Below are 61,008 nucleotides of genomic sequence, written 5' to 3'. Positions count from 1 at the left end.
CACGGTTCTCTACTTCTCTTTATGTTTGTGCTTTGGTTTTTCTCTGTACATTGGCACCCACTGTCATTTTTAATTTTTTTCTTTGTCACATTCAATGATGCTCAAGGGTTACTTCTAGCTCTCCACTCAGAAATTACTCCTAGCAAAGCTTGGGGAACCATATGGGATGCCAGGGATTGAATCCAGGTCGGCCGTGTGCAAGACAAACACCCTACCCATTGTACTATCACTCAGGCTGTCTCCTATAGGCCTTTATATCATTTCTGAGGTCAGGGGCCCTTTGGATTCCAATTTCAAGTTCTCAGGAGGAAACCCATGTTCAGGGCATAAGGAGCCAAAGCTATGATCAGAGAATTCACATGCTATAAACAGGGCCTTCAGAGAAGCTGACAAGTGGGTATTGAATGATTATGTGTGTTTTTAGAGCATCTCCCCTAAACTCAGGATTTTCTGTTTTCCCCAATAAGTCTGGAAATAAGTCAGACATATGGATACACAGAAGCATCAAGTTTTGAGTAGGTAGAATGCCGTTTTAGCCCACTCCATTGTGCCTCTGAAAACTTCTGCATTGCAAAAAGATGGGATTGCATCATTCATGAGGTTTGTGCCATGGGCCCCGCACCCAGATACCCACTATGGACCCATATTGAGGAGGCTGGCATTCATTATATTATAGCCTGCCTCATCTGGCTCTTCTTGCCTGAGTCCCCAGTAAGTCTCTATGTTCCCACCATCTCTAAGTTTTCTAGTCTATACTAGACCTCAGGTTGGAAAGAAAGTCTTCAAGAAAAGGATGAAAGACATAATAAAATTCCCTTAGGCAGCACTCCAAGTCCTTCCCAAATGCCCTTACTTTCCAAGCAACAAGAAGAGGGAACACAGAAACTGATGTAAAAAGCTTATACATTATTCTTTTTTTTCAACCTTCTTGACATATATTTTAATTTGCATTGGTAATTTGTTTTATAATTGCTGGTTTATAAATTGTTTATCTAATTAAAACTCTTATTGGCTTTTTTTTTGGATTAAAATAGAACTTAGTGTGATTTCTTTAAAGAATGAGTTTCTGTGCCAAGACAGAAGTTGAGCACTTTGATTTTTCACTATTTTCTCAAATCTAGAGTTCCTTTCTCTTTTAATCTGAGGAATTGTTAAGAAAATTAAGAAATGTTTGCCTAAAGGATGTGACCCAGATGTGGTTCTTGTCAATCAAGCTGGTGTCACTGCTCTTGTAGAATTATATCTCTCAAAAATTCCCATCATTCTGACTTTAGCTGAGTTTAAGTTCATAGTTTAAGTTCAGTGTTTCAAACTACCATTGAGTTTAAGTACTATTACCACTATTACCACGGAAATAACAGATTTTAATGCAGAGGATAATAAAGATAATCCAGTAATTTGTAACTTAATCATTCAAACTTTTATGTTTAATTCAACTCAACTTTTATTTACTACATACTATATACTAACCCCAGCATTAAGGGATTAGAAATAGGGGGAAATTAAGCATCTTCACCCATCTTTCTTCTACCCCAAATGACTATGGCTTGCTTCCTAGATAAAAATCAGTAAAATCTAAGAGCTGCAGCATATATGGGAAGAAAACTATGAGCTTTTAGGGAAATATAGAAAAAGATAAGTTTATTTTAGTTTCAAAGACACGTGGGGAGGTGGGATTTTAGCTAGTCTTGGGGTAGGTAATATAGTTATTAAAACCCTTGTAATAATCTTCAGAATCACCATGTAAGTATGCTTTTGACTTCAGAAACCAATCAGGGGAGGAAGACTCTAGGAGACTCTGTTTAATTTCCATTAAACATATACCCTATATATCCATAGTTGGCGAGATTGGGGAATACCCCTTCTCCTCCAATACACAGATAAATATACACAAAAGGCAGGACGACACAGAAGTATAACATTAAAGTGCTTACATTTTAAAAAAGTGTTTACATAGACCTAATCAATGTGAAATAGAGTTTCCACAAATATTTTGTTTGGATAAATACAATTTCTTGAAAAGATCTCATATTGACTCTTACATACTATTAGTAAAGACACCAATTTAGTTAATTATTGTTTTTAGAGGTCTCAAGGACTGAACTCAGGGTCTCATACCTAAGAGACATGTGCTTTACCACCGAGTTATAACCTCAGCCAGAACTGAATGGAAATTTATTACAGTTATCTTTTATGCATTTTTTTAAAAAGTACATCAGTCCTTTCCAAATACAGCCCAATACAGCAAAAACACAAACTAGGAATATGATAGAAATCCAGATGGATAGCTACTGACCTGAATAAATTAGAGCTGTTTCTACTTTGGAGATCTAGGGTTTAAGGAGTGCTATTTAAAGACAGGCAGACAACACGGGTGGTTCACCGAGCCATGGTTTGCGTCTTCCTGAGTCTTGGCCCCGCTTCTAGCCCATCAATCACCCACCCAGAGGAAAAAGCCCCCAGCTCGAAATGATCTATAGCTGTAATGCACAGGGCAGCATGGAGCCATCGAAATTCTGCAATTTCAGCATAAGAATTTTAGTAGCACATACTAATAATTGGTCTCCTTTCTCAATTGTTTTTCACTTAGATTGTTTCCTTTTCTGTGTTTTTGTTTGTTTGTTTTGTTTGGGGGCCACACCTGGTGAACCTCAGGCTTTACTCCTGGCTCTGCACTCAGGAATCACTTCTAAAGGTGCTCAGGGGTCCGTATGGGATGCCAGGGATGGAACTCACCGTGGCCACGTGCAGAACGCTCTACCCACTATACTATCTCTCCACCCTGCTGACACTGCTCTCTCTGAAGGGGCATAATCACAGCCTTACAAGACCATCCACTGCCCATTTTCTCTTTGCCAGCGTGTGCTCACCAGGACTCATGTTCCATTCTAGTGTTGGGGCCCATTATTGCTCATAGAATCTAATTATGTTGACAGATGGATATTTTTTAGGTAACTGACATATGTCTACAGGCTCTTTTCATAGAAAACAACATCAGTTTGCATGGGAAATAACCAAAAACCTTTTTTGTCAAAAATAACCCAGTCGACGTCAGGACAGGATGGAGTCAAAATCACTTGCATGAGCGAATACCTTCTCTTTGGCCAATTGGCGGATATGCCAAGGAAAAGAAAAAGGCTTAATGCTCCCAAAATGTCTCCCTTAGCTTGTCTCATTCAAATGTGGACTGGAATCAATTTCTCCATCAGTTTCATAGCACAGAGAGCATTTTGACACAGCAAACAAGATCTCTGTTTACTAGTAGAGCCATTTGAAGGTGGTTAATTATTCATTCGTGCTAATATTTTTGTGAAGCTATGTGAGAAGCATTCATTAGGACCCTAATAAAAGAGGATACAGTTTTCTGTAAAAGCAGGAAGCTGAGTTTTGAGGAGAGAACCCTGGAGAGCAGAATGAATAACTTGGCTTGACAAAATGACTGGCTCACTGCTGAGAACAAATGGATGGGTCTTCCACTGTATCTCTTCTCTGTCTTTGCCAGCCTGCCCCAATTCACTGCTGAACACAACAGTGCGGGGAATCAGAAGAGAGATTCAGGGGGGCCCAAGAAAGCAGCAGCCCCAAGGTTTGGAAAATTCTTGCAGTTGCTGGAAAAGAGAAGAATAATTTGAATTAAATCTAAGAAACGGATAATTCAATAGCAACAAAGGCTGCTATTGTTCATGTTATGTCATGTGAAAAAGATCCACTTTGTCATTAAAAAGAAAGTATGTGTAGGACACAAAATACAACAGATTCCTATCACCGGCTCATACTCCCTCCCTCTCGACGCACACTTGTTCCATGACTTATGCCCTGAATTAACTTATTTTCTTCTATTTGTTTTGTTTTCTTCTGGCCAGGTAAGCAAAGCCAAATGTACCAAAGTTGAGGCAAGGATGGTGTGCTTTAATTGCAAATATTCTGTGCATATTTAAATTTGGGGGAAAAAAACAATTTACATCAAAAGATGTAGAATTTGTTTGTTTTGTGCTTTTTAGGTCATACCCAACAATTAAAAGGGGTTACTCCTGGCTCGTGCACCCAGAAATTACTCCTGGTGGTGCTGGGGGACCATATGGGATGCTGGGAATCTAACCTGGGTTGGCCACGTGCAAGGCAAATGCCCTGCCTGCTGTGCTATGGCTCCAGCCCCAAGATGTAGAATTTTAGGTAGCAGTCCATGATGAAAAGAGGTGGCTTTATTCTCTCTCTCTCTCTCTCTCTCTCTCTCTCTCTCTCTCTCTCTCTCTCCCTCTCTCTCTCTCCCCCCCCCCCCACCCCCCGGCCCTCCTCTGCAACCTTCCCAGAACAAAAATAGAGATGGCTGTTAAAATGCTTCCTGCCCCTTCTAAGGCCCAGAGGCATAGATTGCTTCCTACCTTACCTACAATATCCCTAAGCTGGCAGTTTCTTTGGGGATCAGGCCAGTGTCAGAGGAATATTTCTCTCCCTCTCCCATGATGTTGAGAAAGCACCCCATTTGTTTCCCTGGTTTTCATCTTTTCTCTGTTAAGGTTATTTTTCATTCAATCACTCACTTATTTGCAAACATTTTATAAGTTGCCACAGTGTTTTATGCAGTGAATGTTCAGAAAGGGGTTAAAACCCAATGGAATAAAACACTGGCTTTGTCCTTATCAGTAGCCAAGACAGTTCATTAATGTGCTATCAGTGTTGAGACAGAAGTTGACTGAGAGTTACAGTGGGGGTTACAAGAAGTAAGCTGTAAATTCTAGCTATATCATTATGAGCTTCTTAATCTCTGACTAAAGGATACATCTCTCGCTGTATAAAAAAAAAAATTCTGATATCGGGCCAGAGAGATAGTACAAAGGTTAAGACGCTTGCTTAGCATGAGATTGTGACTGTGGTTCAAATCACACCACTGTGTGTGGTCCCCAGAGCACCACCACTCAGAGTGCCTGAGAACAGAGCCAGATAGAGGCTCTGAGTTGCACTAAATTAGATCCCCCACCCCAAAGAATATTGCAGCCCTAGCAGAATATTGCAAAGAAACTAGCAGTTATTTTGAAAAATTGTGTCCTAACTCAAAGTCTTTGGGTTAACCACAGAAGTGTGACCATTGGGAAACTTACAGCCTAAAAACTTAAACCAGAAGGAAAGTTGTGAGTAAAAATGGAAGCAAGAGAAGGAAAGTCAATTAATCCTGCCCCTGGAATTTAAGTTTAATTTAAGATGCTTTTTCAAAGCAAAACCCAATCGTGAACATGGCTGATGATCTCACACACACACACAAACACACACACACTGATAAGGAAATTGTGTGTGTGTGTGTGAGCCACATTGTGCAATTTCCCAGGCTACTCCCACTTCAGTTATATGCTAGAGGTCATCCCCCAGCAATACTCAGAGAACCAGACAGTGCTAAGATTGAGCTCAGGTCTCCCAAGTGTTAAGTATGCACTCAACCTGTCCCATGAGTTCTTCAGCCACAGAAGTTCCTTTTATTTCTGGAATCGGGTAAGTGACATGTAGTAGCTGGTCTTTGAATGCTAAAGACTAAATAGCATGATATGAGTTGTAATGATTTTTTTCAGTGATGCGGGTGTCATCTTTATTCTCTTTGGACTTACACTTTTTGTGGAGCGATAGCACAGCGGTAGGGCGTTTGCCTTGCACGCAGCCAACAAGGCCGACCCAAGTTCGATTCCTCCGCCCCTCTCGGAGAGCCTGGCAAGCTACCGAGAGTATCTCGCCAGGGCCTGGCAAGCTCCCCGTGACGTATTCGATATGCCAGACACAGTAACAACAAAGTCTCCAATGGAGACGTTACTGGGCCCGCTCGAGCAAATCAATGATCAACGGGAGGGCCTTTACTTTTACTTTACTATATTTTGTGCACTCAGATTTCTTTTGGTCATTCAAAAGAAATGTAGTAAGCATTTGCTTTGCAATAGGCACTGATCTAGGAAACAAGGGTTACCATGAATAATAGAAGTATTCTAGTGGAGGGGATATATCCTTAAGAATTTTTGGGGGTGCTTGGGGGACCATATGGAATGCTTGGAATTGAACCCGGGTTGGCTGTGAGCTAGGCAAACGTCCTACCCACTGTGCTATCGCCCCATCCCCATCATTAAGAATGTTAATTTGCTAATTTTACCTGGTGTTTTTGATTTGTTTGGGTTTGGTTTGGGGGGTCGGTCAACCTTGTGGTGTTCAGCGACCACTCCCAGCTCTGTGCTGGGGGTGGATGGGGGCACTTCCACCTGTGCCCAGAGGACAATTGATAGACTCAAACAACCTGCAAAGTATGCTTTGCCTGCACACAGTCGTTGAGCAAGCTCTCCAAACCTGTTTAATTTTTTTATCAGTGTCTTTATTGTCTTTCCCCACCAGATCGTGGAGCTGCATGGGAGGAAGAATCAACTTTATTCACTGTTGCTATTGCCAGCATTTATAGTAGGACCCATTTCACAATTCGCTCCTAAGAAAGATTTGTTGAACGAGTAAACAACAGTGACCTTCCCCTTACCCCATCACTGCCTTAGAGAACTGCTTTGGCTCAGCATCTGAATGATAGGTAGTGAAGACATCTGCTTTTAAAACTCATTTTTTAAATTTTTAAAAATTTTATAAGTTAGTTCACAATACTTGGTTACATTTAATATTCAAACACCTATCCCACCATCATTACACCTTCCTATCAGGAGCAATAGCACAGCGGTAGGGCGTTTGCCTTGCACGCAGCCAACATGGCCGACCCGAGTTCGATTCCTCCGCCCCTCTCGGAGAGCCCGGCAAGCTACCAAGGGTACCTAGCCCACACGGCAGAGCCTGGCAAGCTCCCCGTGACGTATTCGAGATGCCAAACACAGTAACAACAAAGTCTCCAGTGGAGACGTTACTGGGCCCGCTCGAGCAAATCGATGATCAACGGGAGGGCCTTTACCTTTACCTTTACCTTTCCATTTCAAGCTTTGATCCCTGTCCCAAATCACAACCAAAGTAATATATATTTACATACTGTCTGTTATGAATAACTGCTGAACATGCTTACAAAAATGTGTTCATATAGAATACAGGGCTGGAGCGATAGCACAGCGGGTAGGGTGCTTGCCTTGCACGAGGCCAACCAGGCCGGCCTGAGTTTGATTCCTCCGCCCCTCTCGGAGAGCCTGACAAGCTACCGAGAGTATCTCACCTGCACAGCAAAACCTGGCAAGCTCCCCGTGACGTATTCGATATGCCAAATACAGTAACAACAAAGTCTCACAATGGAGACATTACTGGGCCCACTCGAGCAAACTGATGAACAACGGGAGGACAGGGCTACAGTGCTATAGGAAACAGTGTGAAGATTGTTCTATTTTGGCAGGAGCCATTAAGACATTCTAAAAGATATCACTAACAGGTTGTTAAAGTTTGGGTGATGTGAGCTTTAGTATATATATCACTGTCCTCCTGTTGTTCATCGATTTGCTCGAGCGGGCCCAGTAACGTCTCCATTGGAGACTTTGTTGTTACTGTGTTTATCTGAAAAAATATATATGCATATATATATATATATATTTCCCTCTACGATTTGTTGCCTACTATCTGAACCCCATCAAATGTGGTGTGGTAATTATGGAGAATGGGTAGGGAGTGTCTTATGATGTTTACTCATATATGGAGGCTCAGTCCAAGCACATGGGGAGCGGCGTTGAGCGTGGGGGCGGTTGGGTTGTGGAGTTTTTTGGCTGCCGGAGCTGGGTCTCTTGGGGTGGTGAGGGCTCTCACCTGCCCCCTCTGGGGCGCCCTGTGTGAAACAGCCTAGCGTGGAGTCCAGTGGCATGGTTATGGGGGCCTCATGTTATCCAAGACTCATTTTTAGGATCGTGTTTATTGTTCCTCTTAAGTGAAGCTGGGGAAAATCTCTTGCCACCGTCGCTTCAACAAGCATTATGACTTGGAACTATGACTTGCACATGGAAAGCACTTTTTCTCATCTACGCAGGTGCACAAAAGCCTGTAGTTTATTGGGACCAAAGGAGTGTCTTCATCAGCACAAGGCTTCTCAGCGGCCCTGGTTTTCCTCTAGTCCACTTGCCTCATAGCTCTGAGTTATCACCTACGCACCAGTTTTGGGGGAGCAATAGTGAGTGACCCAAGATTTCTGACTATTGCTCTATTCTAATGATCAGTATTGGAGGGTCTTTCTATTTGCTTAAAGAAGGTAGATTTCGGAGCTGGAGAGATAGCGCAGTGGGTAGGGCATTTGCTTTGCACACGGCTGACCTGGGTTCTATTCCCAGCATCGCACATGGTCCCCTGAGCACAGCCAGGAGTAACCTCTGAGTGCAGAGCCAGGAGAAACCCTTGTGCATTGTCGGGTATGACCCAAAAAGGGAAAAAAAAAAGAGGTAGATTTCTAGGATCATGCTGGTTGATCTTCTTCTGTAAAGAGGGCTGTAGTCAAAAGTTTGGAGCATCTCTGCTAAAGCTATTTTACTCTCTCTTGGGATCTGAGGCTGATTATATCTCAGGCATAAACCACTAGAACCTTCTTCTTCCAGTCCCTTAGCAAACAGTTCCCAAAATCAATCTGCATTTATAGGATTTTCTCATAGTTTTATTAGAAAGAAAACATTACCCTCCTCTATTATTCCAGCCATCTTGGAGAACAGGGCAGTAATAACACTGATTCGACGTCTTCATAACACATATTCAGACAGTTGATTCCAATTATTTTTGAAATGTTTATTTAAAAACAAAAAGCTTATTGTATATGTGGAAAAGGACTTTGAAAATGGTAAAACACCATAAATAGTAGTTATATTACTATAATAATGACAAGTATTCATATGCCTCTTGAAGCTAAATTTTAAAAACATGTTCTTATATTTGTATAGAAAATAGCATTAGAAAAATCACTATAACCTTATTGGGCCAGAAACCACATACAGTCGGATAAACATCTGATTTTAGTTCACTTATTTACTATTGTTGCTATACTATTATGTTGGCACATCTTGTGTTTTTCTTTTATTTTCAAAATGTGTCACTAATCTGTAACCTATTATTCCTTAGATTCTTTATTACAAATATTTTTCTATGGAATGGTACAAAAAGGCATTCAAGGGAAAATATTTTAAATTACATTCTTTACCAAAAAGATTATTTTTATATATTACTTGTCTATTGAAATTTTTCTTTCAATACAAGCTGATTCATTTCTACACAATACATGTCAATAACTGCTACCACAGAAAATAACCATAAGTTAAAACTGTTTTTCTGCCTGTCTTCTTCTTCGTCTTTTTTCTCTTACTCCTCCCTCTTTTTTTCTATTTGTGAAAGTTTGGCTCTTTCCTTCTTAAGGTCCCCAGAAGTCCATAATTACTTCTTACAATAATTCTTTCATGATGCCCAGGTTATAAATTATTCATAATTCTGAATAGTGCCTTAATTGCAAATGTACCTGGTACTCTTTATCCTTTTTCTTTCTGTATCGTTTTCTTTATTATTTTCATACCTTCTATAATCTTGCCTGAGGCTGCTTTTTTAAAAAAAATTACCCCCCACCTTCCTTCCAGAAAGGAGTTGCTACAATAGAAGAATTAATTCTGTAGCTCCCTTATTTTACTCCTTTCTTCCTTTCCATCTGCAATGCTTCCTTCTGCCCAACTCGTCTCATCCTTGGCCATTTGCTTCAATGCCTGGCTCCCTATCAATTTTCTTCAGACAATTTTCCTTGACTAAAGCTGTCCTAATGTACTTGACCTCTAAGAATTCAGATGGAGACTATACCTATTGTTGTATACTTGGAAACATTCTGTAATTTTATTCAATTTATCACATTTTACTATCCATCCTTGTAAACTCTTGATTTTTTTCTTATTAGGATAAGGCTATTATTACTAATAAAAATTGTCTATTCTGTTTGCTTCATGTCTGTCTCTATAATGATCTCTATCTCCTACTAGGTAACCACCAATATGCCAGTCTATTGTTCTAACCCCAAATCCTCAAGGAATAATACGTGTAAGTGCTCATTAAATACCATCATGGGGGCTGGAACTATAGCACAGCGGGTAGGGCATTTGCTCTGTATGCGGCCGACCCGGATTCAATTCCCAGAATTCCATATGGTCCCCCGAGCACTACCAGGAGTAATTCCTGAGTGCAGAGCCAGGAGTAACCCCTGAGCATCACTGGGATTACATTGCTAACCCAAAAAGGAAAAAAAAAATACCATCATGTCTTTGAAATGCCATTCCCAATATTCCTAGAATTAAATATTGCTTTGCTTGTATATTGCTTTGCTTATAAACATTGATTTCTTTTGGGGGGAGGGGGTCATACCCTGTGATGCTCGGGGGTTCCTCCCGGCTCTGCACTCAGCAATTACTCCTGGCGGTGCTCTGGGGACCATATGGGATGCTGGGAATTGAAACCGGGTCGGCCTGCGACGTGCAAGGCAAATGCCCTACCTGCTGTGCTCCAGCCCCAACATTGTTTTTTTTTTTTTAGGCACCATTTTCACCAACAGATGATTTTCATTTGATTGCAAGTCACAGAAAACCTGATGAACTTTAATTAACAGGGCCTTAAACCAAAGGACATTACCTGTTTACTTAGCCACAGTCCAAAGGTGGTTTTTCCAGTATTAAGCAACACAGCTGACACTGAACTAAGCTTGGTTTAATACTGTCACCCAGGACGTGGCTTCCTGTCATCCTTTTTACCCACACCACAGAAGGTAGTTGTTTTAGTCCTAGTCATCAGAAGCTAGAGCCAGAAGTCACATTTTCTTGCTTCATGCGAAAAGCAGGAAGCAAAGGAGTCATGTCCAAGGAAAGGGGTATCTACTCACTCTTGTCAGAACTCTGAAGTCTCCTGGTCCTTTCCAATAACCAGAACTGAGTCATGTGTGTACTCTTGTGCTAACTGGACGAAGCACTTGCATGAACAATCAAACCCACTTCCTCCCCCCTTTTTTTATAATCAGCAAAAAAGAAAGAGAAACTTCTGAATATGCAAACGACATTGTTCCTGCTTGTCTGTGTGGCATTGAATGAACCACAGTAAAGATTCATTTTTTCCCCCTAAACCTTCAAGCTCTTAAAATTTTTCAAACCTTTCACTTTTCTTCCTATGCTTTAATCACGAAGGCTTTCCCTTCAGATTGTTTTTTTTCCCTGCTTAAAACTGCCTTTTTACTGAAATATTTACTTTCTTGCCTAAAAGGTTTCTCTCATGACTTGTTTACATAACTCACTTAATTTCTGCATCCTTTTTCTTTCCAAAAACATGGTGATATATCATATTTCAAATGATAAACAAGTCTATGTTGCCTCCCTCCTTCCCATGTTTCATATACTCTCGTTTCTTAACCGTTTTAGGAGCCCCAGGGGCCAAGAAAAAACATCTCCATGCTCCCTTTCCACTTTCCAGCAGCATTTCACAGGTGGTAAATGTACTTGACTGTTCCTCCCCTCCATGGTGAATCAGAGATAAGCAAGTTTTAATAGGAAGCAACAGGAATCAAGAGTTTAGAGCCAAGAAATCTCGGTAATATTATAAACACCCTCTACTAACTTGTTTATATTAAATTCTTTGCATACTTGCCTCTTGCTATTGTCAGGAAGTCCCATAACACACTGTACTTCCCACTTCATCTACGCTCCCAACATCTTTCACAGAAGCAAAGGAGCTGGGTTTCCATGGCAACACAAGTGTGACAGTTGAGGGTATTTGGGCATCGGTGAGATAACTGTCAGGTTCCATGGGGAGAGGGGAAATGAAGTTTTCTTTGTTTCTTTTTGCCTCCCAGCAATGCCCCTCCAAAGGTAGAAAGAGCCTCAAGTGTCAGCATACAGTGTTAAGTTTCCACTATCTTACAGATTTATGGCTCTTGAGGAAAATTCAATTTCATTTTATCTCATTTTCATTCTTTCTCACAAACAAATGAATGGAGACATCCTTTTTATTTCTAAAATGGCTCTCAGGATAGAGCATGGAGACATAGGAATGAAGACGTTCAGAAGACAGACACTCACTGTAGCACTATAGTACTGTTGTTCATCGATTTGCTTGAGCGGGCACCAGTAACATCTCACAAGAAATTGTGAGACTTGTTGTTACTGTTTTTGGCATATCGAATACACTACAGTAGCTTGCCAGGCTCTGCGGTGCAGGTGAGACTCTCTTGGTAGCTTGCCAGGCTGTCCAAGAGGGGCGGAAGAATCGAACCCAGGTTGGCAGCATGCAAGGGCAAACGCCCTACCCTCTGTGCTATCGTGACAGACACTCAGCTCCCTCTCAAATTGTCAAAATTCTCTACACATGTGGACAGCCTTCTTTTAGCAGCAGCTAACCTGTCAATCAGCATATACTGTGAAACCTCTACTCAGTTAAGTATCATCATCCTAGAGACAACAGGTCAGAAATCATTTTTCTTTTTCCTGTTGGGAGTTAAAAGTCTACCCTTGTGGTACCGAGAACTGAGGACCAGCAAATAGGAAAACCTAAATGAAGTGCAGCTTCCCAAGGGTCATTGTATTTGTATTTCTTATTTTAAGACTTCAGCACTGGTGGGAATACTGACTGGTCCAGCCTTTTTGGAAGACAATATGGGCATTCGTCAAAAATCTAGAAATTGAGTTTCCATACAACCCAGCAATACTGCTCTTGGGAATATACTCTAGGTGCCCAAAGACACAATGCAGAAAAGCCATCTGTTTTTCTGTGTTTATTACAGCACTGTTCACAATAACCATTATCTGGAAACAACCCAAACGCCCAAGAACATATGATTGGATAAAGAAACGATGATACAACTACACAATGGAACACTATACAGCCATTAGGTAAAATGAATTCACGCAATGTGTTTATTCATGGATGGACTAGAGTGCATTATGATGAGTGAAATGAGTCAGAGGGAGAGAAACAGACATAGAACGATTGCACTCATTTGTGGTATTAAAAAACAAATGAGCATAGTATGAGTTTCATATCCAAAGACAGTAGGAAAGAGGGCCAGGAGAACTGGCCCATGTAGGAAGTATGCCACAAGTGCATGTGTGTGTGTGTGTGTGTGTGTGTGTGTGTGTGTGTATGTTGTTGTGGCGGGGTTGGGGGTTGGAGGTTGTAGAGTGCAGTTAGGGCAGAGAAGTGACCACTATGACAGTGATAGTTGGAAATGATCACTCTGGAAAAGAACTGAGTGCTGAAAGGAGGTAAAGTGATATGCATGATAACCTTTCAGTACCTATATTTGCAGACCACAATGCCTAAAAGGAGAGAGTGAGAGAATGAGAGAGTGAGATAGCAAGAACAAGCAAGAGAGAACAAGAAGGGAGGGTGGGAAAGAGAGGGGAGGAGTGTCTGCCACGGAAGTAGGTTTGGGGTGTTGGGAGGGAAGCTGGGGACATTGCATTGGTGATGGGAAATATGCACTGGTGAAGAGATGGATGTTGGAACACTGTGTGACTGAAGCTCAATCATGAATAGCTTTGTAACAACTTTGTATCACAGTGATATAAGTAAAAAAAAAAGTCATCACTGAAGAAACATTAGGGAACACAGCCCTAGAAATTTCTAGAAGCTCTCCAACTCTCTGTTATGCTTGCTGGAATAACTAGGAAGCCCACTGTGTGTGTGTGTGTGTGTGTGTGTGTGTGTGTGTGTGTGTGTGTGTGTGTGTGCTTTCCTATCACAATATTCTCCAATATAGAGTTTCTCAATTTCTGGGGACCTGGGAAATAAAAACAGTTGTTTTAGGTTACATTTGGGACCCACAAACCTGGTGCAAATTTCCTTTAAAAAAGTCACTGAACCTCTAATCCTTGCAAAGTGAATGCTTTTTCCAGTAATACAAGATTTTCCTCAGGCTATAAGGAACGAGACAAAGACAGAAAGTGTTATTCTCTCGCCTCTATTTAATTCCCAACAAACTTGGTATTTAACCCCCAACAAACTTAGGTACTTACCAGTACAATGCATGATTTTTTTCCCTTTTTGGCTACACTGGCAATGCTCAGGGTTTACTCCAAGTAATGCACTGAGGTCAACGCAGCTGGTGCTCAAGGGACCATATGCAACCCACGGATCAAAACAGATTCAGCTATGTGCAAGGCAAGTACCTAAATGTCTGGTCTGTCTCTTTGGCCTGTAAAGTGTATAATTTTAGACAGCCTGTCTTTCTTCTAAAAAGTCAAGTTGCTACAAATCTAAAGAAATTACCAATGGGCACATACACTGCACACAAAAGATGAACATTCTATTCACCCATAACATCCCCTTAAAACTTAAAACTTTAAACTTCCCTGTAGCACGGTTCAGTTACGATGCACCCTGGTGTTTGAACTCTCCACAGTTTCACAATGCTGGTTTAGCATGTGAGGTCAGAATCTCCTGGGCTCCAAATCACTTCAAATACCACTTTGATTCTTAGTTCCTCTAAGAATCTGCCTTCACTACTAGTTTCTGCCACTCAAAATCAACCTGGCATATTATGATGATGTGTAACGCAGAAATAATGACTGAATTATGATCTGCTAAGCATTCTGACTGGGAACTCACCCTCAATTAAGTTTTTGCTTAATTACTTTAAGCAAAAATTTGTGATCTCTGTAAAACAGATAAAGTAAGATAAAGTAAACCAGTAAATGTAAGCTACCTATTCTAACAATGGAGTGGTAGGGAAGTAGGCCACTCCAAAACTGGAGTCTGTCTTTGCAGTGGCTTGATAGTCTCTTCCACACCCCCCAAAAAGTAGCTTAAAAATGCCTAATTTGGTTCGAGAAATTCATATCCAAATGATCATGAGAGGAAGAAGGAAGTAAAGGTAGACCAGGATAGAATACCAAAACCACAGAAGAGTATGATACCCATAAAATATAAGGCATGATATGGAGAAGGAATAAATATAAGTAAATCTAATAACGAGTTATAGCACACATATCTAAGCATATCTAAGTACTAATTTCTTTCTTTTTCTAAAATAATGTTTTTGGAGGCTCGCATCTAGGTCCCACGCAAGTGCCACAGTATGTATGTCTTTTTAAGGCCGGGGCATTTTTCTCAGCTTAACGACAAAACTCCCTGTTTTCTGGATTCATCCTGTAACCTTAAGCACCGTACCCATCTTTTTGGCAGAATGCCTGGCAAACGACATTAAAAGCGATTTCATCACCCTCGCCCGGTTCCTTTGCCTGCACAGGCCACAACCGCCCGCACTCCTAACCCTAACCCCGCCCAAACCCCACCAATCTGGGTCCGGTCTCCGTACCACCGGCAGCAAAGAAATCGCGAGTTCTGATTGGCTCAGCGCAAGTACGTCATCGCCAAACTCACCTACCATTGGTTGGCAAGAGAGAGCGAGCGACCGCAGAAGCCAACGCCCAGCCTGGCCCGGCTTTAAGGGAGGGGGTTGGCCTAACATGAGCCTCGACCTTTTCGCATTGGCTGAGGACTACATCACGTGGTACAAAGTAGCGTCCTATTGGCTAGAAGGACTCCGAGCTGTGGCCTGGTAGGCTGGAACGAACCGCAGCTTTCTCCCAGCCACTTCCAGTGCACTGTTGCTAAGAGCTGCCCCAGGGCCTCGGGGCGGTTCCGTTCTCCCAGTTTTCCAGGTTCCCGGAGCTTGACGGGGCGTGGGAAGAGCTCCGGGAGGCGGAGCGAGGAGGGTAGGTGGGCGGGACGCCAAGCGACGTGCTCCGGCGCGGGGCCGGCGGCGCCCCGTGGTCGCTGTCCATTCGCGCCTTCACAGCCCTGCATCGACTAAAAAAAATAAATTAAAAAAAAATAAAGCAGCTTCTTCGCCTTGGCTCTCTTTCCCGAAGCTGCTTCCCGTAACGTGTTAGCCCAGACTCACACACAAAAAATAATCCGAACTGCGGGCGGCAGTGCTGCCCGACGGGGTGGTGCCGAGCCAAGTCGCTCAGCAATAGATCAAAGATTTGGGGTGGGCGGGGGTGGGATCATGCCCATCTCTTCTTTCCCCTCTCGGCCGCAGGTGAAGCCCGGAGGGTGCGCCCTCTCTCCGCCCTCCCTAAACATCTGATCTCCGCCAAATCCGAGCGTGGGATTCTCGGCTGGACACGCTTCCCGTCGCCGGCGGGCGCACTGCGCTTGCGCAGGCCGCAGGCCGCAGGGCCCCCGGGTTGGGGGGGGAGGGTGTGGGGGTGTCGCTGGGTGGCCCAGCGGTGGTGGTTTGTGTGTGTGTGTGTGTGTGTGTGTGTGCGCGCGCGCGCGTGTAGCAGGGGACTGTGGATAGCAGCGCGCGGGGTAAGGGGGCCCGCAGTGTCCGCGCGCGCGCGCGCGCGTGCCCGGTCTCCGAGGCAACGGTCGCCCGGGGAGGGGCCGTAAGGGAAGCCCCGCCCCACGCCGCCGGGCCCCGCCCAGCGTCGCCCAGGCAACGCGCTCCTGCGGGGGCGGGGCCGGCAGAGAAAGCCCCGCCCCGCGCCGCCGCCGGGCCCCGCCCCCCGCCCGGGAGCGCTGCGGCGGGGGCTCGGGCGCGCGCTCGGCGGCGGCAGCGGCGGCGGCGCGGCGGGCGGGGCCGCTGGGCGTGGAGGCGCGAGGGGCGGGCCCGGCGGGCGGCACTGCGGGCCCGCGGCTCGGGCGGCGGCGGCGGCGGCTCCCGCTCTCGGCGCCCGTGCGGCCGCATCGCCGGCCGGCTCGGCCCATGCCCAGCGGCGCTGCGGGGGCGGCGTGCGCCCGGGGGCGGGGGCGGCCGCGGGCCGCGGCTGGGCTCGGGTGGGCGGCGGCGGCGTAGGAGGACGGCGAGGAGGAGGTCTATGTCGCGGGCGGCGGCCGAGGGACGATGCGCGAGTACAAAGTGGTGGTGCTGGGCTCGGGCGGGGTCGGCAAGTCCGCCCTGACCGTGCAGTTCGTGACGGGCACGTTCATCGAGAAATACGACCCCACCATCGAGGACTTCTACCGCAAGGAGATCGAGGTGGACTCGTCACCGTCCGTGCTGGAGATCCTCGACACGGCGGGCACCGAGCAGTTCGCGTCCATGCGGGACCTGTACATCAAGAACGGCCAGGGCTTCATCCTCGTCTACAGCCTGGTCAACCAGCAGAGCTTCCAGGACATCAAGCCCATGCGCGACCAGATCATCCGCGTGAAGCGGTGAGCGGGGGGGTGGGGGGGGCGCGAGAGGCGCGGGGGTCGCGGGGCAGCCAGCCCGGGAGTCCCGCGCCGCGCCGCGCCGCGCCGTGCGTGGGTCCGTCCGGGGTCCGTGCGTCTGTCCTGTTCGTTGGGTGCTTTCGGGTCGGGCCGGCCCTTGCATCCTCAGCCCTGTCGGGGCTTGGGGTGGGCTGGGGTGGGGGTGGGGGGTGGGAATCTCCCAAATTTTAAGGGCTTTTGTTTTCCCCCCAACTGGAATTTGGCATCCCGGGAACCCGCAGCCCGGGCCCTTTGTCTCCGGGATATTATTAGTAGCGCTGCTTGCGGAACCCCCCGAAGGAAACAAAGTTTCAAACTTGCGGGCGGGGAGGGGGAGGGTAGGGGTGGGGGAGGCCGGGAGAGAGGTGGAAACAGTTGCAGGAGGAACCCAAGGGGAGGAGACAGAAAAAAAAACCCCACCGCAACCAGCTACCTTGGCAGTGTTTGAGCTGAAATAGAAAATAAAATCCAAGCTCACCCGTGTAGCGGAAAAAAATTGCCCCCCTCCCCCACTCCCAAGTCCAGAGGAAAAGCGACTTTCCTCTGTCTACTTAAAGGTTGGTCACGAGGCGTTTGACAAAAACCAGCGCTTGGATTCAGATGAAACTTTATAAAGATATTACCAAATTATTTAAAGAGAGTTTGGTGGGATGGAGAGACTATTAGCAGTGAGAGGCACTGATCTGTCACTCACATAAAAAATAAATATGTGGTTTTTAACTTACTTTAATCTGGTGGCAAAAATCCCTTCCCTTCTCCCCCACCCCCCTCGGGGAGAATAAGTGGGAGGGAAAGATGGCATTCCTGGAAACAAAACAAGTTTCTCCAAAGGTGTGACTCAGGTATTAGCTAATTTAAAGTTAATGCACATAAACTCTTGGTGCACTCTTAAGCTAAAACATGCGTTTTGGAAATAGGGTTTAAGTGAATGAAAGTGCAATTTCAAGCATTGAGGTCTTGATAAAAGTCTCGGCAGATTCTTTTTTTTTTTTAATTGCCATTGCCTCCCCCCCCCAAAAAAAAAAGTATTTTGTGTTTTGTCTGGTTCTTATCATTAGCTACTAATTGCGACTCGTTTTCCTTTTCCTTCCTAAGTCCGCCCATAGCCCTCAAATGGAAGCCGTTTATTGAAAGGTAGCAGTAAGTGTAATGTGGACACAATCACTTTATATTTCAGGTTTGAGTCTGCTTATTTTGAAAGCAAAGATCAGGTCACATGTTCTCAAATACTGCTCAGAAATTCATTGCACGTGGTGGATTTTAATGCAACATGTGAGATCAAAAGGGAGGTTCTGTCCTCATGCTCCCCCCCCCCCCCCACACACCTCCTTGTGCTGTTAATAGCTACGCTGAAATTTTGTATGCTGTTTCTTCCATTAAATTTCAAAGTGGAATAAAGTAAATATTTTCATGGCCTCTGTTCCTGTCCTAATATTTGTGAATCTAATATTTCACAATTTTTCCTTAAAAGTTAATTTCTTATATTTGAACAAATGAATCATTTTGGTGTTAAGCTTAATATGGACATTGTATTTTTAGGGGTCTAGTGATTAAGTAGTAAAATTCTTATTGCTTCCTCCTACCCTTTACCACTCCCCAAACAACTCCAGGACAAAGCAGTTTTATGCCTAATGACATAGAGACCTTATCTCTTGTAAGTATATTTAAATGTAGATATATAGTCTTGTAATAAACTCATGTATCCTTGGGGCAGACTCTGGTTCAGAACATGGCAGAATACTGCTCGATTGTACAAGTCCAAATGTGTTGGTTTGTAATGCTTTGTTTGCCCTCTGACCCAGGAAGGAAAAAGTAAAATTCACTAGTTCAGACATAATTCTCCTGACTAGTCTCAGTTCTTGATTTGTAACTATCATTGATAAACTAAAGAGATCATAAATTCTTTTCACTGGAATTCACCCCATTGATTTCTTTTTAGTCCTTAACCTCTCATCTTACCAGTCATCTTCCACTGGACGAAAGAGATCTGTGGCTAGTACGTTCATATGTCATGGTAAAGTTTGCACTGAAGTTCTGTTTTGTTTATTTGTTCGGGGGCCACATCCAGCAGTGCTCTGGGCTTACTCCCGGCTCTGCACTCAGGGATCACTCCTTGGCAGGCTTAGGGGGACCATATGGGATGCTGGGGGTCGAACCTGTGTTGGCCACATCTGTGGCAAGCAGCTTACTGCTGGACTGGCACTCCTAAAGGTATTAACTCCTCCCACTTGAAAAAGAATAAAACATGTTTTAATTCAACATGTATTCAGATACTTGGATTTTCTACCCTTTCAAGGGATCAAGTAAAAGAGAAAGTACCAGGTGTATATAAGAGCGATGCAGTAGTTTTTTTTCCCTTCTGCCTTCTACTAAAGTTGTTTGAGGTCTTTGTCATCACCAAAGTGCACAGGGCTTGAAGTAGGGCAGTGGTTTGGAGCATTGGCCCATGGAGAGGGTATTTCAGCTGGGATTGGTGTGAAGCCATGTGCTCTGCCTTCGCTCCCAGGGTGCCTTTCAACTTGGGGGTCGCTAGCCCCTTGAGTCCCTCACCTCATATCGGCTAAGACAGAACGACTCATAACAAATAGCATGGACCCTGCTTGTGTAAATTAAAATTTTCTAGTAGCTGATTTTCAAAAAAGTACGATGTGTAAAATCACCTTAATGTTTGTGGTATGAACTCAGTGTGTCATCAGTATTCAAAGGTTATTATGGAGACATTTTACTTTTTTCATTCTAAGTTTTCAGCATTTTGGTGTCCCGCGTAAAGCCCATCTTCGTTTAGAGCCATACTGGTTCAAGGGCTTAGTCGTCAAGTTGCCCTTGGGGTAGCACAGGCTGTGTGTGTGTCGGGGGAAATGCGTATTTCCGGATGCCTCGGTTCCCTGAGCCACACTGGAGTTTGATATGTACACCCCAGACTTTGTTACACTAACGTGAGAACACGTCCTTGAAGGTGCCTAATGCCATACCTTGAGCACTCTTAAAAATCCAGCTGTTGGGTGGACGAGGTAATATCAGGGTTAAGGCACTCACCTTTCATGCAGCCGACTGTGGTTGGATCCCTAGCACAGAATATGATCCTCTGAGCCCTGCCGGAAGTGACCTCTGAGCATAGAGCCAGGAGTGAGCCCTGAGCACCTCTGAATGTGGCCCAACCCTGCCCCACCCACAAACAGAACATAACAATCTCTATCTTAAGAGTTGTTTTTGTATTAATAATAACTTTGTCCACCTCCCTTTTTTTTTTTAAAGTTTTGTCTTGGCTGTGAATGCAATTCTAAAAGAAATGAGCTTATAGACTGCATTTTGAACTTTTAATTCAGCAGACAAGATTAACACTAAAGCTATAAAGCAACCCTTGGAAGAGTTTTGTTGGGTATTCTGTTAAAATATCTTCCTATTAAGAGAAGGGTCAGGAAAATGAACCTTTGACTTCAAGGTTACTTGTATTGCATTGGCTAGATAGAGAGATGGAACTTTTCATTGGATCGTTACTGTGTGGTACTTTCCCTCTTTCAAATATTAAAACTGTCCATAGTCTGAAGTGTTTACAGGTGCACAGCCCCCTGTAAACACACACAAGCTCTGGTCAGAGTCAAGAGAATTCACTGAACAGGGCTGAGTTTATCAATTCATAATGTTTTCTTAAAACTTGGCTTTGGGTGAAATCACACCCCTAGACAGAATGCTTCAGGATACAGAAAATGTTTCCTTTGAAACAAAACTGGAATTGTTTCTGATTTCATAATTGCTGCTTTCACTCCTCCAGGGCAAGCCGTGGTCTTGACTTGAAGGATCTTGAAGCAGCCTCTCCAAAGACCTGTTGTTAGGATGGGGCCTGACCTTCCCGGACAGGGGTGCTCTGGTCTCCCCGCCTCCGCAGCCTGGCTTCTTGCACCCCTCCTCATCTCGTAGATTCTGACACCCAGACCTCCCTATGCTTAGGGCTGTGCCTGCCTTGGGCCTTCCTGCTCCTGCTCCCTCTCCTTTTTGCTGAGTTTATTCCCACTCCCTGGCTCCTGCTCGGCAGATTCCTTCCTCTTCCCAGGCTGAATGGGCGCCTTCCTGCTTCCCGACACTCCATGAGCCTCCTGCCACCCCCACCCCTTCTGCTCTTGGCCCTTCAGATGTTACAGTCACAAGATAGGATACTCGATGCTCCTACATGCTTTTTCTCCTCGCCCTCTTCAAAGTTGGTGTGTGGGAACATTGACAAGCAGTTGGTCTTTCTGACTAAGTCCCCATCCCATGTGGCTGTTGCAGTTTCTGGCGCATCAGAAAGAAACAGCGGGCATTTGCCTTGCACCTGACTGACCCAGGTTCGAATCCTGACATCCCACAGGGTCCTCCAAGCCTGCCAGGAATGATCCCTGAGCAAAGATCCAGGAGTAAGCCCAGAGCACCTCCGGGTGTGGCCCAAAAATTAAAAACAAAACAAAAAAACTCAAATCAGGAAAAATAAATGCTGGAGAAACTAGAATTAAAAGTATTTGAAAGTTAAAACTGGAGAAAACCGTTTGCAGTGTCTGTCTTCTGGATTGTTCTCTCCCAAGTTTTCACTGTCTCTGTGGAGGGGGAGATTATGTAAAGCTTACTTTGCAGATGGCCTGGCCAGTCTTGCTTCAGCCCTCACATTCTCTGAGAATAGTTAGGGTGACAAAAAGAGGTCAAGTTGACTAGGAACCTGAGAAAATCAAAGAGCACACTGTTTTCTGGGTGCCAGAAATGGCCCCAGAAATGTAGAGAGCATTTGTTGATTCTCAGTCCCGATGGGGGAGACTCGAATTCAGAGCAGTGCGGTGGAGGCCAGGTGAGAGACCGGGAGGGAGGCACCATCGAAGCTCAAGGACTGTACTCAGCCCTGGTCCTGGATCACATCTGTTGCTGGGAACGTAGGGAGGAGCCCAGTGGCTTTGTGACAGAGTTGGGGGAAGAGTTGTGAAATGTTGTGAGGCATCTATACAAAGTATACAGAGATGAAATTAGTCTGGGTGTGTAGGAAGGCAAAGGAAAGAATCGATGCAAGTAATATCGGACCGGATGAATTAATCAGACTTGGGAGAGCAAAAGATCAGAAGAAATGGTGGCATTTTGAACTCATGTGAACAGGATTGTGGAAGAATAGCCAGAAGGGAGGGTGTGTGTGTGGGGGGGGGAGGGATGATTTTGGCTTTGGAGAAAGGAATTCTCCAGGTAGATGACCCTGATGTTACTGAGGTGCTTGAACAAGGCCTGAAAGGTCAGCTCATCGTCTGCATAGCCCAGAGTTGGAGAGCAGAGAAGGCCAGAGGGAATCGAATGACTGTGGACACGCACAGATGTTAGCAATGAAGTAGCCAGGGGTCCGGTTTTGAGAGTGGTCACACGGGGTGATGTCATACACGTAGTAGACTAGAAGGCATGGCTTGGCTGTGATGATGTGTTTACCCCTTACAATAGCACTGCCCTGTAGTATTGTCATCCCATTGTACTTCGATTTGCTCGAGCAGGCACCAGTAATGTCTCCATTCGTCCCTGTCGCGTGCTAGTGTAGCCCAATGGCGTCTGCTTGCTCCAGGAACAAGAAGTGAGACTTGTTGTTACTGTTTTTGGCATATCGAATACGACATGGGTAGCTTGCCAGGCTCTGCCATGAGGGAGGGATACTCTCAGTAGTTTGCCAGGCTCTCCGAGAGGAACGAAGGAATCGAACCTGAGTCGGCTGCGTGCAAGGCAAATGCCCTGCCCGCAGTGCTATCCCTCTCCCCCTTACAATAGGCCCTGAAAACATACCCAAAGAGCAAAGTGCCCTTGGCTGGGTAGAGATCTTGGACTCGGGGTTTAGCATCAGTATAGCAGGCAGAGTGCTTGCTTGCCAGGTAGCCCATGCGGGTCTGATCCCCGGAACCCCATATGGACACCTCAACCGTACGAGGAGTAATCCCTGGATGCAGACCAGGAGTAACCCCTGAGCACTGTTGGGTATTTGCCGCTCTTCCCTCCTCCACAAAAAGGTCTTGGATTCAGATTGGTGTTTTGAATGTAATAGGGAAAACAAGGGCAACTCTGGGGGTGCCTCCAGCCCTTCCTTTCCAAACTTACCCTTCCCTAAGTTTGACACCTCCACGGTCAAAATTGTACTCGGGAACCCTGGACCTCCCAGAATGAGCGTTATACCCCAAGTCACTTGACTCTTCTTGCAGAGGAAACCTTTTCTGCTGCACTGTAAATTAGATGATGGCACTAGAGCGGTTTTCTTGTTGCCATCCCGGGATTGGAATGTTTTAAGTTCACTTTGCAGATGGAGCAGATGAGCTCCCTTCAGCTCAGGCACGCTCAGACTATTTCTGTCTAGCGGGCGCCAGGCGGGAAGAGGGAACGTTTCCTCCGAACCTTAGAGAATCTGCAGCTTGAGACCTGCAGCGCTTGCCTTGTTAAATGTTGACTCTGATCCTAGCAATAAAACCTGTCATCAGAGGAAAACTTCAAGAGAATTTCGTTTTGTGTTTTGTTTTTTTGTTTTTGTTTTTGTTTTTTTTTCTTTTTTTGAGGGAAGGAAAGGGGGCAAAGTAGCTGTAATTCTGCTCCAGACGGACAAAGGTGTCAGTTCCTCACCCTGTGTGTTCTCAGATCCTCCCGGCAGTGATTGGAATGTGACAGGCTCACCGAGCAGTAGCCAGGCGAGCAAATGATCCTGTCTTTCTTACTCCTTTAGGAGAGTTGTTACTGACTAGTCATTAACACATAAGGCAGGAACAGATGAGGGACCCAGTAAAACTTTAGGTGACATAACCGACAGGTAGAGGTAGCAAAGTTGGAATCTTTGTTTGCTAAAGGTTTCTGTGTGATGCACTTGAGTAATTTCTGTATGCCATCTTCGAGAAAATGGCAATATGTTGATTGTTTAGATAGATATTATACTTTGGTGCATATTTCTGAATAATGATCTTTACATTTAGCTTTATGTACCTTAATGAATGGGTCCTCCATCCCTCCCTCTGTCCCTCCCTCCCTGCCACCCCTTGGCCCTGTTCTTGGGGCTCACACCTAGCGGTGCTCGAAGCCCATGCAGTCCCAGTGTTGGGTCCAGGTCTCCCATGCACAGAGCACTGGCTCACTCTTGCACCACCTCCGCTGTGCCCACGCAGCTGCTGTTCTCGATGTCTAGAGGGCATTTGGACTTCTGGAAAAAAGAAGATTCCACAAACAAGTGAGATCACATATTTGTGTTTTTTCTCTCTTACTCCACTTCGCATCATGTCCTAAGTGACCTGCATGTTACTGTAAGTGGCTGGATTTCCTTCTTTTTTTGCAACTGAATGTTATCCCATCATATTTCTTTACCATCTTTTAAAAGTCCATTCATCCATTGATGGACATTAGGTTATTTCCATATCTTGGGTATTTTTGGAATAATGTTGCAGCGAACTTGATACAGAAATCCTCCAGACAAGATTCTATTTTCTTCCTTTTTTTTTTTTTTTTTTTGCTTTTTGGGTCACACCCACCCATGCTCAGGGTTACTCCTGGCTCATGCACTCAGGAATTACTCCTGGTGGTGCTCTGGGGACCATATGGGATGCTGGGTATCCAACCTGGGTCGGCCACGTGCAAGGCAAACGCCCTACCCGATGTTCGATCCTCCAGCCTCCATATTCCATTTTCTTAAGGTAAATATTCAGAAGTAGAGTTGCTTGATGATACAGCAGGTCTGTGTTAGTGTTCTGAGCCATTTCCGAGCTGTCGGCCCTGGTGGCCATACCAGTTTACCTTCTGACAGGCAATTTACCAGGTTTCTCTTGGATCTGCATCATCACCAACACTTGGTTTTTGGGTTGTCTTCCCTCTCACTTTCTTGCTCGCTCGTGTGTGTGTGTGTGTGTGTGTGTGTGTGTTGTGTGCACACTTGTTTATCATTACCAGTCTACCAGATGCGAAGTGATCCCCATTGAGCCTTGATGAACAGTGAAACTGAGCCCTTTTTCTGTACCACTTAGCCATCTCTATGTTGTCTTTGGAAAACTATTTAGATTCTCTTCCAGTGAACTGATTTTTTTTTTACTGAGTTACATGTATTCTTGATAAATTTTGGATATCAGTTCAGTTGCAAATGTTTTTTTTTTTTTCTCATTCCATATAAGTTTCCTAAGTTCCGTTTCATTGATTTCTTTCGCTGTACGGAACTTTTTAGTTTATTGCCCCATGTAGTTTTGCTTTCATTGCCTTTCTTTTGTTGTCAACTACAAAACTTATTTGTCAACACTAATGTCAAGGAGCTCAATCATTTTAGGTCTCTATTCAAGTCTCTAATCCATTTTGAGTGTTTGGTTCCTGGTATTAGTTTACTCAGTACCACTTATTCCAGAGCAGGTTCTTTTCCCTTTGTGTAGTTTTGGCTCTTTTGTTGTAAATTGGTCAGTTACATATGCATCGATTTGCTTTTCAGTTCTGCTTTCTGTTTCATTGTTCTGTGTCTTTTTAGGTCAATGCCTTCCCATTTTCATGGCGAGAACTTTGTAATGTAGCTTGAGGTTGGGCAGTGCTGTGTCTTAAGCTCTGTTCTTTTTTCTCACGATTGTGTTGACTTGTATCTCTTGTGTTCCATACAGACTTTAGGGTTGTTTCATGTTTCTGTGAAAAAATGCCACTGGAATTTCATTAGGTTGCTTTGGATGTTATGAACATTAGGGGCATTTCAACCGTCTTCTAAACCGTGAGCAGAGAACGTCTTTTCCTTTATTTTTTTTTAACCTTGAATTTCTTTCATAAATACCATTTTTTTATTGTTACTATCTGTCAAAAACAAATACTGAAAATGCCGAAAATACTGAACAAATACTGAAAAACAAATACTGAAGATACATCTATGCTCTGCCTAGTCACTCAACATTGGCTTTCAGATTTTCTTTATCTTGGCCTTCTGAAAGAAATACATTTTACCTCCTGATAGGGCACAAATTTGTGCATCTGAAACTAGAGTTTATGAAATAGTTATATGTGCAGCATTGCTTGTGTTACACTTTTTTCAGTTTTGTTTTCAAACATTCCTCTCATTCACTTAAGTTGATCTCATCACACACAGCCTGAACATGCTATCCTAGCCCCAGTTTATGTTGAAACATAAACTAGTGTGGCCACCAGGGCCGACAGTCTGGAGATGGCTCACTTGGGCAAACTACGGAACTCTCGCTTCCATTAATATTTTGAAGCAACTTGTATCTTCCTTCCTACGGGTTGCCAGCTAGGCTAAGTGAATGGTGCAAATCAATGCTATGTCTGTTATGGAGAGAATATTTGGTCACTGATTCCAAAGAGACCTAAAGCGTTTCTTTGAAGGAAGCTTTTGTTGCTGGTATCATATACAGATCCATCAGCTGTATGGTGTGATTCTACTTTGTCGTGGTGAGGCAAAATGGCACCTGTCCTGTGAAGACTTCCTCGGCCGAGAAGCAGGCCATTGGGGGGGGGGGGGGGCAGGACTCAGATGCAGGAATCACCTCATCCCCTCGCTACAACAGTTGCTCAAGAGATTGGGGAAACTGCTCAGGGTCCTGATGAGAGGTTTGCTACATCTGTCCAGGACTGGATTGATTTCAGTGCCTCCTTTCAGGCGGTATAAAAATAGAAAGAGGGGCGATGCTCATAATTAGATGCCTTCCAATCCCTGAGTGAAATCACCCCAGGGCCACATTGTGAACCTTTACTTAAAACATTTACGAGTGTTATTTCATGCTTTCGTAGGCACAACCCCTTAAAAATTAATAATTCAGATGTGGAAATCCTATATCATATGAATAATTCAGTAAATATTTTCTTCTTTACTCGATGGTTTTTACAATCTCACTGTAAGTAAAATCTCACTGCTTTTTCTTCAGAAGGAAATCTTTGTTCAACAACTACCTTTAGGTGTCCATTGATGAGCGGTGTGTCTATATAAACAATTGTTCCAATTCAGTGGTTTTTCTGTACATGAGGATCTAATCTCATCTATGAAGACTTCAAGTGTTTCTATTTTATTTTTTATTGAGTCAACTATGAGGTACATGATTGCAAAGTTGTTCATGATTGGGTTTCAGTCATACATTATTCCAACACCCATCCACCAGTGTTCATTTCCTACCACCAATGTCCCCAGGTTTCCCTCCTTTGATCCCGCCCCCAGCATGCCTCTATGGCAGGCACTTTTCTTCTCTCTCTCTCTCTCTCTCTCTCTCTCTCTCTCTCGCCTTCTGAGCATTGTGGGTTGTAGTACAGGTACTGAGAGTTACCATGTGTCTCCCTTTACCCATTCTTGAGCTCCCAGTTCTTGTTCAGAGTGTGCAACTATCACTGTGTTAATGTTAGTCTGTCAAAGCTGGACTGTCGTCCTTGGGTAACTGGTGCCAGTTCACATCATCTATATCTCTGTCTGATGTGTGGCATGGGTACAGTAGAACCATTCAAGTCCTGAATAGGAAGTGTTTCTCTACATGACAATCCTTATATTTCAGCAATAGATTCATCAGAAAGATGCCCAGCGGGCCGGAATAGTAGCACAGTGGGTAGGGCACTTGCCTTGCACACTGCAGTTCATCCCTGACACCCCATATAGTATTCTGTGTCCCCCCACCCCCCAGATTCTTGAACTGAGTCAGGAGTACATGCCCTGAGCGCTGGCGGGTGTGACGCCAAAGCCAAAAAAGTAAAGAAGAAAGATGCGCTAACGGTTTGCGCTTTGCTCTCCTTACAAGACACTGCTGCCCTGTGATTTCTTCAGAATCAGACCAGTTGCCTCGGACACCTGAGGCAGCTAATCTAGTTATTTACATGTTCCCATTGTTTCGGAACCAGCGTCCACATTTCAGAGTGAGTTGTGATTGTCTTTCCCTAGAGATCTAAATATGGCAGCAGGGTTTAGTCACACACACATACACACACACACACACCCAAAAAGAAAAGTTGAAATATTTTAATGCATATTTAAGTATAGTGGTACTTTCTATAAAATGACTTGTGTCGGGGGAAAGAGCTGGAAAGATGACCTAAAAGCATCTCTGCTTGTGGGGACCCCAGCTTTGGTCCCTGTCATGGCAAGGACACGACAAACTAGAACAATTGGGCATATACAGTTAAACTGTTTTTCCTTTTTTAAGAAATTGATTATGATTATAAATCTTATTTCTCTAAATGTCAAAATTAGGCTGGACGCGAAGATAACCTTATACTCTTTAAGAGCTAGACAGGACTGTTTGGTAAGTTGATTCCAGGAGAAGGTTTGGGTTTTTTTGTTTGTTTGTTTGTTTGATTGATTTGATTTTAGGGCCACACCTGCCATTGCTCAGGGCTTACTCTGACCCTGTGCTCAGGGATCACTCCTGGAAGAGCATTTGGGAGGTTCTTGCTGGGTGAGAACGGGGTGAGCTGAGTGTAAGGCTAGAACCCTTGTTAGCTCCTCCCATCCTCAGTAAAAGGTTTATCTTTGTCTAAGAGTTGTCTCATCAACATCCAATACTGTGGTTCTAGTCACTTCATTTGCATAGCATTGCCCTGAGCATTATGCAAAATAAGTACAAGATAGTATCTTTGTCCTTCTGGTATGCCAGAATGTACTCTAAGTGAAGAGCTGTTTGACAGTGTTGTTAATTATGTATAGGCAGAAAGACATTTTTCAAAACAATTTGATTTCTAAGTTTCAAGGTATTTCCCCCCTTCCCCATCCCCCGTTGCTTTTGCTCAGCCACCCTGGCAAAGGAATTTTCATAGGTTGGAAATCAGAATTGTATCTAGAAGACTGATGCCTGCATATTTACTTTGAATCCTCCCTGGAAATGAGATCCATCTTCTCTTTGTCTTGTTTGTGCAGTGGTTTAAACATGATTTTTTTTTTTTTTTGCTTGTAGGAGGCATTGTAGCAAAGTAAACTGATCTATGGAAAACTGAGAAAACAGAATAGATTAGCTTCTGCTGGTGGGGAGAAATCTGGGAGACAAGCTAAAGATAAAAGCTGGTTATCTGGGAGTAGTCTGATTAGATTAAAGAAGCAAAGGATCATCTTTATCTCCCTATCTTTTTTGAGGTTGTTCTGTTTTGTATTTGCTAAAACAAACTTCCTTGTACTTTTGTATAAAACTATACATCCTGAGATGGAATCCCTTTCTCTACTTGGTGAACCAACACTCCAAACCAGTTTTGGCCCCAGCGCGGAAGGAGGGACCGGAAGGAGGGACCGTGTAGACACCTGCGTGGCGAGTAGCACACAGGGAAGAAAAGGCATGAGCTTGTGTTTGAAGTGCAGGAGACCAAGAATTCCTCGGGGGCTCCTTCACCCCATGCCCCCTGATACCTGCGCCCTCAAACTTCCTTGCAGTGCTTGGCATCCTGCATCCGTGAGTTCTGGGAGCCAGCTCTCAGTGGGCTGCGGCTCACCTCTGGATGCAGTCATTGCGGGCATGAAGCTCTTTGTGGGCTGAGCTGGGGGTGGGGGGTGGGGGGTGGAGGTGGTTGTGACTGGCAGCTCTCCTGTACTGACCACGCCCCCCCCCCCAAAGCAGCTGGTCCCCCATGCTTCTTCCACCCCTGCCCTACACATCATGCCAGAGGAAGTTTCCTTTTTTTTTAAAAAAAAAATTCTTTCTATCAAGTATTTATTTATTCATAGATTTATAAATGCCTGGCAGGTTAAATAAATAGATGTGGGGTCCTGATATCTAGTAACTTGAAAACAAGTGTTTTTAGCTACAGTTTAGCACTAGATTCCCTCCCACTCATATTCTTTTTCTTTTCTTCTTTTCTTTTTTAATTTTTGTAATGAGTCACCGTGAGAGACACGTTGAGTTCCAGACTTAAAAACTTTTCTGATTATGTTTCAGTCATGCAATGATCGAGTACCCATTCCTCCACCAGTGCCCATTCTCCTTCACCAATGTTCCCAGTATCAATCCCAATCCCCACCCCTCATACCTCCTGCCTCTGTGGCAGGTACATTCCCTACTACTCTATCTCTCCTTTTGGGTGTCATGGTTTGCAATACGGGCACTAAGTCCCTGTAAAAAGCCAGTGGGGTCTTTGTGACAAAGGGACTCTGCGTGGTGGAGAGGTATCGATTCTCTCCCACTCACCAGCATGTCCTCTGAAGGCCCGGGGCTGGAGCCATAGCACAATGAGGAAGGCGCTTGCTTTGCACACGGCTGACCCGGATTTGATCCCCAGCATCCCATGTGGTCCCTTGAGCACTGCCAGGAGTAATTCTAGAGTGCACAGCCAGGAGTAACCCCTGGGCATTGCCAGGTGTGCCCCCCCCCCAAAAAAAAAAAAACCAATACAATAATGCAGAATAGCACATTTGAGGCTTTCCTTTGTGCTCCCCTCCCCAAACTGGCTTCAAAGACTCCCATATAGGTTTTTTTCAAGTAAGTACCCCTAGTTGGTAGCCCCTTCATGCTGAGGTGACCCTGTGTCTCTGGCTGGGTTTGTACCCGTTGGTCTGCCTGTTCATTTGCATGGGTGCCCCTTACCATCTCTAAGGGCTCGGCACTGGGGCAGGGAATTGTCGGGACACCTCAGAGCGGTCCCTTAGGTGCCCTGTGCTATTGAGAACCCTTCCCAGGCCGATCCTCTTGATGTGGAGGCTTTGGTGGCACCTAGTGTTAACAACAGTCTCTTTTTGCCGAACTTGCCACTCTCCTTTTTGTTAACGGGAATCCCAGAGCCTCGTGAATTGAACATTTCGTTGAAAAGATGACATTTGCTTAACTAACATGCTGGATTAAAGATGTGTTCAGGGGCTGGAGAGATAGCACAGTGGGTAGGGCGTTTGCCTTGCACGCAGCCAACCCAGGTTCAATTCCCAGCATCCCATATGATCCCCTGAGCACTGCCAGGAGTGATTCCTGAGTGCAGAGCCAGGAGTAACCCCTGTGCATCACCAGGTGTAATCCAGAAAGCAAAAAAAAAAGATGTGTTTAGCTTCTTGGACACAATTCTCGTTGGAAAGTAGGATCTGTCTTCCCTCCCCTTCCATCAGGGCTGACTTGGGGCGAATGATGCCCTCACCCCTGTTAGTAGAACAGCACCTTCCACCAGACCCCCAGGGGCCTGAGCTTCCTGGTCAGGAGTCCATGTGCCCTCCTGGAGGACATGGACGAGGCCCCAAGCTTACGGGGGAGCAGGGGATGCCCTTCCAGCCAGGCCCACCCACCAGCCTAGCCAAGTGTGCCCCATCTGGGCCTTGGGTAGCATAAGAATCATCGAATGGAGGGAGAGAGTATGGGGGCAATTGTCTGCCATAAAGGCAGGGGGAGGGGTGGGACGAGGGGAGAGAATACTGGGGACATTGGTGGTGGAGAGTGCACTGGTGGAGGGATGGGTGTTTGATCATTGTGTGACTGAAACTCAAACATGAAAGCTTTGTAACTATCTCCTGGTGATTCAATTAAAAAAAAAATCTCCCACCTGAACTCTGCCCAGTTCCTGATCCTGAGCATCATGAAGTAAGCATGAAGTGGTTCTGTTGAATTGCCACATGTTCTCTTTTCTTTTGGGAAGAGGGGGCTGCAGTGCTCAACGGACCCTGGTGGTCCCTTCTGGCGGTATACTTGGGCCAGCCAGGCAGTGCCCGAGAACCCTTTGGTCCCGGGATGGGGCAGGGTCAGCCTCGTGCAAGGTCTGTGTGCCTTAACCCCTGTAACCACGGCAGGGGTGGGGGAGTGGGTGACTTTTAATTTAGCACCAGTTACCTGGAAGAATCAAGCATTTGGCGGGGAAGCATGTTGGCAGTTTAGAAATGATCTTGATAGCCTAGTGCAGTCTGGTTCCTCTGATTGCCTCATTACAGTCCTCAAGCATGTTGGCCGAAGAGTGAGCAGTGGACACCCATAGGATGGGGTGGAAGGGACGCAGGCCACCAACCCACATGGTGGTTCGTCCCTGTGTTTCTTCGCTGTCTGCCTCCATGCCACTGACCGCCCTTAGGAGACTGCATTCAGTTTTATTAAGAACATAACATTCAAATTCAATTTTAGCAGAAAAAAAACTAAGTGTATGTGTGGGGCCTTCACAAGGGCTCTTGATAATAGCCTGGGCTCCCCCAACCCAACCTGCATACTGCCTCGAGTGTATTACCAAAGTAATGACATGTTACCGGTCAGTCACGTTAACAAAGCAAGCATCTTGCACCTAGATTCTGGTCCTCCGCTTCAGCTCTGCTCAGAACTGGCACAGTATGTCAGAATTATGACCAGAAGTCCCTTGGGACCATCATATTGTATTGGGGACATTTCCCTTCCATGTCCCTGGAAGGCCTCTAACCCAAGAATCCAGTTCAGCATCTCAGCAGAGAGAGTAAGTGGGCATTGCGGCCCCACGGGGTCACCTTCTGTTTGTTCTCGTAGAAGAAGGAAGATAGGGGCTGGAGGGGCCCGAGTGTGTGTTTTTCTGCAAGGGGAGCAGTGGGCCAAGTCAGTATGGGAACCCTCTGGTCTGGTGTGCCACATGAAAAAGAATCAAAAACGAGGTGTGTCAGCTCGCAAACAGGTTGAACATGTTCCTTTGGTCTGTTGACAGGGCGACGTTTGCTTCCAAACACTGCACTGGAAAATCATCTTTTCTCGCTCTTCTTCTGAGCGCCTCCACGTGTCAAGAATTATTTCCCAGGCCCCAGAGATAGTTCAGTAGGCAAGTGCCGTATATGGCCCCAAACCAAAAAAAAAAAAATTGGATTTGAGAAAAGAATCGTTTCCACAGCTGTAGAGACTCCCCCACCACCTCCATATAAAACTCCAGTAGACCTCAGTATCCTGCAGACACAGATGCAAACTTCAAAGGTTTGAGGCAGAAGCAAGACTTTATCTCCGCACTGGGAAGCCTATCTCAGTTTGAGGCTTCTGTCCTCTGTTAACTCTTTGTTTCCTCACGTGGCTTCAGGAGCCACGGTTTGCAATCCAGTGGCCTGACTTCGCAGTTTGGAGCTCGAAGATGCATCGACTCAGGAAAGAGGCTTCTGTTTGGGGAAGATGGAGTATGGCGGTCTCTGAGGCTGGCAGGGAAATACTTCCCCCTGTGTTTCTAAAGTTAATTGGTAATCTTCGACTAGGATGAGGTTAGAGGCTCCCAAATGTTATGTGGCCTACCTCCCCCCTTTTCGGGAAAAAGAGAATCATTCATCACTCACCCCTCCCAATCTACCTTCTCTAAGGGAACACACAGGAAGTTCCCCCCATTACACCTGAGGCTGAACACCATTCCCCTCATCACTCCAGTAACACCTGGGGTGAAGTCCTTCACTTTGGGAAGCACCGGTCCAGATCACAGTTTCTCAGCCTGCGCCACGCGGACCCTCAAGCCATACCAAAGAGGCCACAGGTAGAAAAACGCACAGAAGTGTGGGACCAACTGCAGCAGAATAGGACCGCAGTTTGAGAAGGGGGAGAAACATGGGCTGCAGATAAACTTCACCATCCTTGCCAAAGGAAAGGAAGCCAGAAATAGATGCGTTTTATACATTTTCATGGATATATCATCAGAATTCCTACTTTGGACAAACTGGCAGGCTACCAAATGTAGCCTGCCCACATGGCAGAGTCTGGCAAACTCCCCGTGGCGTACCCAATATGCCAAATACCAGTAACAATGATGGGTCTCATTCTCCTAAAGAGCCTTGAATATAGCACTTTCTTAAAAATCTCAGGGCTAGGATGAAGGAGACGTTACTGGGGCCTGCTCGAGGCAATCGACAAATAACAGGATGGTCGTGATTCGTGACCGTCAGAATTAAGGTTCTAGATAAAATGACTTGCAGTAATATAGCAAAAATGATAAGCACTGATTCCATAGTAGTTTACAGTATCCATATGACCTTCTATGGAGAATTCACACCAAGGGCTTTGGCACTGTGTGCCACGCCAACAGCGCCCTCTCCAGATGCCTCCTTCACCTATTGGTGCAGTTACCAACCATCGCTTTACTTGCCACTTGCCGTATTACCAAAGTAATCATTCATATTTCTTTGCACACCTGAGGACTCTAAGGCCTGGGAAAGCTCCCAGAGCATCTCCAAGGAAGCGAAGCAGAACTGCCTTCCAAACTTCCTTCTAAATCCAAGTCTCATGCATTCTCCCTCCATCTTGATTTTAGCCAGTGACGAACGTTGTGGCTGGTCTTCACTGTCATTCTAGGGTTCGGCCTTGGCTGGCCATTGAGTGGCTACCTTCCGTGTTTCTGAGATGGTTGTGGGGTGAGAGAGACCGTCCAAGCATAGGTTCAAGATCATTATCGCAGCAGGAACGCAGAATAGAGGGGTGAGAGATTGTGGGTGGGAGCATGAGGGCTCTGGCACCGTTATTACGGAGACGAAAGGGGGTTTCAAGCGGGAATGAAAATGATGGGACAGGTTTCCTCACATCCTGTAATTCTTGCTTTTCCATTCCCTTGTAAACACTACCCTGTCAGCCCCTAGGCCCGGCCTCTGCACCCTGACCTGCTGACTATTAGAATGATGAAGATTCTGGATGTCCACCCTCTCCTTGCCCCCGTAGAGCCTTCTCAATGTGTCTGTTGTCCTTTTCTTTTGGCTTGAGGACTGTCAAAATACCTGTAGCTCGTTATTATTCTCTATTGTGTCACCTGTGACTTCTCCCAGTTGAGATTTGGGGGGTGTGGGGAGAGGAGAAAGAGAGAGGCCTTTTTAATAGGCTTTATCAGTCTTACAGCCCTTGAACCAACCAGCTAAGGCATGTTGTGTATAATTGATGTCTTCCTGTTGGTTGCTGGAAAGAAATGTTATTCTGTCGGGCCGATGACTTAAGTTTTCTAGAAATCCAGAATATAGCGACAGAGTGGTTTGGTTTGCTTTTAAGTTTCCTGTGGTGTGATTTGGAAATAAATATTCCAAGATCTTACTAGAGACAAAAAGAAAAATCAGAGCAGATACTCTTCGATTGTAATATCAGAGTTTCAGAGAGGTCTTATTTCTTCATAGCTTTGATGCATCTTTAAATATTCTCGTTCAAGAGTAGCAGTGAAAAAAAATATTTTAATTGAACCTTAACTGTATAGCCGATACATACGAATTTTCATTCAGAAGCATTTGTCCAAGAATTCTGAAATGAAAGAAGGCTGAGAAGATATATCCTATAATTTAATCCAGACATGAATTTAGATAACATTTTAAATAGCCTGCCTCTTCCTAAGCAGTTGACTCAATTTAGTCTTCTCAAATACAATCATTGAGCCTGTTTTTAATGCACAGGTTTCAGATTTCAACTCTCCGTAAAGATAAAATACTTGCTTTATGTCTAAACACCTTTGTTACTCTGACACATGAAAGCTGTTTTTCATAGATGTGTCCAAGCTTGAATTTTCCATGCTGTTTAATTATGTAAGAAGCAAACTTTGTTGATAGGCTTCAAAATGACATATATTTGATTAGATGTACATTGAAATGTAGATTCAACTCAAGCTACCATTTAAGTATCAGAAGTAGTCCAACTGCCTTCCTTTATTTTTCATGTACTTAATTGCCATTGGAGTGCCTTTTTTTTTTTAGATTATATTGTCTTTTGTAGAATTGCTTAAAACAATTAGAAGAGAACTCCTTTGTCATATATATTATTACTAAGATCTTTACTTAATCTGTGTCTTACCTTTTCACTCCCTTAATCAGTTGTTCTAATGGGCATGAATTCTTAATGGTCTGGTTCCTTCATGTTTTATGATCATGGTTTTCACTGTTTAATAGGTCTTTGCCCTCCAGGGCTGCAAAGATCCATCTTCCATATTTCCTGGAGGAGAATGAAGGTTGATGGTTGGCTTTTTTCTGTCTTGATGGTATGGGATGCGAGCAAGTGGGAGCTGGGGGTCCTTCCTCTCGCACTGCTATATGTGGACCGAATATGTTTGTAGAATTGTGAGCGCAGCTTTGTCAGAAATCAGGCAAGGCAAGTATGAGTCTGTTTCTGGGCTCTCTCTCCTTTTTCCTTTTTCAGCTCTCTTTATGTTCTGACCAGACTGACTAAATTATTGTTGTTTTATAAAGTCTCATATCTAGCACTTGTAACCCTCCAGTTTGTTGTTGTTGTTGTTGTTCTTCTTCTTCTTTTTCTCCTTCTCCTTCTTCTCCTTCTCTTCCTCCTCTTTTTCCTCCTCCCCCTCCTTCCTCCTTCCTTCTTCTTTCTTCTTTCTTCTTCTCTTCCTCTATTCTGGCTATGCTGTTATTTTCTAGAATCTTTTGCACTTCCCAAAAGACATTTATCTGTTACTACCATCCCCCCACCCCAACCCACCCCCGAACCAATAAAATACCTGCTGGTACTTTGGGATTCCATGGAAGTTCTAAGTCAGTTTGTGGAGAATTGGCATGTGAATTATATTGAATCTTCCAATCAGTCACTGTTTCATCCTTCTATTCATTTAGGTCTTCTATAATTACCCTGAGCAGTTGTTGGTAATTTCTATTGTAAAGGCTTTATATCTTTGATTAGATTTATATCTGGTATCTGATCTTATTAGGTGCTCCTGTAAATACATTTTTTTAAGCGGATCTTCAAATTATTTTCTATTTCTAGCACAGGGAATTTCTGTAAATGTTTTGATTTCATAGCTACTGCCTTGCTTTTAAAAGCAGTTATGTTTTGCACAGGCTAGGAACTTAATGGTATTTTAAGGACTTGGGGGTTTTCTAGCAGTGCTCAGAGGCCTGGGGGGGCCACTCCCCGGGATACTCGGCCCAGTTTAGTTTTCAAATATTGAGCCAGCCTTGCATCCTGAAATAATCCTCACCTGATCTTGCCTATAATTCTTTTGCTATGTTTCTAGATTGTATTGGTTCAGATTTTAATAGAGGTTTCTTGCCTATATATTCATAAGGGGTATTGCTTCATATTTTGCTATCAGAATAACGTATTTTCTTCTAGAATGAATTGTGACATGCCCTGCCTTTTCTGGAAAACGTGGCAGACAGACTTTCTTTTTTTAAACATATATTTGTGATTCATCCAGGCCCCGAGATCTCTTGGGGGAATGAGTGCTCTATTCCACCTCAATACTTGGGCATTCACAAAGCTGGTCCTGTCACCTGTCTTGTATTGTGATGGTCATCATGTGATGGTCTGGATGGTGTCCCCCTTCCTTGTCCCTGCCGGCCAGGCCCCCCGCTCATCCTTCAGCCCAGGGCCTGCTTCACCATCAGGGGTCCACTTCCTCTGCCTCACTCCCCGAAACATCAGAACTTCCTTTTCTTTCCTAAGCTGGAATGTTTGGCCTCAGGAGAACCTAAACACAGAAAAGGCTGTTACATTGACACAGTAATAGCTTTCCCCCTTCTTAGGAGGGCCTAAAGAGTAGGGGCTGGGGGGTGGGGTGGTAGATAATATAGGGTATTTTATCTTTACTCTTCTTCCTGTCAGAAAGCATTGGGTTTTTATTACTATTACTAAAAAAAAAAAAAAGTAATTTTTTTCTATGGTTTTTAAAGATCTGATTAAAGAAACTAGAAAGAGCTCCCCCAAAGGATATGGATCAAAGGTCTCAGACCTCACCCAGCACAGGCAGAGGGACAGAGAGGAGTAGAGTGTAGAAATAGGAGTTTATTGGGGTGCACTGTCCCGGGCACACACCCTAGGAGAGACTACGTGTATTTTTAAGTTGCCTGGGGCAGGAAAGGTGACAGACCAATGTTAGTGGTCCCCTGGTCAGTGTGGGATGTAGCCTGGGAGCTGCCAGGCTGGGGATGGGACCCGAGGGGGGCGTGGTGATCTCTGATTCTGGGAAAGTCGCTATTTCATCAGCCAGCAGCCGTTTGATCCTGAGCAAACCTTACAGTTGACAGGCTTAGTTTCATTCATAAACTCTAGAAATAGACTTAAGTGTCAGGCAGAAGTTGAAGGCTAACGTCTCGGTGTCTTGCTGTGAGAAATAATTGTCGAATCTCTGGAGCGATGTCCTGCTTAGTCCATTGTGAGTGGCAGGAATCTTAAGATTTACTCAGAAGTTTGGGTCTGGAAGCACCGACCCATTAAAAGATTTCCCAGGTCATCAGTGAAGAGATCTGGAGAAATCCAGGAGTAATATTAAGGCACACCTGAAGCAGATTAATCTCAGTAGAATGTTTGAAATAAACCCAGAGGCAAAGAGGTCACCATTTATATGAAAAAATTGTATTTAATAAATTTTGGCACTGGATCGACAGTATAGCAGGTAGGACTCTTGCCTTGCAGGCAGCCAACCTGGGTTTGATCCCGGCATCCCTTGTGGTCTTCCCAAGTCCACCAGTAGTTCTGGATTCAGAGCCAGGAGTAACCCCTGAACACAGCTCAGTGAGACCCCCCGCACCCCAAAAAACCCACAACATTTGTTTAATAAACTTTAAGAGGAGTTTTTTTCTTAAAAAAAAAAAACACAACTCCTTGATGCCCTAAAGTTCCATTGCAAATAGGACTGCTTTGGGTAATCAGGATTGGTTTAACAGTATGAAACAGGAGAGTAGGTGTGGCATTTGGCAGTTCCCCTGGGGCCCTTCTGTTCTCAGCTATGAGAAAAAATGTGCTTTGAAGAGCAGGAGTTTACCGGAGTTTAACCACGAGTCATTGATTTCATTTTTTTGGTCAGAAAATCCCTGCCTTGCCTCCTCTGGCAAGTCCCATTATCAAGTCTGTGTCATACAGCCTCCAGAATGCATCTGACATCCGCATTTCTTGTGACTACTGTTGAAGCCACAGCTACCCACTGCCTGGAGAGCTGCAGTCCCTTGTCCTTCTGATTCAGCTATGGGGCCCAGAAAATCCATTTTCTGTATATTAGCCACACTGACCTCTTAAGCACGCGTAGCGTGTAACTCACTGCCAAAAGCCTTTCCACCTTTATGTTTTCTCTGAATTTATTTTCTTCTTTTCCCTCTCCTCTCCTTCCCCCTTCCGACCCTCCTACTTTCCTTCTGGGCCTCCGGCTCGAAAACCATCTCCCTAGCGCCCAAGTGACTTTTTTTTTTTGGCATTTTGGGTCACACCCAGCGATGCTCAGGGGTCGCTCCTGGCTCTGCACTCAGGAGTTACTCCTGGTGGTGCTCGGGGGACCGTGTGGGATGCTGGGAATCGAACCGCGTGCAAGGAAAACACCCTAACCACTGTGCTATTCCTCCAGCCTGCCCAAGCGACTTTCAATGGTTTCTCTTATCCTTAGACTGACACCCATCTCCCTCCCGTCCTCCTCCCGTTACCCTTCACTCACACCTCACACTTCCTTCTGCTCAAGCTCTTCTTAGAGTCCTGAGTGGACCACCCTTCAAGGACAGAGAAAAGAGCCGATAATGCAAATCACATAGTGAGGTTTATTGTTCCAGCTAGCTGGGGTTCAAGTATCTGCCCAGTGCGACGGGTTTCAACAAGGACCCCCCGAGCATTAGGTTCAGCAAGTTCTTATACTTTCATTTTGGCAAGTAAGCATTACTCAGCAATTTTCTATTACCTATAGAGTACACATATATTTTTGTTGTTGTTGCTTTGGCCCGAAACATACAGCCCACCTCCCTGACAGTTATATTCCAGAGACCTAATCTCATTCTGGGGATATAATCTTTTTTTTTTTTCTTTTTGGGTCACACCAGGCGATGCACAGGGGTTACTCCTGGTTCTGCACTCAGGAATTACCCCTGGTGGTGCTCAGGGGACCATATTGGATGCTGAGAATTGAACCTGGGTCGGCCGCATGCAAGGCAAATGCCCTACCCCCTGTGCTATTGCTCCAGCCGTTGGGGATGTAATCTTTGACAGAAGCATCTGGTTTTTCTGCTTTTCTTTTTCCTGGAAGAGGCCTCAGTCACCCAGAAGGACACAAAGTCTTCATGGCAGTTCTCTGGCTAAGTGAGTCCTGAACACTGATGCTTTAGCCAGGTTGGTCATCTTTTATGCATCTTCTCACTGCCTGTCTCATACCCTCTTCTGCCTAATTGCTCCATTCCTTCCTGTTAGTCGTTTCTTTTACCCCCACAACTCTCAACTTTTAAGTTACTTAGACTTCTCTGAATCTAAATCTGGATAGATTTATCTCCTCCTCCTTTGATTACTTCATGTAGTATTGGCTTATCCAAATTACTCGATTCTTATTAGTACTTATTTTCCTTATATTGTTTCTCAATTGTGTTTCTTCTAACTTGACGTAAGCTTCAGGGACATTGTCTTATTGTCCCAGTTCCTTATTTGGTACTTATTAAACACTCAAGAATGGGGGGCCAGAGTAATGATATAGCAGGTGAGAAACTCGCCTTGCCTACAGCCAACTGGTGTTCTGTCCTTGCATGTGGTCCCCTGAACCTGCCAGGAATGGCCCCTGAGCAAAAAAAAAAAAAAAAAAGAAAACTCCATGAAAAATAAAAAAGAAAGAAAGAAAACTCCACAAAGTAAAACCCAGTTAAGCAGAAGAAATGAGAACAAAGACATTGAACACAGAACTCAAGAAACCAAGGGGACTGAACTCCCAATTCTCAGGAGCTATGAAAAGGATAAACCTCCGGTAGACTAATAACCAAGGGAGAAAGGTGACACAAATTATTCTCACTGAAGTGAAGGAGGGAGGCCAGTGCAGAGGCCCCCACACTGAATGGACATGCCCCTGCACTGGAAAACCTCCCGTTCCGACAGAGTTTACTTCCATGACATCATCCACGCCTCCTTGCAGACAATAGCCTGCTTCTGCTGACCTTATCATATTGAAACATCTGCTCGGCCTTTTTAGTTCTCCAAACTCCTTCCCCTCCTGTCTAATTCAACCTTATCTCCTGCAACTCTCAAGAAAGAATCTTGACTTGTCCATTTTCTCCTTGTTCTGGGCCCTCCTCTAAACTGCCATTCCCCCACCCCCACCCCCACCCACCCAAAGCTTAGATTAAGCGCCATCTCTTCAAATGTGCCCTTATTTCCATAGACAACTGTTTGGTCTGAATTAGAAAATTCACATCTTATATCATGAATTTGAGATAGATGTGACTTCATTAGTTTACTTTTTTGTTTGGGGGGGGGGGCACACCCAATGGTGCTCAGGACTAATACCTGACTCTGTAGTCAGGGGTCACTCCTGGCAGGCTCAGGGGAACCTATGGTGCCAGGAATCAACCAGGGTCGACCATGTGCAGGGCGAGCTCCCTACTCAATGTACTATCACTTTGGCCCCATATTTCATAGTTTCTTTAAAGTGAAAAAAACTGCTTTGAGTCTTTCTTCTTCAATACTTGATGCAGTAATTCTCAGCACTCTGCTAGCTGTCCGCCTTTCTCCCTTCTCCTTCCCCTTCCCCTCCCAGCACACACACAGGGGATTTGGGCATGTTGCTCTGTCTTGTTTAGCCCACTGCATTTTTTCTCTGATATTTCATGTGCTGTCTGTACTTTGAGGGTTCCTTTAGAAGCGTGTTAATAACAACATTATTGACAAAGGTTCCATTCTCAGGTATCTGGAACTTTCCCTGATACCGTAGTTAGTTGCTAGTTTCTAGTTGAGTCCTGTTACAGTCTAAGAACATACTTTGTGTCCTTTTAATTCTTTGAATGTGCGGGAGTTGTTCTTGATAGCCAACACTATGGTCTGTCTTCGAGACTGTCCTGGGTGTGTGTGTGCGAAGGCCGTGCTCTTGCTTTTGTGGGCTGGCACACTTCCTGGGATGGACATTCATGCGATAAAGGTACTCGATGGCCTTCTGCGCAGCCACCACTGGACTCCTCATCCTTCTCGTTCTGGAGACTTTAACTATTCCAGCGCTTGTAGACACAGGTATGGTTCATATTTTCATAGACTCTGGAGGCTCCAAGTCAACAAATTCAGATTTGAGTCAATATATTGTGAATTCTCAGATTATTTGGATGATCAGCTAGGTTTGGACACAGCCCGGATCAAATACCCGTACACAGACCTGCACAGGGTTCATCTACCTACACTGGGCCAGGGGAAGAAACCTGGGACTCTCTCGCTTCCTCTTTGGACTGGAGAGCTGTTTCCCTCATTCTTCACTGTCACTGTCACTGTCCTCCCGTTGTTCATCGATTTTTCTCAAGCGGGCACCAGTAACGTCTCCACTGTGAGACTTGTTGTTACTGTTTTTGGCATATTGAATACGTCATGGGGAGCTTGCCAGGCTCTGCCCCTCATTCTTAGTGAAAGGTTTTCTTGCCAGCTGCCCACCACCCCAGACTCCCAGGGTCCATGCTCTGAAGGGAGGCACGGAAGAGAGGAAAGAGTATCCAGGTATCTGCGCACAGGCCTCAGTTCCAGGTACCCCTTGTTCCTGACCTTCTGGGGAGTCAGAATGAGTCACACTCCACGTGGGGCCTCCCCAACAAAAGGAGCACCCAGAAGAGAAGCGTCTCCTGCACACGCCTCGTCTGCCTGGCTCCCTCCCCGTCTTGCTCCACTCTCCAGAGTCACTTTCTCTGCTCGTTGCTTTTTCGACTTGGGCCTTATTTTCTATTTGAAATCAGTGGGAAGTGAAGGCGTCAGTGGATTTATGCTCACTTGGTTAGACATACGAGGAGTCCCCGCGTGGCCTTTTGCTTAATAGATTTTATTCCTTTAAAGTCATGTCAGGCTCCCGGCCAAGCGAAGAGGAAGGCGTCGAAGAGGGAGCGGGGGGCCGTTGCACTGCGGCTCTGTGCATTGCTTCACCGCCCACGCTCGCTGTGTGCGCGTTTCTTTGGTGAGGGGGTCTGCCTTTCTGACACCACAATGTAGATAGGGGCTTTCTTTTATCATTCAGGTTAAATGACCAGAAATGCCCTTTGATGATGACATGATTAGTCACTTCAAAACAACCCGGCTACTTTAAAGAGGGAGACCGTCTTATTTTTGCTCGTATTTTCCACCTTTATAAGTAATCTTGGTATTTCATGCTAGCAAACTATGGAAGGAAACTTTGATTTTTAGTCCGAAAGAGTCCTGTCTCTGTCTCTCTGACTCTGTCTCTGTCTCTCTCTCTCTGTCTCTCTCTCCCCAGAACCTTCGTGATACTCTGTCCTAAGGGACAGGAAATACTCACTTTTTTAAAAAAATATATTTATTTATTTATTTATTTATTTATTTTGCTTTTGGGTCACACCTGGCAATGCACAGAGGTTACTCCTGGCTCTGCACTCAGAAATTACCCCTGGAAGCAGCTCAGGGGACCATATGGGATGCTGGGAATCGAACCAGGGTCGGCCGCGTGCAAGGCAAATGCCCTACCCACATGCTATCACTCCAGCCCCCGGAAATACTCACTTTTAACGAAAGCACTGATGGTTGTTAGAGATGTTTCTTGTTGAAACTGTGTGTGCACACATGTCTGTTCAAAGAATCACACATATGCATGCACATACAAACACACAGTGTGTGTGGAGACAAAAGGTTCATCAGATTGCTCTTTGTTAGTGAAAAAAAAAATGGATGAATGGAACCGTCGGGCGCTTTAATGGGGAAGAAGTAAATTATGGTACAGGGTCTATAAAACGAAATGCCTCTTAGCCATTAATTCAGTGTTTATCAGTTGCTGACCTGGAAAGATCCACAATACCAAAGGAAAATTAAAGCTACTAAATATCATTGGTCTAACCTTTTTGAAAAAGTGTTTTCTACAAGCACATATACAAAAATAGTGTAGAAGTGTATGTACCAAAATAGTTACAGTGGTCATTCACTCAAAGATGAGATTAAGCATATTTTCATTTTCTTTACCTATTTTAAATATTGCCAGGGAGATTAAAAAAAAATCATGTCTTATTTAATGTGATCAGGAAGGAGGAAAGGAGAACCTCTTCATGTGAAGGAAAAGGAAAGATACCTGTGTTTCATAGGCTGAAAACAAAGACTCTTAAGAGAATAGGGGACATGGTTTTGGATCAGGGCCAGTTTATTAGGGATAGTCTTTTGTGTTTTTTGGGGGGAGTCCGGCAAGCTACCGAGAGTATCTCACCCACATGGCAAAGCCTGGCAAACTACCTGTGACGTATTCAATATGCCAATATGCCAAACACAGTAACAAGTCTCAAAAAAAAAAATGGAGACGTTACTTGGCCTGTTTGAGCAAAATTGATGAACAACGGGAGGACAGTGACAGTGGGAGTGGGGGCAGCCACCCCCTAAGGTTCTCAGGCTTTTCTCCTAGCTCCACACTCGGGTGTTCTGTGGGTGGGTTCAGGGGCCTTCTAAGATGCCTGGGTGCAAGGCTTGTTAGCACCCTGCCCGCTGAACACACTCTTTTCCAGGGATAAACTGTTTAACGCTGAGGTTTACAGAACCTACAGGTCAGAGTAGACGCATGCACTGGAATTCCCTGTCCCGAACTGTGTTCTAATGGAGTGACCGTTTGGTAAACTTGTCACCGATAACAGAAGTGACAGGAGTTTGGACTATTTTCCCATGCATTCTCTTGGCAGGTGAAATTTTTAGCCCTGGGTGGAAGGTTGAAGAAGAGGACCTCTATAAATATTTTTAATTTTCATTTCTGAATGCAAAGAGAATTGCATCTGAACCAGTGAAATCCACATGCAGTCCAGTGGTCCTTTAATCCCCTCCCCTGCCACCCCCTGGCTGTGCCAGTTCAAGAAGGGGTTGAGGAATTGATTCTGGACGTGGCACAAGATAAAACGTCGAACACTAAACATGCAGTATTGTTCGGGATCACAAAATGGTTTAAGCCACCGATTCCAAAACTCTTCTGACACGTCACAGTTACTCTCCAGAGCTTGTAGCTGCAGCTGCAGTTCCTATTTTAATAGATTCTGGAGCTCCAAGTCCACAGAACCAGATCTGAGTCTGTATACTGGTTCTCAAGCTACTTGGGTTATCAACCATGTCTGGACACAGCCCAGGTCCAGTATGTGTACACATACCTACACACTTGGGAAAGCCCCCAAGCCCCTTGATTAACATTGGCGGTGCCCTGGCACTGTTAGCATGTGCAAAGCTGCCCCATGGAGAAGTTCCAGCATCCGAGAGTTCTGAAGTTTCACTTAGAGCTTCTCGGGAGAATTGTTTTTATTTACCCAGGTATTATATATGTAATGAACAATATACAGTGCTCATCTGGAGAATTCATGGGACAGACCATATACAGAGCTCATCTGTACAGTTACGAGGGGAATTCACAGTACATTATATAGTGCTCATCTGAACAGTCAATAGGAGAATTCGTGGGACAATATACAGTGCTCATCTGTGTAGTTCGTAGTAGGAGAATTCATGCAGCTAAGACAAGTCCACGGACTCTGGATAGTCATGTCTCCAGAACCACTGTCTGAGCCTGGTCATGCTCTCAGGAAACCCCCATGGAGGCAGAGTGGGGACGTTTCGCTGTGGACTTGTGGTGGGAACTGTCTCCTGCTCGGGATCAGGTTAATAGCAGCACCTTGTGTGGACTTCCGGGAAATTCTGTGTGTCTCCCATGCCCCGCTCAGACAGTGTTTATGCGAAGGGGAAGACTGGTGCCTGGGAGTCAGACATGCCTGCCCTCACCTCCTGTGCGTGGCTGGTCTTTCCACAGCACACTCGGGCCAGCCAGATTCCTGAGTTCTGGTTAGTGTCCAGTGTGCTCATTTCCTCACGGCAGAATTTCCATGCAGGAGTTGAGGAGGTAGTACAGACAGCCGCCTCGGGGGTTGACCATTCAACGAAGGAGGTTGTACAGACGGTGACCTCTGGGGTTGACTGTTCTGACACCGCACCACCAACACACACACACACACACACACACACACACACACACACACACGTGCGCGCAGACACACACGTCACATGTTGCCTCCAGTTTCGCCACCATCTAATCTACAGGCCACTTAGGTATTCTTTTCCCAGAGACCCGCTTGGCAAACCCAAACTTAGTACCTTTCTAGCAGACACCACCACTCCTCTCCCCCCCACCCCCCCCCCCAACCCCGCTCCACTTCCTGTGGGGAACCACATTGTTCCTGGTCACCTGGCACAGTCTCAGGACCCTGCTAGTCACTGTGGCAGCTTCCATGTCCCGAGTTCTTTCCTCATGCCAAGATGCTTGTTACCTGTGTGTCTCTCTGAACGGTGCTCTTACTCTACAGTTGCCCAGTCAATGGGGTGCGGATGTGGGAGTGACCTACGTGGTCTGGGCTGATGTTTAAGATCTTCCTCGAAATGATGCAGCCCAGCTCCCCTCCCCCCACCCCATCCCCAATTTGAGAAAATGAGGAACCAAGAGCTTGAAGTGAATTTTCTGAATTCAAAGATGTGCCTGGTGGGAGGGCTGGGTTTGGGGTTTGGGGGTCTTGGTGTCCTGGATTGGCGCTTGCTCTAGTGGACGCAGCACCCGGGGTGGGGAGGGGGGCAGCTCTGTGGCTCTGTGCAGCAGCCCTGCCGGGTCTCCCTTCCCCCGCATCCTCGGGAGCAAGCCCCTCCTTGCTCTCTCCCACTGCACCTTGCTGCCCTCCTTGCTCCTGCTGGGGACGGAAGGAGGGATGGCGGGGCAGGCTTGGCCTCTCTCTGGCTTGTCCCAGTCCTCGGCCCCGCACCCGGGGCACCTTCTCCCGCCGTATGACACCGAAGACATTGGCAGTAGGGGAACTAAAGGCAGTGTCCCCTTGGGGGTCTTCTCCATTGTCTCACGTGCCCTAGACAGCAGTTGGGGGCGGGGCATGGGGGGGACAGATCTGGTACAGGTGAGGAGCTTGTCTCTTGTCTCTCGGGGAATGAAGCCTCAGAGCCCTCTTCGTAAAATCGGTTCCAAAATTTTACTGTGGGCTGAGAGATGAAATGTACCAGTAAGCTACTTTGAAATGTACAGTGTATTGCATCTTTTTTTTCCCCCCCCTTTGCCACTCCTAGATCTTTTTTTAGACTTTTCAGGTCTAAATCTGGATTTCCCTAACACCTTGCATCCTGATTTAGAAAAGAGCACTTGAGATTCCCTTGGAATTTCTCTGAACCTGACTTCCGCCATGTCCATTTCCTAAGCATCAGCTGCAGTTCCACAGGGGCCACTGTTGGCTGGATCTTGCTGCCCTTTGGGGAGCGCGTGTTTCCCAGGTCCATTCAGATTCTTGGTGCAGACTGTCCGGCAAGCGATAACAATTTCAGCTCCTGGCAAGCTTTGAAAAAAAAAATCCACATATTTGTAGGTTTTCATCAGAGGTTAAATAAATGTTCTTTTACATGCTAAAAAAGGATATCGGATTTTATCACTTAACTCGTATAAAAAGATGTCTTAGCCACGTCCCTCCCCTTTCGTTTTATGACCCTGAAATTAGTTTTTGCTAAATGAGACTCAGTCAGTGCGTTCATTCCACTGACATTTTGCACAGGGGGCTGTGTGCGCTCTCCTGCCCCCAGATGAGAGACCAGTGGTAGCTGTGCTGGTTAAATGGATTCGGGAGGCGGGCCTTGGCACTCCCTGCCAGGCCATCAGACTCGGCAGGTGCTGAGGGGAAGAGCTGCTCGGGTGGAGATGGCAGGCATGGCGGCCCCTGTGCTGTGCCTTTGAAGCCTGGAGCCTGGCCTCAGCCTGGCAAGGACCGAGCTCAGCCAGTACAGTGGGTTCCTAGCGAGACCTGGGAAAATGAACTTGTTCCAAATTCATTTCTTGCAGAAGGATAAAATCCAAATTCTAGGTTTGCTTTTTGGTCTTGTTCTACGTGCTTGGGTTTTTTTTTCCTTTCTTTCAATTTTTCTATTTCAGGTTTCTAATTGGCACGGCGCCTGGAGCATACCCTCTCGTTGAGGCCATTGTCAGTTTCCTCTCGTGCCAAAAAGCAGAGGGACCCGGAGGGAGCGTAGTTGGCTTTAAGTGCTGTAGGGCGAATGGGGAGAACCCCCTTGACCCGGTGATGGAATCGGGGGAGCAGTGTTTCCACCGTATTATCTACCTGCCTCCAGAAAGCCTTGACTATGAGGCAGTGTTCTCCAGGGACAGGAACTCTGCCCCTCGCCCTGTGAGTTCTGTGAGTTCTGTCTTGTCTGCTCAAACCAAGCTCAGGACAGTTTAAGAGGACAGGACAAACATCCAGGTTCATGTCTCTAAAGTGCTGTTTACTTATATTGGCTTGGGGGCCGCACCCAGCAGTGCTCAGGCCTTACTCTGGGCTCTGTGTACTCTGGGATCACTCCTGGCAGACTCTGAGAACCATTTGTGATGCTGGGGAGCAAATCTGGGTAGGCCACTAGCCATGTAAACCCCGAGCTAGGTAAATGCCTTACTGCCCTAACTACTATCGCTCTAGCCTCTGAAATGCTTTTTAAAGTAGCCTTATGAAAACACAGCATTCCTTAGGACAAAACCAGCATGGGAAGTAAAGAAAATATGTAGGGTGGCATTGTATATTTGAGTAGCCTTTGTATGGCGTTATCTGTAGGCACCAGAAAAACTGAGGACCTTTTTCTTTTTCTTTTCTTATCCTTTGTTATCTTTATTCCCTTGGTTGTTATTTTTTTTTCCTCCAAAACTTGTTTACTGAGATATCACTTATCTTGGACCAGCCAGCCTGCTGGAGTAAGAGCAGCTTAAACACCAGAACTAGATTGCTGAAATTTCTGGAAGCTGGGAGGGTCCATGGCTGATGAGAACAGGCTTCCTGCACGGGGAGGGGTGGGGGGGGTCTCTTCTAAGGACTCCTCCCCTCATCCCTGACTCATCACCTCTCAACAGCCAAACCCTGAATAAGCACAGCATTGGGGTATTGGGGTTCTGTTTCAAGCTCATGTATTTGGGGGGTTTACATGTACAGGGTCTAGCACAGGTCGTGTTGGGAAGGAAAAAAAAATCACCGTAAAAGCCAGTGATTTACAGTGCTTGTCACCTCAGTCATGTGACAAGCCCAGGGGCAACCCAAGGGTCCCTGTGGGATAAAAGAGAGTGCACTGAGGGGCTGGAGTGATAGCACAGTGGGCAGGGTGTTTGCCTTGCACACGGCAAACCCGGGTTCGATTACCAGCATTCCATATGGTCCCCCGAGCACCGCCAGGAGTAACCCCTGAACATTGCCAATTGTGACCCAAAAAGAAAAAAAAAAGTGCAGTGGGGTGCGGTTCTGCCCCAGGATGGGGAGAGAAGAATGCCCTGCACATTTGATTCTGTGCTGCTCACCTCGCAATAGCTGTGTGTGCTTTGCTCTCTCGTAGGTATGAGAAGGTGCCCGTCATCTTGGTGGGGAACAAGGTGGACCTGGAGAGCGAGCGGGAAGTGTCCTCCAACGAAGGCCGGGCCCTGGCCGAGGAGTGGGGCTGCCCCTTCATGGAGACGTCCGCCAAGAGTAAGACCATGGTGGACGAACTCTTTGCCGAAATCGTGCGGCAAATGAACTACGCGGCGCAGCCCGACAAGGACGACCCGTGCTGCTCGGCGTGTAACATCCAATAGCAGCAGACGGGGCGGCCCAGGACGGGATCTGCTCCAGACTGGAGGCGGACTGGGACCCCCGCGGTGAAGCCGAAGCCCCCCTCACCCCCACCCCCCCAGGCCCGTCGAGCAGTGATTGCCAGTCGCTCACGCCAAGTGATGGGGGGGTGTTCAGCCACTCCAGTCTTCACCAGCGTCCCCAGTCTCCTTTCTGCACCTGCAACTTGAAGGCACAGCCAATGGATCTACAGGGTGACCCATCTCCGTCGAGAGCCATGCGGGGCACTGTCGCTGCGTTGGCAGGAGCCAACGTTTGGAACAAAAGGAAAACGTCGTCGCGAGCGTGAAGCCGGAAGGAGTCCTCTGACCACTTACAAGTAAAATATTTTTTTCTTCTTCTTCTTCTTTAAAAAAAAAAGATAAATAAATAATAAGTAAAAAAGGAGAAATATTTTCCTACGAGAGAGTACTGAGTTTCCCGGACTCGACCTAGTGCTTCATAACCAAGGTGTTTCTTCAAGCTAAGAACCTGATAGCTGGCCTGCTGGCTGAATTCCAGGGAGAGATTCTTCGCTCAGCTGACCCCTTCCTTGTTGGGTTTTGTTTTGTTTTATTTTATTTTAATTTTTTTCTCGTTTCGTTTTCCAAATTGTAGACCATTCCTCCTTGTTTTTTTTTTGGGGGGGGGGGACTCAGAATTAACTCCTGCCTCAGTTTCCCCAGAGAGCAGAAGGCCCGCCGCATCCCAGGAACATGTGGCCCAGCACGCAGAGGTGGCTCCAGCCCTTGCTGGCCACTCGGGGGCTGGGGGCCACCCAAGGAGAAGCCCAGGCCCACCCCTTTATCAACCGAGCAGGGTCTGGCTCGCTCTCTGCAAGGAGGAGGAAGCCGCCGGGACGGAGAGGGGGTGCGGAGCCTTAGTCACACGCCCGTCCTCATCGGGGGGACACGCACCGCCGTGTAAGGGAACAGAAGCCATTGCCAGCCACGACCCCGCCTGCGTACACCTCACTGGACAGGACAGATGCCTGGTGTTTCTTGCGTTTGTTAAAGCCGCCAATTCCTTCTTGCCTGTAAGGGCTAGGGTTGTGGTGTGATTCTTGGCTTAATCTGCTTTCAAAATCAAGTTTACTGCAGCAGAGCTTAAATTGCAGGCTTTGTTTTTTTAAAACAATTTTTTTTTTTTGAATAGCCATGTGAAATCATTTGGGTTTCAGAGTAGACCATAAATTAAAGAGTGGAAGGTAAGGGACAAAAAAAGAAAAAGAAAAAACAACAAACCCAACAACCAACCTTTTGTATTTCATTTTTCTGGAGAATTCTATGACTTTTTTTTTTCTCTTCTACCAATTTTGCCCTGATTACTGAAGTGGCAAATAAAGCTAGAGTGAATATTTTGGTTTTGAATAAGGTGCTCCAAGCTCTGACATTTTTGGGTTTTCATAGCCGCCGTGAAGTATTTATCATTTGCATGACTAATGGCACAGGAAGAAAAAAAAAACAAAAAAACAAACCTATTCATAAGTCTTACAATCAAGTGGAGAAGGGTCTCCAGCCCCCTTCAGTGTGCTCATGCCAGCCAGAAGGAGCCGCTGGAGCTAAACTTGCCCTTGGGAACTGCAATATCGCCCGAGCCTGTGATTCTGTGATCTGTATACCGCCCCATGTTCTCTCGGTTCCCACTCTTGTGCAAGACCTCTGGTCTGAACCGTGCGCCACCGCAAGCAGAGTGTATGTGCGTGCATGCGTGTTTACTGTCCCTACGAATTTGGCACAAGTCAGAGCTAACTGCCTGCCTGCGCATCCGTACTGCAGAATAAGCATACGGAAAAAAAAAAACAAAAACAAAAAACAGCTTTCTCCTTTTGAAACGATTTGTGTTTTCTATCCACAGTGGAAGTGATTGGTAGCCCCCATGTTGTCAAGTGAACTGGCGTTGAGCTTAGAAGGTAGAAAAAAAAATAATAATAAAAACAAATATCCAGGTGGATAGCGCTTTTTTTCATAGATGAGAAAACAGATAATGTGGGTGTAACCAGGCCACACTTGTCAAAAGGCCTTGAATTGTGAATGTTCCATGTTCTTCAGTATAGGCTTCTAAATGAGTCCCCAATTATGAGGCACCTTGCTCGTAGGACAAAAAAAAAAAAAAAGTTCTAACCCGTTGTATTGGAACTAACGTCATGATATAAAAATTTATCTCATTCAGAGATGGGGGTGGAAATTAGAAATCTAAAGAGAATCGATTGACCAAAATAGATTTTTCAGTGGATTTTGAAGCCTCATATGACTGATTCTGTTCTTCAAGAATTCCATATTGGTAACGATTCATGACAGCTCGGATTCCCCCTGTCCCAGACATTGATCACAGATTTCTGCAGTTTTCCCTTATGGATTGCTCTGCAGACCAGAAAAATTAGTCACCTGAACAGCGGGGGTAGAACGTCAGGGGGAAAGGAATACCTAAAAATTGGGGCTTCAGTTAGAAGTGTTTGTGACAGACAGTAAGGTGGGCATTTTACTGTAAAGATGTTAAGAATAGCAGATTTTGCTACCTGATCAGTGTTTCCACACAGCCCTGCAAATTTAGCGACAGAGCATGGAAGGATCCAGAACAGCCCTGGCCACCTCCTGGGCCATCACATCTGCCGTGAACAGAACTCAGCCGGCATGAATGTGTTTGTTGAATCGTTACTTTAAAAAAAAAAAAAAGCTTAAAATCAGGAAGACTAAATTTGTTGGCACATGAAATAATAGTGGCTACAGAGAAAAGTTGGTGACCTTGTGTCACTATTTATCTTTAGGCCCTGATCAGACTAGCAACTAGATAAGTGAAAGTTGTTCTAACATGCCTTAAAATGTTATGGTTTGATCCAAAGACCCACTTTTTCTTTAGCTCTTGTGATAAGGTTTCCTTTTGTTTGGGCTTTGTCTTGCTTTTACTTTTTTTTATACAAAGGCAGCATTTTCAAAAAAAAAAAAAAAAGAAATTTTTTTTTCCTTGTACCTGGCAACTTTTGGGAGTTCTTTCAAGCTGTGATAAGTGATGGTGACGGATGCCTTTCATTCTGCTCAACTTACACAAAAAACAAGCCAGCAGCTGATCAAAAGTGTTCCATCAAATCTTTCTAAAACTCTTGAAAGGTGCTTTGATGATATTTTCCTCCATCGGTTTGTAGAATTAGGACTGAACTTTGAACTCTCGCTGCTCCAAGCACCATCACATTGCTATGGTGAAACTACTGATACTTGCTTTTCTGTATCTAGAAAATGCTGCCTAAGGGTACCTGCTCTTTGCTTTCCAGAGTTTCCCAGTGGGGATGTTGTGCGCGTTCGTAAGGTCGTGCAAGTGCATACTTGGTTGGTTGCTGTTGTTCGTTTCTATTCCTCGTCCTTCTCAGCCGTCTTGTGTTAGCACTGGGTAAGCTTTAATTGTCTCCTTAGCCAATCAGCTGTTAAAGACTGTGGGGTCTTCCCCCCCCCTTTTTTTTAAATTAATGTGTCATTGTGCATCTATTAAATCTTGATCAGGGTTTCAAGAATGACTGCAGTGGGTTTTGGAAACAGACTTATCATTATTGATTTGGGGTTTCCCAGAGATAGAGTTCACAGTTAATTGTTGACCTCTAATACAACTGACCATTTAAAAATTGAACAAAAGTTTATTGTTTTGTAACAGTGTCAGTTGTTAAACCTTGACATTTCAATTAAAACATGAATTGTAGTTATAACTCAATGCAAATTCAACAGTTGTATTTGGAGTTAAATTATTTTAACAAATAAATTTATTTAATGAAACTTTTCTGGATTTTTCTGTGTTGTACATGTTCGCCAGGGAAAATGCCCATAGTAGAAAACAACCAAAAACTTCCATAGAAAGAATTTCATGCTCTAATTCGAAATACTCAAGTTGCATTAAATTGAAAAGTGCATCATAAAAAAAGTGGGGTCTGATCTTCATATCCTTTAAAAACAAGGGAAAGACTTCGAAAATCAGTGATCACCAGTACAAGACTTATCTCTGTAGTCTTATTTCCTGTTTCTTTGTTACTAGCTGGTTCATTTAAAGTCTGGATGCTAACAGATTTCTAGATAGTTACCATTAATTAGCAGTTGTGTCATGGCCTGCTAGTGTATCCCTAAAATTATCTATGTATTATCTGTGTCCTAGTGATGCTTGGGGGCTGACTTTTTGTTCAGTCCTCATTGGATTTACAACTCCAGAAGCTGGAGGTGGCTGTCTGTCGGGCTGTGAGGCTGGCTTGTTGTATATGGGGCCTGTGAATGTTGACAGATGCTGTTAATTATATACAGCCTCAGCTGCTCTGATAAGGAGTCCATTCATTGCCTAAGCCAAATTAAACGATGCCTTTTGGTCATGTTGCCTTCAAACTCTGTTAAAATCCTCTGGCAGCATTCCACTGGTTTAGAAGCACCATTGTTTCAGAATGTAAGAATAACGTGAATGAATATAACAGAGGCTTTGTAGACAGAATCTCAACTATTTAAAGGAAAATGTGTTCATGCTTTCATATAATTAATAATTGTTAGCTGGTGATGACATTCATCATCTCATCCCAGTCATTTGCAAAATATTTAAACCCAGCAAAGTTTAGCTTTCATAGGATTGATCTTTTTGTTCCCGGACTCTTCTTTAATTTTTAAAAATTTTTATTATTTTAGTTTTGGGCCCACATTTGGGGTTGCTCAGGGGTCGCTCCTGGTGTGCTTGGGGGACCCTGTGGGGTGTTGGGGATCAAACCCATGTCAGCTGTGTGCAAGGCAAATGCCTAACCATGGCACTATCTGGCCTCTTCAAATTCTAGTTTTAACTGGAAAAATTTAGAGGTGGCTAAAAAATAGTATTTTGAAATTCAAGTTGTGCTATATTCATTTCTTGTTAAGAGGGCCACAAATAAAAACATAGAGCTGAATAAAAGTTCACCCAATCTGGGACCATCTGATTTCCTAGATATGTGACGCATGGAATTTTGTCACAAACTTCCTAAAAGATAGCCTGGACTGCTTACTCATTTGAAATAATGTGTGTCGCCATGTACATCCAGTCAAACCTAATGACATCAGTGCTGGAGCGATAGCACAGAGGGTAGGGCATTGCACACAATCAACCTGGGTTTGATTTCCCAGCATCCCATATGGTCCCCTGTGCACCACCAGGAGTAATTCCTGAGTGCATGAGCCAGGAGTAACCCCTGTGCATTGCCGGGTGTGACCCAAAAAAGAAGAAAAAAAACCCTAATGACATTGCACTTATGAAGTGGCTTACTTTTAAGCTGGTTTTGCCTTTGATCATTATAAACTTGTTTTCATTTTTGGGATTTCCTCTTCTTCAGAGTATTAGGTTTTAAGGATTTGCAGCTATACCAGGTTGGATGATGTATTATTTCTATATATAACAGTAACTTTTATAATGTCTTCTAAGGAATCCTACAAGACTTACTAGTGAAGAGACTTTTATCTCCCATACATAAAGATCGTGCAAAGACCTAATTATAGTCTGTAGGAACTGGGAGGGTCGGGGGTGGAATGAAAGAATGGTCATTAGATTTATGGAGATTTTTTAAAAAAGATCTTTCCATTTTAAAGACTCAGAAGCATCAAAGGTTTGACTTACAAAATACGCAGTTGCAGTTTTATATTGATGGTATGGGGGGAGGGGGCGGTTTTGTTTTTACCTTTAAATCTCAGTAGTGAAGAATACAAGGGAAACTTTGCCACCCAAACAATTCTGTGTCCAAATACAGATGAAGAAGACTGGAGCAATAATACAGCCGGCAGGGCATTTGGTTGCATGCAGCTGACCCCGGTTGGATCCCCAGCACACCCTGCTTGGTTCCCCAAGCTCACCAGAAATGATAATCCTTGAGCACAGAGCCAGGCGTCAGCCCAGAGCATTGCTGGATGTAACCCAAAACAAAATAGATGAAGATACACACACATATATATATAATAGGCAAATTCCATATTTCCTATGAGAAACCAGCTCCAGGTACTAAAAAGGAATCGCCTAAAGTTAAGCATTAGGTGATAATCAGTTGAAGCTACACAGATGTAAGAGGCTAATTCCATATTTCCTATGAGAAATTAGCTCCACGTACTACAAATGAATCCAAAGTCAAGCTAATCGGGACAAAGCTGAGGGACAGAACGGAATTGTTAACTTGAAGTCACCTTCCCCTTCCCCCACCACCCCCCACTGTGTGTTTTCCACCTAAACAGCCTCTGCTCACTTCTGGTTTGCTTGGCACTTCATGGAACGTTATTCTTCCATCCGGCCTGGTATAGGAAACATGCAGAGAGGCTGATGTCAAAAGCATCCGAACAATCTTAGCCTGTGTTGGATGCCTTAGCAAGATACACTAGATGGTGTGGGATCAAAGGGCATATGCTCATACCAATAGGAATCCTTCCAGCCTGGGAAGTTAAAGGCCAAGTGGTGAAAGCCCACGTTCAGCTTGAAAACTGCCCCTTTCTGCTGTGACATCACAGAGCAGAAGAGAGAGACCAACTTTCTGAGGTCTTTCATAAGGGTGCCAATCTCCTTCAGCAGGGCCCCACCCATCTGATCTAGAGCCCAGAGGTTCATTCCTGCTCTCAGCACCCTGGGGGTAAGGTTGCAACAGCTGAATCCTGAGAAAACATGCATTCCCAGCATTGGTCTTGTCTACTTGCCTTTCCCTTTTCTCTCAAGGCAGAAAATGACCTTACTGGTGAAACTAACGTTTATGTTCCCTGCCATGTCAAGCCGCTACTCCAGTAGCCCAGACCAAACTGCTGGTTCCAGGACCCCGGGGATGCAGGCTTCGTTCTTCTGCCAGTGCTTTTCCATCCTGGACACTCAGGATGTCTGGAATGTGCAAGACCCGAAGATGGTGCAGCCAGGCACCCTTTTACGGGGTATCTACACCTCAAGGAGGTGTCCAGGACAACATCTCAGAGGGGTCCACTGCTAAAAAACAGGTGCTGGGCTGCTGGAAATGTTGGAATCAGAAAGGAGGGTTCCAGATGGATTGGTTGGATAGAAAACTGAAGATTCAGTGCTGACTCGTGTCTAGTTAAAAGAGAGGTTCTTGGGCTGAAGAGAGAATACAACAGGGAGAGTGCTTGTCTTGCACATGCCAACCCATGTTCAATCCCCAGTACCCCGTAAGGTCCCCCGAGCCCACCAGGACTGATCCCTGAGCAATTCTGGTCTAACCCCAAAACAAAAAGCATAGATTCAGGTTTGAGATATTTTAGTTAATTCCAAAAACATCAGGATTAGGAAGTGTTTTCTTAGCCTCCTACAAAATGAGGAGCAAGCAGTTTCCATGTAGTTGGTTCAGTTGGCATGATCACTGCTTAGTACAAAGCTAACAACACCAGGGGCTGGAGCGATAGCACAGTGGGTAGGGCATTTGCCTTGCACACAGCCAACTGTTCGATTCCCAGCATCCCATATGGTCCCCCAAGCATTGCCAGGAGTAATTCTTGAGTGCATGAGCCAGGAGTAACCCCTGAGCATTGCTGGGTGTGACCCAAAAAGAAGAAAAAAAGCTAACAACACCAAGAAACAATTCCAATGGTGAAGAACAATAAGTTTTCCGGTGAGTTGCCAAACCTGATTCAACAGGAAATAAAAACATAAGCCAGAGTGACTGGGGTCTTCATTCCTTTCATCTGAGGCCACGCCAGTGTAGTGGGAAAGTAAGAATGAGGTGCCCTGCTGCCATCCTCAGGTTCGGGTTTCTGGGACCAGATTCCTGGGACAAGGTCTGGGATCCGAGGAAGATCTGTCCCCATGCTGTGCAGGTAAGTGGATATTGTGAGTTTCTAAAGAAAAATGTGGGCACATACCGGATGTGAGTGTTCGAGAGAACTATTCCCCTGGCCAGCCCATAGCGATGGACGGATGAACGAAGGACGGAGAAACAGGGCCTGCGTCCCAGGCCCCAGGTAGTGAGTTTATTTCTCTCCTCTCCAGCATAATCCCATCTCTCCCCTTATAGCACAGTCATAATTTTGGTCATAGTCTAGTCATCAAGTTCCATTAACCTCATCCTCATCCTCATTCCTTATCCTTATTGTAGTCCTAGTCTAAGCCTAGAACTCTTAGCCTAGTCTTCTAGTTCCCTCTTTCCCCTTAGAACACAATTATATAGAAATCATGAGGTTGGGGGTACACATAAGGTGGGTTGAACATTGTCATAACAACAAACAGGTAAAGGCACTTCTTCAGGGGAAGTTCTAGGGGATTAAATCAAGGACAAAATCTCATATGAGGGTTCAGCACTGCAGATTACTAGGAGTAATCTGCTCAAGGGCGGGATTCCATCCAGGATGTGTTGCCTTCTCCTTTCCTCAGCTAGTAACCCATTTAAACAGTCATAATAAATTTACATCTTACAATATTTCTAGTCGTTTTGTATGAACACAGTAAGAGATACATTAAGCTTAAAGGTTAACTCTTCCTGGGACATCTTGCTATATATCCCAGACCACAGTCCTCAGACCCAGTTGGTCTTTCCTAATCCCAGCAGGGCCCTTGGTTACTTCTTTTTGAGTCATGACAGTTTGTTCCATGATCATGCTCTTACTATACTTACGGTGCTGAGCTTGTCCCCTTTTGATGCCAGGGTAGTTTACAACTTGCCTTGGGTCCATCCTGTCCCTTCGTCGGGACCCTCCTTTTGGGTTTGTTCGGAAATAAGGGCAACTGAGGCCTAAATCAGGTAAATATGGATGCCCAAGAGAGTCAATGTTATTTGGAGTCAATTAACTCCCATGTCACAAAAGCATAGTATCAGCTGTCTTCCTGTGTCTATACAAAATGGACATTGCTAAACCGTAAAAAAGACATAAAGGAAAGAGAAAAGCAATATAGGATTATTAGTGCCTGATGGAATTGGGTGTGCCTCAGGGGCACTGTTGTGGGAGTAACTCAATAAACCTAAACTCCCTGAGGGAGGAACAAGGACAACCCAATGTTATCCAACAAACATGACTGTCCCTGGGCAAGGTGGCTGACGTGGGTATCTACCATATGATGGTTTGTGGGAAATGGCTTTAGAGATACACGGGTTTGTGCCCCATAATCATAAGTTTGAGAAGCACCTGGCTAAACACATTTAAGCAAGTTTTTTGATATTTGTGGGGTTTGGGTTTTTTTTTTTTTTGACATTCTAATGGCCTACGGTATGTAGCCCATTCAAGAGAGATCGTTTATATCTGTGTCCCCAAATTACTTGACCATTGATCCTTTTCCTCTGTGTATTTCTCAGGACCCCTGTCAGGCTCATTTGCTAGTTACTCTATCAAGACAAAAGGTGTGAGTCCAAAAAAAAAAAAAGAGAGAAAGAAATAGTTTAAATGTTAAACCTGAGTACACTGTTATGTAAATTCACAATTAAGTGAACCACTCAGTGTGGTCTCTCACCCACCACATGAGTTTCGTGGCCACCCCCGCCTGCCACAGTCGCAAACAGACCCATGAAGGAGAGAACAGGGTCTCTGGGCTGGTTGGTGATCAGTCACCGTTTATTCCAATCTTGTCTCCCTCTGCCGCCTTCCAGTCTCACCACTTCTGTATTCCTCGTACCCCCATGCTAGTATCTCTGTACGCTCCATCTCACAGCCTTAGTCTAGTATCCAAGCTCCAAGCACTGGGAGCAGCTACTACACCTAGGTCAGGTAGCACAATGACATATGAAAGCCCTTCCTACTGAGAGAAGCTCTTCTAAGATAAATATCTGCAGCTAGGAGATCTGCTCAAGGGCTAAATACCGTCTAGGAATGTGTTTCTCCTTTCCTTAGTCCAACAACCATTTAAGCATTCATCTTAAAGGAGGCCCTCCCGTTGATCGTCGATTTGCTCGAGCGGGCCCAGTAACGTCTCCATTGGAGACTTTGTTGTTACTGTGTCTGGCATATTGAATACTCTCGGTAGCTTGCCGGGCTCTCCGAGAGGGGCGGAGGAATCGAACTCGGGTCGGCCATGTTGGCCGCTTGTAAGGCGAACGCCCTACCCGCTGTGCTATCGCTCCAGCCCAGAGAATTCATCTTAATTCTACTTTTTGATATTAGTCGTTTTGTATGGACACAGAGATACATTAAGCATGTAGGGTGGTTCTCCCGGGGACATCTCCCTATAGATCTCAGAGTACAGTGCTCAGGCCAGATTAGTCTTTCCTAACCCTAGCAGGGTCCTAATCCAGTTGTTACTTTTTGGATCAAGACAGGATTTGTCCATGACTGCGCTCTTATAGTTAAGCATTATGGTGCTTGCCTGGCCCATTTCAATGCCAGGGTAGCTCATAACTTGTCCTGGGTCTATCCAGTCCCTTGCCAGGACCCTTAGTTTGGGGTGCGAGGAACTAAGGGCAACTGAGGAAACATGCCCAAGAGTGAATATTCAAAGTCAGTTAACACCCATGTTACAAAAGCATAGCATTAACTGTCTTCCTGTGTCTATACAAAAAAGAACATTGCTCTCAAGTAAACTATACAAATGGATATGAAGGAAGAAGAAAAACAATATTTCACTTACAAGTACAAAACCCAGAGTCCTTAGAAAGATCTCACCTTATAAGTCAACAGAGTTTGATTTGGGGATAAAGGTGATTGACCGGTTGGGGAAGCAGAGCACAGAGAAGAGGTTAAAGATAAACACAGAGGAATGGGAGTGCCTCGGGAGCACTGTGAATGAACCCAATAAACCTAAGCACCCTGCAACCAGGGAGAAACCACAAACTAATATTATGGTACACACCGATATTTAAAAGACTAATAAAGTTAGATCATTTTTTCCTTTTCTTAAATAGAAGAAAGCCAGTTCATAAAGACTAAAGGAATCAGGAAATAGTTATTTTGCACCCCTCTCCCCATATCAGGGCTGGAGCAATAGCATAGCGGGTAGGGTGTTTGCCTTGCACCCAGCTGACCCGGCCAACCTGGGTTTGATTCCTCTGCCCCTCTCGGAGAGCCCGGCAAGCTACTGAGAGTATCTCACCTGCACGGCAAAGCCTGGCAAGCTCTCCATGGCATATTCGATATGCCAAAAACAGTAACAAGTCTCACACTGGAGACATTACTGGGCCCGCTTGAGCAAACCCATGAACATCGGGAGGACAGTGCTACAGTGCTCCCCATATCAGTAAATCTAGGCAAGTATACTGAAGACCTCTGGGTGGAAGGTTGGGAGATAGGACACATGCACATGGTCTCACTACATCCATCTACAGATGATTTCTTTACTGCTAAGGAACCTTCAGCAGAAGGTTCTGGATCGTACCAACTGGCCATAGAGATCAAAGTTAGCACCAGTAACCAGGCCACCACATGTCTCCCTGAGCCCTTGGCGTGATACCACAGAGACTCAGCCCGACTCTTTGGGTATCTCAAAAACGTCTCCCAAGACCAAAAACAATGGGGTGGGACTTGAACTTGAGGAGGAGGGATTCTATCACCAAGGAGACTAGAGAGGCGTTTTTAAGGAAGTGATAGAAGCAATGTCCCTTAGCACTGTTCTCGCCTCCTCCTTCCTGCATGCAGTGTCCTTAGCACTTTTCTCGCCTCCTTCTTCCTGTGGGCAGTGTCATTCCATGGGGATCA

The 61,008-nt window shown here is 45.2% G+C and overlaps 1 protein-coding gene across 1 annotated transcript; it reads left to right on the top strand.

The window, feature by feature from the left end:
- Positions 1–16,665: 16,665 nt before the first annotated feature.
- RAP2A (RAP2A, member of RAS oncogene family) lies at positions 16,666–50,911 on the top strand. The gene is made up of 2 exons (XM_056109745.1): positions 16,666–17,094; positions 49,182–50,911. Exons 1-2 carry the CDS (start codon positions 16,781–16,783, stop codon positions 49,417–49,419), a joined length of 552 nt encoding a protein of 183 aa, XP_055965720.1. The 5' UTR covers positions 16,666–16,780; the 3' UTR covers positions 49,420–50,911.
- Positions 50,912–61,008: the final 10,097 nt, after the last annotated feature.

The sequence above is a fragment of the Sorex fumeus genome, unplaced genomic scaffold (genome assembly GCF_029834395.1).
Source record: "Sorex fumeus unplaced genomic scaffold, SorFum_2.1 ptg000008l, whole genome shotgun sequence".
Classification (NCBI taxonomy): domain Eukaryota; kingdom Metazoa; phylum Chordata; class Mammalia; order Eulipotyphla; family Soricidae; genus Sorex; species Sorex fumeus.
The sequence above is the reverse complement of the archived record's forward strand: the minus strand, read 5'-3'. Positions and strand labels throughout refer to the sequence as shown.

What these genes read in the sequence shown, in the direction of transcription:
- RAP2A (XM_056109745.1), top strand. Translation starts at nt 16,781, where the DNA reads ATGCGCGAGTACAAAGTGGTGGTGCTGGGCTCGGGCGGGGTCGGCAAG. An exon ending in CAGATCATCCGCGTGAAGCG is followed by an intron (nt 17,095 to 49,181) that starts GTGAGCGGGGGG and finishes GCTCTCTCGTAG; the next exon opens with GTATGAGAAGGTGCCCGTCA.